This window comes from Lagopus muta, chromosome 4 (genome assembly GCF_023343835.1).
Source record: "Lagopus muta isolate bLagMut1 chromosome 4, bLagMut1 primary, whole genome shotgun sequence".
In the NCBI taxonomy this organism is placed as follows: domain Eukaryota; kingdom Metazoa; phylum Chordata; class Aves; order Galliformes; family Phasianidae; genus Lagopus; species Lagopus muta.
In genome coordinates this window covers 69,545,845-69,606,792 of record NC_064436.1, presented here as the reverse complement: position 1 = coordinate 69,606,792, position 60,948 = coordinate 69,545,845, and the positions used below count along the sequence as shown (strand labels likewise).

The following is a 60,948-nucleotide window of genomic DNA, read 5'->3' as shown; positions in this document are numbered from 1 at the left end:
GAATTCATGGAGTTTTGGGCAAAGCAGGCCGCGCTGGTTGGGCCTGTTTCTCTCTGATAATCTTCCACAGCAATGGGCTGCTTTTAATTCCTGCCTGATCTTCATTTCAAGTGACATTTAATTGGAAAGGATTTGAGCATATTACATCTCAGACTGAGTAAGGCTCTGGATATTGTTAGAAAAATTAATAAAGAATTTGAGCAGCTTCCTGTATGATGTGCAAGCGATAAACATTCAGAAAACCCTTCCTCCACCCCTCTCTGCCTGTGAATTGCTCTTCTAAAAATAAAGGGTATGACAGAATTTCTGTATTGTATGACAAGAGAAGCCCTTCAGTCATTCGCAGCTGAGAAAAGCAAATGGCAAGCTTTCTCACAGATGACATTTGGAACTGTTATTAGCACTACAACGTATGGGCTAAACTCTGTTCTCCCTTGTACCACTGTAATTAGGGGAAAATGGCACTGAAATCAAACAGGCTATTCCTTGTACTTCCCAGCAAAAGCAAGGATGGAGGCTGATTCTTGCGGAGGCATCCGCTTATTGCTGCCTCTTCCTCACTCCAGGCACGCTCATATAAAGCACTTTCTTCAGCCTCACCTTGTTAGGTGATGGCTTTTGGGGATGTAAGCAAGGATGGCCCCGAAACCAGCAAAATCCATCGCCTTTGTAATAGCAGATGGGTTTGGATTTAAAGCCGCATTTCCTTGTCAGCATTTTAATTATTTTCAGGGATATTTTCCTTGATGTATTTTGCTCTTCTGATTTATCCAGCGCTGAAAAAACAACACCCAACTGACTGCAGCATCAACAGAGACAGAAATGAACATACACTGCCCTTTGGGAGATGTTACGTTGGATACGTGGCAGATAACTGCTGTGAGGAGAATAAATAACTCGGGAGGCAGAATGTTGTGGAAGCTCCTTTATTTTTTCAGCCTGTTTCAGCTTCCTTCTGCTTAGCAGAGAATGAAAACTGGTGCAGTTATTTATGGTCCGATACGTAGAGAGGTGGACAGTCGAGATCTATATGTGTATGGACAGCTGGACATATTGCTTATAACAACACCAGAAAAGCGTAATTGCTTTTGAGAAGGAGCTCAATAAGCTTATGGATGATTAAATCATGCTCTGTCTGTGCAGCATGGATTGCAAAGCTTCAATCAATGACCCTTGAGACTTCTCACTCCTCCGTAGCTCTCAAGCCACAGGGGAAGGACTGTGCCATGTCAGATCGATGATCTGCATCTGCTGCTCTGGCTTCACCTGCTCCTGATCCTTTAGAGGAAAGATAAGCAAGGAAAACACAGCTGGATGAATGGGAATGAAGGGGGAATTCCTCCCTCATCCTTGCCGATGAGCAGCCAAAACACAGAACATCGTTGCAGATGGGAGCAGTTGTACCGAATGGGAGCGTTGGCGTAAAATGTGGGGCTCACATTCCCTCATGGCATCTCAAAATGAGAACCGTCAGAGGAGCTCAGTGGCATCCGGACCTAACGGGGGCTTGTAGGGACCCATCTTAACCTGGAAGCCTGGTAAGGACCCATATTGACTCGGAGGCCTTCTCATGGAATCACAGAGTCATTAAGATTGGAAAAGGCCACTAAGATCATCTAGTCCAACTGTGAGTCCATTGATGCTCGTAGGAACTCATCTTGACTTGAAAGCATTGCAGGAGCTTGAAGGGAACAGACTCTTTAGCAGGTTGTGTTGTGATAGGATGGGAGAAGAGGGGATATCTAGAGTGGATAAAAGGAGAAGGTTTTTACAATAAGGGCAGTGAGGCAGTGGCACAGGTTGTCCAGAGAGATGGTGAGTGCCCCATAACTGGAGACATTCAGGTCAGGCTGGATGGGGCTGTGAGCATCAACAGAGCTATGGGTGCTCCTGTTCACTGCAGGGAATGGGACCAGATGGCCTTTAAGGATCTCTTCCAACTCGAACCATTCTATGATTCTATGAACTCACTGAATCGAGCGCCTCGCAGAGCCCCATCTTGACATGGCCAGTGGGCATGGTGGGGTGGGCTGGTGTTGGACTATGTGATCACAGGGAGGTGATTGTCCCCCTCTGCTCTGCTCTTGGGAGGTCCTATCTGCAGTGCTGTGCCCTGGTCTGGAGTCCTCAGTACAAGAAAGACAGGGAGCTGTTGGAAAGGGTCCAGAGGAGAGCCACAAAGATGAGCAGAGGGCTGGAGCACCTCCCTATGAAGACAGGCTGAGGGAGCTGGGCTTGTTCAGCCTGGAGAAAAGAAGGCTGTAGGGTGACCTCATTGCAGCCTGCAGTACCTAAAGGGAGCCTACAAACAGGAGGGGAGTCAACACTGTGAAAGGGTAGGTAACAGCAGGACAAGGGGAAATGGTTTGAAGTTGAGGGAGGGGAGATTGAGGTTGGATGTGAGGGGGAAGTTCTTGACAGAGAGAGTGGTGAGGTGCTGGAACAGCTGCCCAGAGAGGCTGTGGATGCCCCGTCCATCCCTGGAGGTGTTGAAGGCCAGGTTGGATGGGGCCCTGGGCAGCCTGGGCTGGTATGAAATGTGGAGGTTGGTGGCCCTGCCTGTGGCAGGGGAGTTGGAGCTTCATGATCCTTGAGGTACCTTCCGACCCTGGCCATTCTGTGATCACACCGGTCTTTTCCAACCCTAACGACGGTAACACTCCTACGGACTCCAGCTCGCTCTATGGGAGCCGTGCCGCATAGCCACCACAGCCACACGTGCACAACCCCAACTCCCATCCCCCACCCGCGCACCACACCGCCCGCCCACTTTTTCCCGCGCTCTCCCTCAGCCGCCGCTCGGCGGCGCCCCGCCCGCTCCCGCCTCCAACGGTGACCGTTGGCGCATGCGCGGGGCCGCGGCGAGTCCTTAGCGACGGGGCGGCGGCGCATGCGCAGAGTGGGCGCGCGCGGAGGGCGCTGTGGTAGCTGGGCAGCGCGGCGGCCATGGAGCCGGGAGAGGAGGTGGAGGATGAGGAGGAGGAGGAGCAGCGGGTTCCTGTGAGTATGAACAGCGCTGAGAGGCTCAGTTAGGCGGGTTTTGAAAGGGTTATCCGGCAGGGAAGGTGTGGGTGGGGGATGTGAGCCCCCACAGGCCGCTGTTCTCCTTCTCTGGGCAGAGAGGGGCTGCAGCTGGCCTGGTCCCTTCCCCTCCATCTCTTCAGTGTATGTGTGTGTGTGTGTGACATTGGCCTGCTTGCTTTGTGCCTTCCTGGCTCTGTGCAGTGCGGATGGAGCAGCCTCTCAGAGCCCCCTGTGACCCTGAAGGGCTCTGTGTGATTTGCAGCACTGGAGATGAGGAGATTGTGGATCATAGAGTTGTAGAATAGCCTGGGTTGAAGAAGACCACAATGATCACGTAGTTCCAACCCCCTGCTATGTGCAGGGTCACCAGCCAGCAGACCAGGCTGCCCAGAGCCACATCCAGCCTGGCCTTGAATGCCTGCAGGGATGGGACATCGACAGCCTCCTTGATAGGTGGGGAAATGATTTCCAGCTCAAAGAGGAGAGACGTAGACTGGGTTTGAGGAAAAATGGTGCTAAAGGTGGTGAATCGCTGGCACAGGTTGCCCAGAGAGGCAGTGGGTGCCCCATCCTAGGAGGCACCAAGGTCAGGCTGGACAGGGCTCTGAGCATCAGATGGAACTGTGGGTGCTGCTGTTTGTTGCAGAGCAGTTGGATTAGGTGGCCTTCAGGGTCCCTTCCAACTCAAAACAATTCTCTGAAACCAAAAAGCTCACTGCAAAGCTTCACCTTGGAGCACTGAAGGATCTCTGAGGTCTCACAGTGGTTGCTGTCACACTGTCTGCAGACGTTCCCCAGGAAGAATGATGGGTTGCTACAGGATTCAGTCTTACCTGGGCAATCAGTAGGAATTAAATGAATGGAAGCAGTCAGTTGAGTAAGTGTGACATGGTAAAGGCAAGTCCAGCCTCAACACATGTAAGCAGAGGGGTTCAAGTGGGGCAGTTTGGAAGCTTTTTGATGAAAAATGTTCACAGTGTGACATTAGGAAACAGAGGATCTTGTGTGATTGTGTGCCCTTATGAATATTTAAGTAGAAACAAAGTTTATCTGCACACTGATTTGCAGACATAACTTTCCTCATTAACATCACATGTAACTTGTGAGAAAGTTACAGACCAGTGAGCTTGCCTCCTGCGTCTCATTTTGTCTTCTTGGTGTTCATCATAGATCAGATCATTTTGCCCCGTTTGGGGTTCTGTGTTTTGTTGTCTCATGGTAGCCATCGACTTCCTTCTCCACATTTGTTTAGCCCTGCGGTTTAGCTGCTGCTCTGGCAACCAGAGCTCCGAGCTGGGAATACCAGATGGACCTGAGCCAAGCGTGCTGCCAGCACACTGCCTGCTGTGAGTGGGGGGGATGCAGTGCAGATGCCAGCTGCATCTTCTGCTTGTCCTGCTGTGGCTGCTCTTACACCTTTATTGTGTTTTTGTTGCAAGAGGCGTTTGCTGTAATTTCAATCAGCAGAGAGAGGCTAGCTCTGTAAGCCCATCTTTGTCAAAGTTGTCACACCCAGGGCTGTAGTTTTATGAGTGCCATATATCAGCGAGCTTCTACTGAAAGGACTGAGCGGTGTGTGCTACCGTGCCCTGCTTGCTTCTTCTCTGTAGGCAATAAAGCAATGCAGCTTGGTAGTAGCAGGCTGTTAACTGTGTTCAGAACTAAAGAAACATGTAGTTGACTTACATATCAAATTTTTGCTTGCTAAGGAGGAACAGAGGCTCTACCTTCCTTCTGAAGGGCCATTTTATGGTTGTTGAAGGACATCATGGAACTTCTGAAAGGTGTTGAGCTATAAAAATGAGATGGAACTCTGTAGCCAACGTAGTGCTACGACTTATTGCTTGTACAACTTCGTGGTCAATGAAGACAGTTTGTTTTTAATTGTGAGGATTCTTGAAGCCTTGCCTTATTTTGAGTGGTCTGTTGGTCAGAATAAAGCAGGGAGGGTTGAGTTTCGGTGTTGAAGCATTTGATGGTGCAAAACTGAGAAACTTTCATGTTTCTTTCTTCATCAGTGATGAATGTCAAACAAGAACTGTTCGTTTGGAGAGATGATTTCCATTATGGTGTTCATGTCATGTGAGGTTCCTTTGAAGAGCAGTGCTACTCATGTGCATGAAGCTGCACTACCCAAGAATGAGAAGCTACAGCTGTGAAGTGTTACATTCATAGAATCGTAGAATGGCCTGGGTTGAAAAGGACCACGATGCTCATCCAGTTCCAACCCCCTGCTATGTGCAGGGTTGCCAACCAGCAGACCAGGCTGCCCAGAGCCACATCCAGCCTTCCAACTTCCTCCTAATATCTAAAGCATTTCTCATAATGCTTTAGCTAAGCTGCATCTCTTGCTGATGAGCCTTTTGTCCAAGATACACATTTTGCTAATGGTCTGATGCTGATGATATATAATGCTTGGCTGTGAGATTCATCTCGGGGTCAGCTTTGGTTGGAGGCCTGCTGTTCAGCTCTCAGTGCTTCAGAGACTGCACTAAGTGATTGAGGTGGACAGGGTTTGCTCACCATAGGTTATTTTAAAGAGGAGAGTAAAGAATAAGATGCACAGTTCTGTTGTTTAAGTCTTTTGTTCATTGTGTGCATCTTGCTGTCATTACTCATCCATTCTTCTGTCCTCTAAAACACTCGGCTAATTAATTATGCTCAGCATAGCTAAATAAAATCAGTACCTATTTCTTTTTGGCACAGTTGGGTCCCCTACCTGATGCTATTAATTTCCATCTGAATTAATAAAATTGTCCTTTGAAATCAAATTTTCAGTATTAAGCCTCAATTAAATTATGGAATAGCTGCTGGAATGTTTTGAATTCAGAGCTGCTGTCGTGTGCACTTCAGTGCCACTTCTTTTAATTACTTGATTATGTGAAGAAGAAAAACTAAGGGAGTGCAATGCAGCAGTGACTGAAGGTATGGGTGCAGGCTGCAATTATTGCCTTTAGCTTTGTCACAGAGCCTAATCTAACTTCTGTGTGTGCAGGGAAACACTTTGAGACAGTGTTGGACAGCTGCTCCCTGTGTTCTGGGTTCCTCAGTGCTTCAACACCTTGTGTGGAAGGGAAATGGGAGCACAAATATTCTTGCTGTTCCAAGTGATTTGCTTTGCTGCCCTGTACAGAAGCTGTAGGTGCAGTTGTGTAGGGCTCCCAGATGACCCATAGCTGCCTGCAGGCAGCATGTGGTATTCTGGCTGTGGTCAGCAGTGCTGGGCTGGCTGCATTCACAAGCAGCCCCCTGGGCTCAATTTTTGTGTTTTAAAGCAGCAAATGAACCTGCCCTTCTTAGCTGAGTGTCTGGACCCTGTGGAATTTCATTCACTGGTTAAATGTGGTGGTAGATGGCTATCTTACGGTACTGGAGATGTCTTGTGTATTTTCTTTTTAGGTAATAGGCTATGAAAAATATGTATACATACCCAGAAATTACATTTTGCTTCAGAAATGTGAATTTTCCTTTCAGCCTATTGCAACAACTCCGCCACGCCGCACTTGGAGGGAGGAATCCTTAAGCCAAAGCAGCAGTGAGACCCAGGCCTCAGCTGCCAGCGGGATCTCCCTGGGAGAAGCAATACGTCAGAGAACGGCTGCTCATCAGGTATTTGTGTTGTGCTTCTATGAGTTGTGTCTGAAGTTTACTTATGGGATTTAAAGTAACACAGACTGCTTTATTTTGTGCAGTTGGGAAGTGCTTTGCTTAGTAGTTGCCAGCTGCACACTGCAAGCCGCCTTTACTGTGTCCTGTTGGGTACTGTATCACCCAGCATCCTCCTGAAGCATTTGTCTTCATCAGGGTTGTTCTTTCTGAGTGAGAAATTTCACAAAGATGAACAGAGAGGCTGCAGCACCTCCCTACAAAGACAGGCTGAGGGAGCTGGGCTTCTTCAGCCTGGAGAGAGAAGGCTGCAGGGTGACCTCATTGCAGCCTGCAGTACCTAAAGGTAGCCTACAGACAGTCAACTCTGTGAAAGGGTGGATAACAGCAGGATGAGGGGAAGTAAGGGAGGGAAGGATTGAGGTTGGATGTGAGGGGGAAGTTCTTGATAGAGAGAGTGGTGAGGTGCTGGAACAGCTGCCCAGAGAGGCTGTGATGCCCCGTCCATCCCTGGAGGTGTTGAAGGCCAGGTTGGATGGGGCCCTGGGCAGCCTGGGCTGCTATGAAATGTGGAGGTTGGTGGCCTGCCTGTGTCAGGGGGTTGGAGCTTGGTGATCCTTGAGGTCCCTTCCAACCCCAGCCATTCTATGATTTTGGTTTGAAAAAATTTTCTGCTTTTGTCAGATTTGGAGAGAGAGCTCAGTTTCTGACAGGAGATGGAAGGCTGGTGATCAGTAGGTGGTAAGAACTGACAACAGACTTCAGCAGTTCATGACTGCATTGTACTTTTACATCTAAAAACTGAGTATTTGCATAGAAAGTATAACTTAGAAGCAACAGTTTTGCTATTCTGCAGCGTACGTTTTATTTCCTTGGAAGTGCATCTGATAAAATGTTCCTCTTGATCCTCGAGCACGCTTTATCTCCCTGCCTGTTCTTAGGAAATTGACTCATGGTATCAGCTTCCAGCAGAGGTGGATGCCAGCCGTTTAACTGCTGCCTCAGAGACAAAGCTTGGCCTGGCTTCTGATAGGAATGACCTGACTGAGTTCCCTACCCTGGAGGAAGGAATGTTGCCTTCAGCAGAAACATCGAGAAGGCAGCATCCTGAAGATACAATGCATGGCTTGCTGCTGGGTATGTTCAACATGGCACTTCCTTCTTTACTTTCATTTTAAATCTGCTAGATGATTAGGATTTTACTCTTCTTTAAAAGCAGTCTTCAGCCCGGATTTGTCATCTTATTTTGAGAACTGCTGTTGACAAAATACATTCTGTTTAACATTTTTGTCAAATCACATCTTCAGAATGAGATTGTTTGTACCCCTTTCTCACGAATTCAGGCTACTCAATGCTCCTTTCTGCAAGATGTGTTCAGATAAGTGGTAGTTCAGTAGCCGCACACTTCTATAATGGTACTTGATATTCTATTAGTGGTCCTAATTACTAACACTAGTGTTTGGGTACAATTTATATTACTGTCAGAAACACTTTCTAATTCTAACTGGGAAAGATAAGCCTTTCTGTGGCTTCCCTTCACATCCAATCACTGTGATGTAGTTGAAGATTGATCTGTAAGTTCTCATCCATTCTGGATTATGTTTCATTTTCATCCATGTGGAGACAGAACGTTCCATTTAAATCTATTTCTATGATGTATAATCCTCATGTACTAGCAAATCTTATGAGACTTCTGTTAGTATCACAGCATTATTCTCTGCATCTTAAGACACCAAGAATGCCACAACCCTACTGATTTATTATAGTAATTTGGAATTATCCTCAAAATGGTGGAAACGAGACGATTTTTTTTTTCCCCCCTTCATTGCAATTAATCATAGCAAGTGCATCTGTCCCCAGCAAGAGATACTAATTAATTGTGGAAGTGGAGCCAATTTTGATTGGATCTATTTTTCTTTATTGCCTTTATTTATTAATATTTAGCTTTTTTTTTTTTTTTTTTTTTTTTTTTTTTTAATCTTCAACCTTAAGCTCTGGCAATTGATTTATTAAGGGAGAGAAGTGACTGGAGAGCAGCTCAGCAGAAAGGGACCTGGGGGTGGTGATGACAGCAGCATTCCTGGCAGCCAAGAGGATAAACCATGTTTTGGGGTTAAACTGAATTTAAACAGCACAGCATGTGGATGCCCCATCCCTGCAGGCATTCAAAGCCAGGCTGGATGTGGCTCTGGGCAGCCTGGGCTGCTGGTTGGTGACCCTGCACACAGCAGGGGTTGGAACTGGATGAACATTGTGCTCCTTTGCAACCCAGGCCATTCTGTGATTCCATGTAGCCAACTGATCACAAGAGATCATTTCCTTCCAGTGCAGTTTTCAATACCCATGTGGCTTCAGTAGTTGGTTTTTCCTCCTGTGCTGTCTGTGGAAGACAGAGCTAGTGAGGGCTGTTAGGAATGCTTGTTTTAGGTACCAATCCTGAGCTGGTTTCCTTGCTTGCTTTGCTTACATTTGCGTTGTTTTAACTTATTGCTTGGAGAGGAGAAGGCTCTGGGGAGACTTCATTGTGGTCCTGCAATATTTGAAAGGAGCGTATAAACAGGAGGAGGTGGGTGGTGATAGGGCAAGGGGGAATGGTTGTAAACTGAGACAGGGGAGGTTTAGATTGGACATGAGGAGGAAGTTTTTGCCCCAGAGGGTGGTGAGGCACTGGAACAGGTTGCCCAAGGAGGCTGTGGATGCCCCATCCCTGCAGGCATTCAAGGCCAGGCTGGATGTGGCTCTGGGCAGCCTGGTCTGCTGGTTGGTGACCCTGCACACAGCAGGGGTTGGAACTGGGTGAGCACTGTGCTCCTTTTCAACCCAGGCCATTTTAGGATTCTGTGATTGCATTTCTGTTTCCTTGCATCCAAGTTACCATATTAAGATTTGCCCACATGTCCCTCAGCCACTCTCCTTGTCCATTGGGTGCCATACAGCTATTGCATGTAGGCCTAAAGTTGTGCTATAAATGTTAGTTCTTTCCTGACGCCCCATCAAGGCTCCTTTTATGCACCTACTTGCATTTACTTCTTGAAAACTCACTTCTGAACGATGCTGTTACAAAATCTCAAGTGTTTCTTTTTGTATTGATTTTCCTTAGAGGTTCACTGCAAGATCAAGTGTTACCACACCCATTATGGTGTATTTGTGACTCACTTCTCCAGGATGTAACTGGAATTGCTGAATAGAGCTGTCTCTAAGGCTGGTTTCACTGCGCCACTGGGCCATTCTTTTCAGGAACAAACAAAATAATTACAGGCAAATAGCATGATTGCTTGTGGTATTTTAAAATAAGCCTCTGTTTCTTTCAGTTAACTGCAAGTTCAGCTTGCAGTTTGCTGTTCCTCTACCTGCTTGTTCTCATGCTGCTCTTTGTTCTGAAGCTGCTTAAGGGGATGAGTTTGGAGTTGCCTTGGGGGAATAACCTGCTAGGTATTCATGGCTCCTACAGGCCTTATGGGTTCAGTGGTGAATATCACTGTGCTCTAATGCTAATCTATTCCTTTTTCAGGAAGTGTTTTGAATCCCCTTTTGGTGGTAGCAAGAAAAAATAAGAATGACAGTTGTGTTGAAATAGTTCCTGCTGCATCGTGGAACAGATTGACAAAGCCAAGAAGGTTTTGTTTTTGTTTTGCCTTCCTTTTTTTTTTTTTTATCTTCCACAAATGGCAATTTGACTCTGGCATTCAGGGTTGTCAGCAGGCTGTAAGATAAAATAGCGTGCCCAGCTTTGCTTGTTCAGTGAATTCAACTGTGAGGAAGCTTTTGACCTTCAGAGCGACAGCAGGAAGAATTACTGTTTTGACACAAGATCCTCAAAGAGTGTTGTACTGACGTCACTTGCTGCTTTAAGCATCAAGCACCTGCTTCTCTGCCTGCAAAACCTGGGTTATGGCTGAATGTAATGAGCCCCTCCATCATTGTAAGCATCCAAAATATGATGGCAGTGATCTTTTTCCCTCTAGAAGAAAGAAAGTTACTGAAAGCATTAGACTTTGTGTGCTGTAAGATCGGAGAAGGTTAAAATAAAAAACCATGCAAGGTAAAACATTTGACGTGGGTGGAGTTGCACGGCATGAAATGTCACTTTTGTAGCCCTGTTAAATGTCAGCTGTTGTGTTGATGAGGGTGGTTGTGCAGGGGACAGGCTGGAGGAGAGGATTTCCACCAAGGATGTGACTGCAGTGAATCTCAATTACTCCCTTTTCCTCCTTTTCTCTGTTCCCTTTTCCTTCCCTCTTCTTGCTTGGCCTTGTCAGTCAGCTGCTGCTTCAAGTCACTGCTCACCACTGCTCCTGTGATGGGAAAGCTCTGGGGAAGGGATGGTCTGACAACCTAAGGCACATCCCTGCTACAGGGCAAAGCCAGAGCCCTCTGAATCAGGGAAGCAAGACTGAAGTGGAGGCCAGGCTGGGGGTGCAGTTTTGGCTATATTTAGTCAGCTGAAGGCTGCTTCTGAAAAGGAAGAGCCTGGATCTGCGTCGTTTGTTCCTGCTGCGTCCTGTAGCTGTGTGAATCAGTGCAATCAGATCAGTTTGCTGTTGGGACTGAAATGAGACCATCTCCATTTCTAACTAACATTACGTTTTGTTTGGCTTGAAGTGCTGCTGTCTGTTCAAGGGAGGGAGAAAGAAAAAGAGTGAGGGAACACATCCTTGGGCTGGTGTGGAGTGACTGGGGCTTTCTCTTGCCGTAGTGCAGTTCTGATGCTTTAGGTGCTGTTGGAGAACTTTGGGGCTCCTGTTCAGGAGTTCTGAAGGAAGCTGAAGAGGGAAGGAAGAGGAAATTGAAGCAAAACTTTTGCTGTTGAATATAAATGCTGAATCTATGAATGTTCTGTCTAAACTGCCTTGCATGTCCTGTAGAGAGCCAGCAATGTAGGGACATGTTGATGCATTCAGGAGTACCTTGTCATCTGAGATTGCATAGCTTCAGCGTTTTATGTTGGGCTGCTGTTATACGTTGTCTGAAATGCTCCTAATTACCAAAGTTCTGGTCTTCTGTACTTACATACAAGATTGTGATTAGGTTGCCCTCCTTCAATACACTGAACAGGTCTAGCAGGCACCTGTGATGACAACTGGGCCTCAGTTATAGGAAGATTTCTATGATTTGCCATGCTGTGCTGCCAGGTGACCCAGAGTGCCCAGCATCAGCGATGCAAGCTGCTCATTGCTTGGCAGGCATCTGCTTCATCCATGTGCCTGCTTTGTAAGAACACAGAGGTGTCTGGAGGTCAGTTGAGTGGTTGCAAACAGGACAGGGCCAAGAATGGCTGCTGAGGGGACAAGATGCACAATAAAAAAAAACAACAACAACAATATGAAGACATTTAGCCCTGCAGAGAAGGACCTGGGGTGTCCTGAGGGATGAAAAACTGAATGTGAGCCAGCAGTGTGCTCTTGCAGCTTGGAAAGCAAATGGGATCCTGGGCTCCATCAGAAAAGGGGTGGCCAGCAGGGACAGGGAGGTGATTGTCCCTCTCTACTCTGCTCTTGTGAGGCCCCATCTGCAGTACTGCATCCAGGTCTGGAGCCCCCAGTACAAGAAAGACAGGGAGCTGTTAGAGAGGGTTCAGAGGAGAGCCACAAAGATGAGCAGAGGGCTGGAGCACCTCCCTATGAAGACAGGCTGAGGGAGCTGGGCTCGTTCAGCATGGAGAAGAGAAGGCTGCAGGGTGACCTCAGTGCAGCCTGCAGTACCTAAAGGGAGCCTACAGACAGGAGGGGAGTCAGCTCTGTGAAAAGGTAGATAACAGCAGGACAAGGGGAAATGGTTTGAAGTTGAGGGAGGGAAGATTGAGATGGATGTGAGGGGGAAGTTCCTTACTATGAGAGTGGTGAGGTGCTGGAACAGCTGCCCAGAGAGGCTGTGATGCCCCGTCCATCCCTGGAGGTGTTGAAGGCCAGGTTGGATGGGGCTCTGGGCAGCCTGGGCTGCTATGAAATGTGGAGGTTGGTGGCCCTGCCTGTGGCAGGGGCTTGGAGCTTCATGATCCTTGAGGTCCTTCCAGCCCAAGCCACTCTATGATTCTGTGATGCACACCTGTGTAGTGAGAAATTCCTGTATGTCACTGTGTGGAGAATGCTGTATCATTTTTCATCACTTTGAGTGCTAGGTTGCATTTCTTAGTGCAAATACTGAGCAATACTTACATTTGATCAAGTATATCCTCAAAGCATGGATTTATCAGCCAAATATTGTAACTTTGTGTGTGTACATACACATGTATTTTATCAGAACATGTAGATGCATTAAAAATTGTTTGGCAGGATCTGTTTGTGACAGCAGTTGACATTTTGTTTTCCCAATTATTTTTCAGTTCCCTCCCTCGTAGTCTTTTTGTCTCTTCATTTACCAAGGCAGCACCCCCAGGCTGCATGGTGCAGAAGGCTTTCCTTTTAATCACTGCTGATTCTCAGTTTAGCTTGAAAACACTTTTTCATTCAAAGTGAAGAAGTTAAGCTGAAAATGGAGAAAAGCTGCTTCTGTTGTGTGAGTAAAAGTAAGTTGCCAGTTCTGAGAAGGTGAGGTCTATCGTGATGTGCGATGACAAGTCTAATTCAATAACTGCAATTACTATTTCCTTTGTTCAGTAATAGCATTTTAAATGCAAAACCAGATTTGGGAGGAAAGAAGTGCATGTAATACAGCTAAGGGAGTTTGGCTTCCAACTTGCTTAACATTTCTTAAAATAAATGCTACGGTTTGCCTGTTGTTTCAGTATTTTCAAGTATAATAAAAATGAAAAATAATGACTTGAATAAATATATAGTGAACAGAACAAATGTTTGATTAAATAACACTGTAAACTTTGTCTGTTCCCAGTTAGTGTTTGGGAATGAGAAATCTACTGTGCCGAATGTATTTGATACTAAGCCAGTATCAACCACTGAAAGCAAGCCTCTGTTTTCTCTAAGCCTGAAATGTTACAAATGACAGTGGATTAAATCAGTCTCCTGTTCCTTGGTTTTTAAATCATGATTCAAACCGTGAAATCACAACTACAGATCAGTGCTGTAAATGTGGCCACGCTCCTGATAGCAGCCTGACGCTGCTGTAAATGAGACATCCCTGACCTTGCTCCTTTTTGCCCTTGGATCCTGCTTCTCCTACGCTGCTGCTGTCAGTGTTTTCTTCTCCTTTTCTTGTTCTTTCTTTCTAACTAGTTTTTGTACCATTTCCATGCACGCTGTAATTTTTTCACCCTGTTTTGCACTGATGCTTACCAGTCTACATCAGAGCATCTTCTGAACGCTTTCTTTTGCCAAGTTGCTCAGAAGCAGTGCTGCTTTTTAATAAATGTTACCACTGTGTTCCTCAAAACTTCTGAAAAAAGCAGACAGCCTATCTTACTTTTCCTATCTGTTTGGTATTGCAAATATTTAAGATGAAAGTGCAGTGGAGTGGTGAGTAATGCAGTGCATTTACCTAACGAAGCAGTGGGGAGAGTTGAGCTTTGGAGAGGCACTGAATGCTGGGAAAACAGACTCCCTGCTTGAGTTGCTGCAGCATGCTTGTGCCATCTGTACTATAGATGCTAAGGTTTAAGGTTGGCTTCCTTTAGGAGACATTAGGCCTGCCATGTGGTGCAGCCAGCTGCTGAGGTAGAAGGGAGTCTTTGAAACTGGGTAGCATCTATTATTATTCTGTCTGCTGATGGGATGGGAAGTAGGGCATTGCTTGGCGATGCAGAATTATTTCTGCTCTGTTAGTTGTGCTCTTGCTATGTAATATTCTAAAGTAATTAAAGACGTTAATTGGAAGTATTAAATTACAAGTGAATCAGAAAGGTCATCTTGTGGTTGGATAACACTCATCAGGTGATGTAATACACTGTGTGGAAAGCCTCAGGGTAAAGCTGACGTATGGTTGAAGTTGATTCTTTGTGTGTAATGGCTCTTATCTGATGTGATTATGCTTCTGTCAGTGATGCAGAGTATAGTTTGTTTGTAATGCTTGAAAACTGAAGAACCTAATTGAAATCAGTGAGAACTCTGCTGAAATTCAGACTCTTGATGACAAGTTGCTTTTTAGCTTAAAAGCATGTGTTTGCTTACAGCAGTATTGTAAGTAACTGTGTAGTCATTTCTGTCTATCAGATGCAAGTTTGCAGTTGGTTTTCTTTTTGTGGTATGAAGCATTTCCCTTTGTTTTTGTAAGCATGGAATTAGAAAGGTTAGATGTGCCAGGTAGCTCAAAGAAAATCAATAGAAACTCAACAATAGAAACTCAAACTTCCTCCTACAGTAGTAAACAGTGGTAATAATATCATGGTGGTGACTAAATTTTGCTATTACTTGCATCTTTAAACTCTAAGGGGAACTGTACAGCCTTTGCTGTAATCAAAACTTACGGTGACTGGAGAAGACAGCAGTGTTTTATTGTTGCAATGAATGGTGATCTGGGTGGAAGCCCTGCAGATGTCCTCCAAGTATGCATGGAAATCACTAGGGGAGGTGCTGACTGATGACTGGAAAAGGACACAGGTGGGCACAAAGATAAATCTGAGGATAAGAGGGTAAGTTAGGGATGTCAGTGTCAAGCAGTGCTTTGAGATTGGTGAGAAGGAACCTGAGCTGTGTAGGTAAGACACCTGAATTTAGCACATAAGGAAATAATGCTTCAGTAGAGTGATTGGTGGGGTTACGTCCGTTTGTGTGGCTGGCATCCATCTGGGTTTGAAAGCTGTGTTAGTTGCCATGTCAGTTTAAAGAGGGATTGCCTTACAAACTTTTATTACTGTGGTGGTGTTATTTTTCACAGGTATGCAGGACAGTCAATTCTCTCCCTGTCTTCCATTGCTGATGTATTCAACACCAGGCCAAAGGATTTTGGATGAGACGCTTTTCCAGCAATCAGAAAGGGATTTCATTCATTTAAGGTAGGATCAAGTTACCTGGTGCCATGGCAGAATACAGCTTTTTTTTTCCTGGCTGGCCATAACTTGTCCTTCCTTTCATAATTACCATTTTACAGTCACAGAAATAGGACAAAGTGGTTTCTTTTTTATTTTCCTTTTAGTAGAGAGAAGCCTTTGTTAGAGTTCTTTGCTTTATTTTGCCTACAGAAGAGTTTGAACAAGAGGAAACTTGAACAGACCTCGTGAACTCTTCATTCCAGTGTACCTGAAAAAAATGAGCAAATGAAGAACTCTGCCCTCCCTGACATCTCTTTAGATTCTGAAATAAAATGTATTGAATTCTGGGGATAAAAATCCGATCCAACTTGTATTTCAACTAATAATGAGTGCATTTACAGGCATGCATGTACTTTGTACCTTCTGCCTGGAAGTATTTAAGGCCAGGCTGGCTGGGACTTTGAGCAAGCTCATCTAATGGGAGGTGTCTCTGCCTGTGCCAAAGGGGTTGGATCGAGGTGATTTAATCTATATGTGCTGTGTGTGTTAATGTGTGATTTAAAAACTTCATTTGTTTAATAAAAGTACAAATTACTGCACTAGCAATTTCCATGAAGTCTTTCTCAAAGCCTTCATATGAACGTGAGGCAAATGACTCTCATGTGAAGAAGGCAAGAAATCTTCACCCTCTTATTGAAGAGGGAAAAAGTCTATGTATAAACATACATATCACAATGTCACAGAATCATTAAGGCTGGAAAAGACCTCTGAGACCACCTAGTCCAACTGTTCACCTACCAACAGTGTTGCCCAATGAACTGGTTGCCTAACAGTGTTCCTTAGTACATATCACATACAATATATATGTTTTTGTATGCTTTTGGAAGTATGTGAGCAACTTTTCTATTTTCTTTGGCCTTTGTCTGTTTTGCAGTTATTTAACTAATATGCATTGTAATTTGTGACATACAAACAAGCAAAATCCTCCAGTCTTAAACTGACTAGAAAGAATGATGTACTAAGTCAAAACTAATTTCATTTTCAGATTTTTATTTTGCAGTCAGTAGAGCTCTCTGATGTTATTGGGACTCTCCCCTTTATAGAGGTTGCATTTATGTGCATGTTACTAAACCCTAATTGGATTAAGTCCTCTTTTAGCCTCTTACACTAAAGCAGAAAATGCAGCTGTTGAAATGGAAAAATGTCATCAGAAATGTTCTTACTGTTCCCCCTTTCTTGTAGAGGAGTTCCTGATGTTTCTGGTGCTTCCGAGCAGCATTCAGATCCTTTGCACATCCCAGAAGCTGCCTGGCTGACAGATGTTGATGCTCCCAGTGACTGCTGCTCCTTGTCCCAGCATCCCCTTTCATTCCAGCAGGCAGAACCTAGTGATGCCAGCTATTTGTCTCAGCAAACCTCTCGTTCTTCTGAACCACTTATGAACAAGGAGGCGAGTGAAGACTGCAAAAATGATATTAATGAGAGGGCATCGATCCCCCAGATGGGTGACAAAGCAGTGAACCAAATGGAAGCTTCACTTGTAAAGCAGACCTGTGTTACTTCTACAGAAGATGACTGTTTCATTTGTGACAACAATGTGCTGGCTCCAGTTTTTGAGCTTTCAGAGAAAGAAAAAGAGTTACTGAGGCGTGATGAGTTCTCATCTTCTGAAAACTCCTCTTGTAAAACAGCTTTGACAAAGAATTCAGGAAAAGGTGAAAGAGAGATGCAAATGGAAAAGGTAAAAATGGCTGAGAGTGAGTCAGAAGGGTGCCTGAGACATCCAGAGAGGCTGGAAAAAGAAAAAGTTCCTGAGCTTGGTTCTTCTCAGGCATTATCTGATGATTTGAAGAAAGACAGTGGTAAAAGTTCAGGTACACAGGATGTGTTTTCTGCAAAGACTTCAGAAATTGCTGGAGAGTCCAGGGGGCGCCGAGTGGATTTGAGTGACTTTGGAAGCATGAAGTTTGTAGCTGTTCCTAATGAAGTCCAGGGAGCTTTCCTGGATCGTGAGGAGAAGCAAGGTTTGAGAGAGGAGGAGTTGAGCCCCATTGTGCCAAGCACCAGTGATAGTGCCCCCAAACAACCAGTCGTGACCAGCATGGAATCTCCTCCTTCCTGCAGTGAGAATGCCCAAGTGGAAATGGAGCCTGGAGTTCACAAGGCTGAATTAACTATTTCAGATGTTTCCATAGAAAGGGGACATAAAGTTACAGACATTTCCCCTTCGCTTAATTGCATTGTAGATGATGGCTCGTTCTTTAGACACTTCTCCCATCCAAGCTATCAGTCTACTCCAGGGATACTGTTAAACAAAAATGTCAGGGCAGAAGTGGGTGCTCGTGTGATCAAATCAGATGTTCGAGCCTCTCCTTTATGCCTAAACGAAGACAATTCTGGGAAGTCATCTACCAGTACACCTACATCTGTTGAGAAGCAACGTTCTCTCCAGTGTGCCCAAAAAGAAAACAACAAGCACTTGGACTCCTTAAAACTGAGATATCCTCACACTGGAAGAATTCAGTCACTCCCATCCCTTAATTTCATGGAGAAGGTGGGCACTTGGAATCTGAGCCAGCCAAAGAATATGCCTGATGTGCTGGCTTTAAGTGACCAGGGTGTAATTTCACATAGGAAGAAAGCCTACAGTGCAATTGCCAGTTCTGCAAACAATATTTTGTCAATGCAAAATAGCAGCAGAAACCCTGAAGATTATATTGCTGCTCCTTCTGGAGGGACGCATTCCCTGGAAAACATTCATTTTCATGATAAAATCTCAGAGCCTGTCCACCCTCTTCCTAGGTCTCAGTCTGACAACTCAGTAAATGTTGCAAGTAGGAACAACTCCCAGACTGATGTTGTTCAACCAGTTAATACAGAAGCAATGCAGCCTCTAGAAGAAAAAAGTAATGTTTCAGGAGTGCCTGAAAATAAATTAGGAGGCTCCTTGATACACCAGCTTACAGCTGAGATTGCTTCTGGGTCTGTTGATAAAGGTAGCAGTGTGGAGCAAACTTCATATCCGGATGCTTTCATTTCCAGTGAAAGAGTTGCTCGCCTCATCAAAGAGGATGGAAACTCTCCAACTGGTGAGCAGGAAAAATGGGATGGTCTTGAAAATCCAAAACTGCCTCGTAACTTAGATGTTGGTCACGTCGGCGTGGACAACTGTGGTGATATTTCCCCAGATAGTCTGAATCTTCCTGCTGCTCATTCTGGGGAAAGCAGCCATCGGGCCTCGGGCTCCCCAGGCTGTTCTTCAGTGGTTTCCAAGCACTTCTTCACCAGTGCAGAAGATGACAACTTCATCTCTGTCAGAGCGACTGCTGTTCTGGAGACTCCAGAGAAAGGAGAGCTTAATATTGAAGAAAGGATCCCCGTAAGTTAATATCTGAGAAGAACTTGTAAGTCCTATTTATCTTTGAGTAAGAAGAGATCTGAATACACTCAGCTGCCTTAGAGTAAATGGGACGGTAGGTAATCCTGGTGCTGCAGGATGGGTTGGCTGAGTTGAGGCTGTTACTTTCATATCTAGTTTCTGATGCTCAGTCGTGTAGGGAGCCTGTAAAGCAATAGTCAGTCTTTCAAAAATACCAGTTGATATTTTTTATGTATGCCTAATAAATCTTCAAGGATCCTTTTTCAAATTCTAATTTTTTTTTTAGTGTCAGAGTCATCTCAGTGTTTTTCCCACTGTTCTTTTATGGTCTACATCACTACATTAAATGGGTTTTGTACTGGTTTGCATTACTGATGAACCAGTTCAGTTGAACAAAATAACTTTTAGGTAGCATTGAATATAGGAAAAGAAGGGGTCAGGCATAGGAAAGAGGATACGTGTGTGTATGTATGTACTTTTTCCTCAAGGTATAAATGATGGTATCATAGTAACAGGATGCAAGAACATACAGATGGGTGGCTAATGGTGGTGGCAAATAAAAGAACCAAGAAAAGAACAGGGCACAGCATTAGTGGTAGGTGAAATCTGCTTGATACAAAGACTTGTAAGTAAGATGCTTACAGCTCTTTTAGCAGAGCATTGATCAGCCTTTTCTAATCTTCCAGCTTCTTTCATATGATCAGGATATAATTATCCAAACACGAAGCTGAGCCTCAAATGCTGACTAAGGAAATGTTAGGCTGCACAAGAGGGAGCTGAACTTCACACGCCCACAGATCTGCAATAATAGCAAAACCAACACGGAGCTCGTTGGCAAATTAAATTGCCTTTTTCCTATAAATACTCTTGCTTGTTCACTTTGTTCCAGTACCTAAGACATAAATTCCTGATTCTTTCATGCTGCTCTTGAAGGGTATTCAAAGCTTCTGCGTGCCTTTTCTCCGTTCTATCTTATGTGCCTGATGCAGATTTCCTTTTCCCTTTCCCCTTCTGAGGATATTTGGTGAGAATGGAGGGCAGATTGTGGCAGCCATGTGAACTTCTAATAGCTGTTGAATGTTGGAGAAAATCAAATGCAGATTTATATTAATGATAAACATGTAATTATCTTCTGAGTAAGTGGCTGCTCCTCTCAGAAGATGACTCCTGTAATCATTAGGTCTTTGGAACTGTGTTTTAGAAGCACTCTTCTCTGAGTTGTCTCAGAAAACATGCATTGAAATAACTACAAATATTGTGATAAGGATATTTGAAGTAGTATTGATGAAATATAATGATTATCTGTTACCTCCATTTTTAATGAATATAATGAGGCATGTTCTCCAGCCCTAATTGTGAGGAATTCTGTTCTCATAAACCACTGACAAAGTAAAAGAGATTAGGTCACACATTAAAAGCTTATATATGTGTGTTTAGTTTAAAAAAAAAAAATCATAGGAAATAGTTGGTGGAGATCTATAGTCTGCTGTATTGAGATTAAAGGTACATGAGTGCTGGCTGCCTTTCAGGAGCCACCTTTGAAAAGCCCAGGTGATTTGTTCTTCCATGAAAAGGTTGCTTGCTTGGTGGGTGAAAGAAGAGAGTGCATGTAATCTGTCTGGATCTAAGTAACGCCTTTGATGCTGTCCCTCACAGTGTCCTTCTGAACAAATTGTCCAGCTGTGAGATGAAGAGGTTCGTGCAATACTTGGTGATGAGCTGACTGAATGGCAGAGGTCAAAGTCTTACAGGGAATGAGGCCACATCTGGCTAGTGGTGTTCCCAAGGTCTCAGTTCTAGGGCCAATGCCATTCAATGCTTTTATGAGTGATCCTGGATGCTGGAGTGAAGTGCATCCTCAGCAAGTTGCCTGCCAGTACTAAACTGAGAGGTGCTCTTGACTCCCTGGAGGGGAAGAGGCATTGCAGAGGGATCTGGTTTGTTGATGGTTGTTCCCTGCTCTAGCGTGAAATTCAGTGAGGGCAAATAGTATGTGATGCACATGGGAAGGAGCAGTGCTGGATACAGACACTGGGAAATGAGAGGCTGCAGTGCTGGACCTGGGAGGGGAAGTGAAGGAAGGTGCCAGTCACTGGGTACCAATGACAGGACATGTGGGAATAGCACAAGCAGCACTAAGATTATCGAGGTCTGTACTTGATACTAAGAAATATTTCTTAAGGTGAGGGTGGTCAAACACTGGAATGAGCTTCCTGGAAAGGTGAGTGGTGCCTGATTTCTGCTTTTGGTTTTCTGGAAGCAGTCAGGCAGTTGAACTCAGTCTTTGAAGATCTCTTCCAACCAAACTATTCTGAGGATGGGAAAAACTTGTGCAGCTTCAGAATTGATTGACATTCTTAAGAATGCAGTGTGTTTCCTTTTGCCAGATCTACCTTCGCAACCTTGGCATCGACCAGTCGCCTGGGACCATACTGACTCCTTTTGTACCCCGAGGACCAATGAGGGAAGTTGAATTTTCCCCTTCAGATCTCAGGACACTGAAGGGCTCCACTGACACACTGACAAGGACCATTCAGCAGCCACCAGGTATGGGGAAGGAAGGCCTTGTGGTGGGCAAATCTTAGTCAGCACATGGCTCTGAGATTGTTCTTGGCCTGGCAGTGTCAAGTCTGTTTCTTCTCCTATGATTTGATATGCATTCCTTCTCCTTTCACACAGAGGGTGGTGAGGCACTGGAACAGGTTGCCCAAGGAGGCTGTGGATGCCCCATCCCTGCAGGCATTCAAGGCCAGGCTGGATGTGGCTCTGGGCAGCCTGGGCTGCTGGTTGGTCACCCTGCACATAGCAGGGGGTTGGAACTGGATGATCACTGTGGTCCTTTGCAACCCAGGCCATTTTGTGATGCTCCAGTTTCATTCACATTATTTGATCTTCAGCCAGCAGAGGTGTGAGATTTTTGGCATTGGAAAAATAAGGATTAAAACCTTTGGAAACGTGCTTTTTTGCTAAGAAATTTGGTGTTTTTGACATCTTCTAGCCAGAGCAGTGGCAGTTTACATTTATTATTTTTTTTTCTCAAGAATTCTTATAAAGCAAATGCTTAGTAAAGATTGTGTGACCAGACCTTTTGTTCCTGTGAGAGCAACGAGTCTTGATTTCTTTTTGTTCTTGAGACTTCCTGGGCTCGCTCAGTGTGACAGGAAGTTATAGACATACAACTGATCAGTCCATCTCAACATCAAAGAAGTATATGGATACAACCTGAAGTGTTGACTTGTTTCTATATGAAGAAAAGCTAAGGTTAAGATGTTCTTCTGTAGCATGCCCACACAGTATGTCATTAAAATGTGTATTGCAAGTACTTAAAATGCAGTCCTTGGCATATTGTTTGGCATTTGCCCCTTCAATTCAATGGGGAATTAAAGATCTGCAGCCTCTTTACAACAAAAGCCTGTCTTTAAACAGACTTTCCAAATACCCTGTGCAGACCCATCTTTTTGATCAGAAGTGATTAAATGCATCTTTCTTAAGGCTGTTGGGCTTGCTTATTTTCTGTTATTATTTCCACCCTTAAGCAGAGATTTGGTGACTGAAACAACCTGACAATAGGTTCAGGGGCAGAGTTGTCTGGGCGACTTAATGTACTTGAAGATGTCAGTGACTGGGACGTGAAACAAAGTAGTGCTTAAAAGGAGCAAAATAGCAGGCAGCTGTTGGCAGCTGGCTGTTCACTGTACTGTTAAGAACACTGCACTTAAGTTCATTTCCAGAGCAATTAGGTATTACATATCCGAATGTTAAATGTTCATCCTGTCTGCTTCTTTTTAACCAGCTGTAATAAACAAATTTACCTGCACTATGTAGCATTGTGGAAATGCTGTCCCGCATTGCTTTTATATCTTGCAGGGATTCTTTCATAATCCAAGTGTTCATTTAGACATAAGGACATCGTGATGTCACTTAGCTAAGAACATTTATAATATATGGTCACCATTTATTTAAAAGCAAGTTACTGAACTCCAGTTCTGTTGTCTCTTTGATTTTATTGTGGTCCAACGGCTTGCTTTCAGTAGACTGTTCTCATGGAAGTGTTGTCCCAATATCTGTAGTTCTTCCTTCCCTCTACAAGCCCTTTAGTACAAGAAAAAGGAGTCTTAATGATGTGCCTGTATCCCAGAGCTTCCAACTTAAAACAATCTTCTGTTTCTTTGTAGGCGAGTTGCTGGCAGCGGTTGATGTTACACAGACGAGTTTCAACTCTGGCACTTCCACTGTCAGCATTTCTATTCCAATGAATTCGGAAACTGGTTCTGATACTTTCTCACCCAGAGAACTCTCTCCCCGCTTCTCGTTACCTTTTGGAGAAAAACCCATGAGTCAGTGCACTGTGTCGTGCCACAAAGTAGAGGTAACTGCTCCTCGTTCCATGCAAGTGGAGACAGAATGTTCAGCTGTCTCCAAACTAGCTGAGCCAAGCCAGCACCTGCAGACTGTTTCACTTGATTGCCATTCGAACAGAGAGAGCCCCGTGCTTGTTGCAAAAAGTGTTCAGGATCTGCTAGCTAAAAAGGAATGGAAAGATGTGAATGGAAGCTCACAGAGATGGACTGTCAGTTCTTTGGCTGGAGTTCAAGATGAAAAGGAGAGAGGATCACAAACTTCAAGTGCAGGGAGTGAGAAAAATGAGGGTCAAGAAAGTGATTCTGTGATTGGATCTCGTGCATTGCAAGAAATACGTAAACTTCTGGCAGAGGCAGAGAGCATAGCTGGCAGCTGGCCTGACCCTGTCTTTTCCAATGCATCTTCTAGAGAAACTGAGTCTTCTCCAGTGCAGATTGAAAAGGAGGATGGCACCAAGGATTCTGACTTAGTGAAAGACAGAGTCCCTCAGTTTCAGAAGGTCGTGTCATGGGCTGAGAGTATGAAGCAAAGCAGTATCCAAGAGGGATCAATTCCAAAGCCTCTGAATTCTTGCAAAGATGATTTAAAATGGGAATGTTCTTTTGATGCCAGTTTGTGCAGTTGTGAAGGTGTGGTGGAGATGACTGAAGAGTTTAGGACAGGAAAATCTGTAGGAAGGTCTGAGCCAGAAGGCTGTAGCAGTGTAACTACAGACAGAAACCAGCCTGCTGTTGTGGCTGTTGCACGAAGCAGTGCAAATAGTGAGCTCAGCACTGAAAGGCCTTCAGAGTTGGAGAATCCCTCTCCATCAGAGCCTCGAGGAAGTGTCATCAATGTGCCAGGAAGCTTCCAGAACGAGTTATCTAAAGCTAATGTTGCTGTAAGCACGGCAGGAGGCATACAACAAAGCAGTGGCAGTAGCAGTGGAGATTCATTAGCTGCCCGTGTGAAAAACCTTCTGGGGAATCCTTTGATGCCTGTAGGCAGCACTGCTGATATCTCAGGAGGCTTCCAAAGCATGATGTCAAAAACAAGTGCAGCTGGAAGCAAAGCAGAAGGCGTGCAAGAGAGTGATGGCAGTAGCAGTGGGGACTCACTGGTTGCCCGTGTCAAAAACCTGCTGGGGAATCCTTCAGAGACTTCAGGCAGCACCACCAATGTCCCAGGAGGCTTCCAGAGCATGTTGTCAAAAACAAGTGCAGCTGGAAGCAAGGCAGGAGGCGTGCAAGAGAGCGATGGCAGTAGCAGTGCAGACTCTCTGTCTGCCCGTGTCAAAAGCCTTCTGAGAAATGGATCATCTCTAGTGCCTGCAACACCAATTCTGAGGAGTGATGATGAAGAGGAGAGGAAAGCACGAGGTAACAACAGCTCAGCTGTGTTTTAGCAAATGTTATATCAGAATGGGAACCCTTCAGTTTAGGTATATGTTTAAGAGATTGCTTTCAAATGCCTTTGAAATGAAGGAATATGATCATAGGAGAACCTCTGAGGTTATTTGAGTCTGTTCCACTGGATTGAAAGGTCTTTATATATTGCATTATGTTGTTGATGAGAAGCTTTAGTGGGGCAAAGCTTAATGATCAATGTCTTTTAGTCTTCCTATGAAAGACAAGGGGGAATGGTTGTAAACTGAGACAGGGGAGGTTTAGGTTGGATATAAGGAGGAAGTTTTTCACACAGAGGGTGGTGAGGCACTGGAACAGGTTGCCCAAGGAGGCTGTGGATGCCCCATCCCTGGAGGCATTCAAGGCCAGGCTGGATGTGGCTCTGGGCAGCCTGGTCTGCTGGTTGGTGACCCTGCACACAGCAGGGGGTTGGAACTGGATGGTCATCGTGGTTCTTTTCAACCCAGGCCATTCTATGACTCTATGATAATAGAATGGGACAGCATTTTACTCGACTAATTTGAATACCTTCTCTTGCCAGTGTTGATACTGTGGTTTTATCCATGTAGCCATTAGAAATGTGCTAGGTTAAGTGACTGGGAAGGGATTGTGTGAGAAAGTGTTGATTTGAGCCAAGGACTGTAAGCATCTCACAAGCAGGCAGTAGTTCCTTGAGCCATCTTTACAAATAAATCCTCAAAAGCTCCATTTTCAAATGATATTCTTGGTTAGTCTGTCTGTGTGCTTTGTATATTCAAACAGCTGTTTGATACTGGTCTTCGTATCCTTTGTCATGGCTACTAGAAGTGCATAGCATGCTTTTGATGTTAATTTATAAAAAGAAAAGCAATCTGCCTTCTGTTCTGATATTTTTGTGTGCAGCATGGGTGAAACTAAAGCTGGCCAGCCGATCTGAGGAAGCTGCGTTGGACTTGAATGAAGAGGACCGACAAAGGATAGAGGAAATAAAGGCAGAACTGCTGCTGAGTGCCAAGAGATCTGGACAAGCCAAGGTAGGAGGGAAACAAACCAGCTGCTCTGCAGAAAAGTGTTTTAAGTGGTGAAGTCTTTCAGCTTACAGTGGTGAATTGTGTTCTTGCAATGTTTTTAGAGATGGATAGGCAGGGAGAGAGATGCAAACTATTGAGAGGGGGTGAATTTGTTTCTTCTTTGGGCCTGGGTCATTGAGTTCCTGTCTGGGTTTTAGGTTAGAGTTGGTTAAAGTTGGATGGGACCTTTAAAAGCCATCTAGTCCAACTCCCCTGCAGGGAACAGGGACGTCTCCAGCTCCATCAGGTGCTCAGAGCCCCATCCAGCCTGACCTTGAATGTCTCCAGGGATGGGGCACCTCTCTGAGCAATCTGCTGCAGTGCTTTGCTACCCTGACTGTGAAACACTGTATGAAATGAGTAGGGGGTGGATGATCTATTCATGTTATTCAGGGTAGAGAACCCTGAGTTAGTGAAAGAGAGGCTGGATAATTAAAAAGAAGGTTGGGGCAGTTCTACTTGTCTGCCTCCACATTGGCTGTGCATTGTTTTATCCAAATTCAGAGCAAGACAAAATGAATCTTGTTTTTTGCAAACCAAGCCTCCAGGAAATTACTTTAGGTCGACCACAACGCTTTCTGCTTTGATCTTGGGAATGTTTTACAATAGCTTTAATTTGAAATCCAAAGTAGTTCTGAATTTGCAGAATGAAGGTAGCTCTTTTTTTGCCATGCTAGATTAGATCCGAGCGGATTTTTTCCTCCGAGCAAAACAGTGTCACTGAAAAAATAGATTGTTGGAAAGAAAACTATTTAGCTGGAAAAAATGCAGCCAGTTTGATTGCTGACCAAATAATCTGCTGTAAATTCAGTGGATGCTGTTCTGCAGAACACCTGCTGAATTCAGAGCGAAGCTGACAATGCGTTGACTCGAACAAAACAAGGAATATAAAAGGATACTTTCCTTCTCCTAAACTTGAAAGGTTCTGAAAGGCAACCTGTTCCTAGCATTCACATGAACAATTCCTTTGTCAGATCATCATCTTTATTTAGTGCTTCTGATACAGGCTTACGATGAGTGTTCCTTTCAGAAAGTTTAGGCTCTGCTTCTCATTTTTACAGGCGACAATTCACATAATATACCACCAGGATGTTTTATTGTTTCTAGCAGGAAACTTGTGAAGCTTGCTTGTAAAAGTAAAGTGCAAGGAAAGAGCAGGACAGCTTGGGAGAGTTCTTCAAACATTGTTCCATCGTACTTTTGGGGTATTGAGTGTCTGCTGTTTGTCACTTCTGATGTGTTGGATAACAGATGCTCTAGAAAGAAAGTGCTGTGATTTCTCAAGTCCTGGCTGAGCTGAGTGTTTCAGGGAGGTGATTGGGACATATGCATGCAGGCAGGCTCCAAACATGCACCGAATGCTGCCCCCAAACAGGAGCACGAGAACAGCATTTGCTTTTGAAGGTGCATTTTGGATAGCAAGCAGTTCTCACGGCTGTAACTCAAAATCTGAATTGTTTGCTTTGCTTTCTCTTCTGTAAAACTGACAAACCCTGCGTTGGGGAGGAGTCCTATGGATTTTATAGCTTGCCCATTGTACACTAGGTGAGAAATACTCATGCTGTTATGCCTTTATATTGACCACTAAAACTTTGGAGGGATGCTGAGGGATGGATGGCAAACATGGAACTTCTGACACCAGGCTTTTTTCCTAAGTTTTGTACTGACTCCATTTTAGTGTTGATTTGTAACTGGCTGCTCCAGGAGAGGGGAAGTGCAGTGCATTGGGCTGCTTTGGGAGAGTAGCACAGGAGCAAAAGCATGAGGATGCACTCACTGCAAATGTTATGTGAAGGGGCCTAAGAAGAGTTGCATTTTAGGCTGTCTGGAGATGGGCCTTGTGGCACATAGGATATTCTGATGGCACTTTCTATAAGCTTAGCTTTACAGCATTGTGATGGAGGGAGGCAGGGAGCTGCCTATGATGTTAGATGAATAATTTCTATTTCTGTAGGCAGATGAAACAACCCAAAAACTCACAAGCAGCATTCTGTTCAGGACTATTGTCCTGCCTGTGTAACCTTCCTGTGCCTTTTGTGTACGTTTGGGGCCCTCAGTTTGGACTGAGGGCTTTGGGGTGAACCTTTAACACACTTAACACTGTTTTGTCCCTCTAAATTAAGGATCTTTTAACTCCACCTGTATTGATATGGCTATCCCTTGATCTACCTAAGTGTTCTCCCCTTGGGTGCTGTATTCTTCCACTGTATTTTTCCATTCCTCCTTTTTTTTTCAGGAAGTTCACTGAGTTGTAGCTCTAAATTTGCACCGCGTTCTCTTGTGGATCATATGCCAAACAAATCTTTTTTGGAAAGATGACACATAAGGAGCACAATAAAACATGTGAAAGGCTTGGGTAGATGAGTTTATCACAACTTCTGTCACTTTTGGTAGTAGGAGTTGCTGCGTTCAGGCAGTTGAACTGGTATGTGTTTTAGGGAAGAGATTGTCCAGGGAGCTCTACTGCCCTGACACAGAGCTGATCTTTGTCCTTGCGTGCTTCTATGGTTACTCATTGTCAGCTGCAAGAAGCTAAAATACTTGCTTAGTATAGATAAGGCCACAGAAATGCACTGCTTTGGAAGAATAATGGATGCCCCATCCCTGCAGGCATTCAAGGCCAGGCTGGATGTGGCTGTGGGCAGCCTGGTCTGCTGGTTGGTGACCCTGCACACAGCAGGGGGTTGGAACTGGATGAGCATTGTGGTCCTTTGCAACCCAGGCCATTCTAGGATTCTATGATCTGTGTTGCAATTTATTAATGAAATACACTCTGCAGTTTCAGCAGATGTTCCAATCAATGGGGGGAAAAATATACGTATATATTTAATTAAAATAAGCCCATCTGGACCATCTCACTGGCAGTACACTTAGCTCAGATTGGCTGGCTGCACCTCAGTGAAAATCCTATAATTTTGAATGACAGTAAAATTAAGGAAGTGCAGATAGCAATAAGTTGATAAAATGGTGTCCACACTTGAGAAATTCCCCTTAAACTATAGGCTGTCAGATTTCTTTCAGGTTATGTGGTTTAGGTCAGATTTAGAGGAGGTTTAGGTTGGATGTTAGGAGGAAGTTTTTCACTCAGAGGGTGGTGATGCACTGGAACAGGTTGCCCAAGGAGGCTGTGGATGCCCCATCCCTGCAGGCATTCAAGGCCAGGCTGGATGTGGCTCTGGGCAGCCTGGTCTGCTGGTTGGTGACCTGCACACAGCAGGGAGTTGGAACTGGATGAGCACTGTGCTCCTTTTCAACCCAGGCCACTCTAGGATTCTGTGTCCATTCTTACATCCTGTTTGATCCATGGGGAGAAGAAGGTGCAGGAAGTCAGGCAGTGAGAGATGTGAACCAGCCACAGAGAGAGGGCCGTGTTTTGTTTGTCCACCTTACTGGTCTCTGCAGGTGATGAATGTTCTTTTTTAGTAACCACTCTTTGTAATGGTGTTGAGATTATGTTCAGACTTCATCAATGTCTTTGGACACGTCTCTGTGTTGTTTCTCAAGGCCTTACAGCCACCTGCTGAGCCCTTCATACCTTCTCTCTCTGTTTGGGATATGTAATGCTTTATCTGAAGAAGATGCAGAGAAATCAGATTTCATTTTGAGATGCCAGAAAGCAGCAGCATTTCCTTTTGAGAGCAGAGGCTATAACCAAGAAGCACACGCTGGGAATTCTCCCATTAGCTGCAGTGCCAGCAGCACAACACAACTGTGTGCCTCATCAACAGGTAGCTGGAGGCAGTAGTACCATGTGAGAAGCATACCAAAAGGAGGGTATGGTTGTTTGTTTGTTTGTTTGTTTTTTAAATCTGATTCTCCTGTGAAACTACAGCCTACGTTGCTTTGATTTGGTTTACTAGCTGCAATAAATTATTGCTGTTGGGGCTGTTCTGTTGGTGGCAGTGAGCTTTGAGGTGGAGGAGAATACAAAGCAATGAGGAGATTGTGCTGCAGATGCTTAGTGAAATTGGGCAAGAAAACAAGGGAAGAAGTTAGAACAAAAGTAAATTATTAGCTTCAGCTTCTTGCGTGACCATGAGCAGTCAATATATATTTGTGGCAAATGTGTCTGTTCTGATGGGAGCATGAAAACAATTTGCACCTGAAACTGGGAGAGGTTTTACAAGTCATCGCTTTCCTTGAAGAGCAAATGAAGGATCTGATTATTTTAAATCATATTTTAATAGTCAGCTGTGAGTGGTGATGGAAAAAATAAAAAGACTTATTGCAGTTCTTGTCTGAAAGGGAAATTAGCATGCTTGTTTTACAGGAAAAGAGAAATAGCAATTAGGCAGAATTAAAGCTTTTCTAATTAAACATTCTCGTGCTTTCTAAACAGCACCTTTCTTTTCTTCCCTCTTGTTCCCATGTAACAGAATTCCTTTCACTTCAGTTCCAGTTCATAAATGCTGGAGTTGAACCATTTGAGAGAAAACCTTTATACAAATTACTGTTTTGTATTGTGGTAGGGCATAGCAAAATGTCACATCCAGGACTATTCCTGTCACCTTCAAATGTCACAGCACAGTGCTTTGATTGCATGGAGTTGGGCTCTACTCCAAACCTGAGTTTGTTAGCATGTGTCTGCAAACTGATTTCTTGGAGGATGCCAGCATTAAGCATCACGTGTTTGGTTAAGGTTTGACTACTTGTGGCTGGAAGCAAGCATGTGGGTTTCTGCATTCCATACGTGTTCCATGGAGCTATGGAAGGTTGCCTTCCATCAGGAATGTAAAGACTGCAGGTAGAGTTGTGTATAAAACCTCTCCCCTTAGAGATTTGTGAAATCTGAATGATAAATCCCTCAGCATGCTGTTCCAGTGCTGAAGGTAGTTTTATTTAAAGCAGGAGATTGGACTGGAGGCCTCCAGTCTCTTCTAACCTAAATGTTTCTGTGAACGTGCAGCTAATTGATACGTTATTTTAATTAAGAAAGATGATTATGGAAATATGTGTGTGTCTCTAAATCCATTTGAACGTAGTGAACAAATATGCATTCATTATTCCTGGTATTTTGTGAACTGGGCTTATGCTAAGTCAGCTGTGTATGAAGCAGGCCCAGAGGTAGAATGCTTTGACAATAAAAAAACAACACAGGTGACAGCTAGAACTCAGCTTTATAGGTTGTAAAACTGAAAGGTTCTGTCTCTGTCAGGCTAATGAGGCTGTAGATACTTCTCAGCATCGCTCACTGGTAAACAAAAATAACTGTTTTCCAATTTGCTAGCACTCCAAAGCAAAATAAAACAATTTTCTTAGTTGCATTAAGAAATAAATTCAAGAGAAAAGCGTGTGCTTATTTGTAGTGCAGACTTTTGATGACTGGTAGCTCTATTCTTTCTTTGAATTCTGAGATTCTGACTTTGGTGAGAGCAGTAAGTTGTCCATGTAACCTGTATGAGATCTTCTGTGTTTTTCAGGGTAAATGGAGTTACATTTCAGAAGCTACTTCTCTGTATAGCTGTAATCAGGAAGCAGACAAAGAGCATTCCAGAGCTTCAAGTGACAAGAGATTTCATTCTGACAGCCACACACAAGCCTTGGGGACTAAGGAGATTTTAAAGCCAAGCTTACAACATGTTGTGCCATTGTATAGAGCTGAACTTTCAGACTGTTGTTCACTGAAGAATACCCAGCTTAAATCCTTAAGTACTGCAGAACCTCCTACCTGCAGGCAGGTTGCAAGTAGCCATTCTGGCTGTGTTGGCCTTCATCTGCCACTGCAGAAGCAGCAGGACACACGTGTGAGGAGCTTTACGGCTGCTTCTGATGCACAGACAGAAAAAGTCCCTTCACCAGCACAGAAGCAGCTGTCTTTTCCAGAGTGCTCTGAAGAGATGTCAAAGCAAATTACATCCATCACCTTTTCATCCCGAAGGCGTTTTCAATCACCGTTGACTTCCGTGGTACTCGATGGCTTTTTTAGTGGAGATGATCTTGATGAGATAATGCCTTTGGAGACGGATTCAGCCACTGCTGAGGAACAGAGCCATGGCAAAAAGCACTGGGAGAGATCTGAGATCTGTCCTCCTTCAAGTCCGGCTCTGGCTGGCTCACCATCTGATGAAATTGCATTTCCTGCTGACAAAGACACGATTCGTGATGTCTCTCCTGACGGTAACAGAGATGGAGCTTATCAAGAAACAGACTGTTTGTCAGATCGGAAGTCTGTAGCCGTCTATGCTGATGAGAGACAGACTCCCAGTGCAAAAAATCTTGACGCTCTGTCTCAAGATGTGACTGAATTGGGCAGGCATGGCGCCAGACTTCTGGGGCTTGACTGCGATAGAAAATTCAGTCAAGGGATGAAGGGCCTTCATGAGCCCCATTCTATAAGCTCTTACCAACAGGAGAAAAGCAGCCCTACCAGCCATGTCCAATTGTGTGAGAGCTTAGAAGGTTCTGATCCAGCCACACAGACTGATTTGCCAAAGGACCGTGGGAAGCTGTTGGAAGAAGAGAAAAGTCCTTCTGATGCAGTGCCTCTCATTCAGAAAGAAGTTGCTGGAGAGCAAACTGGTGCGTCTCAGCATTCATCTCCAGATGAGATTTTATCCACCACGTCTCCTTCATCACCAATTAAGAAAGTACTGTCTTGCGTCCACATCACTCTTTCCCCAAAATGTAATAACTCGGAGCCGCACAGGGACTTGAATACTGAAAGTGAGATGAGATTGGGGGACAAACTTGAAGTGAATTCTCAACCAGTGCCTTTAAAATCTCCAAAAACTTTATTAGAAGCTGTTTCTAAATTACCCACTGCTGAGCTTATTCCAGAAGATCAGAGATGCTCATCTTTCCCAGTGCCTTCAGCAGAGCCCTGCCTGGCGTTTTCCTCTGTTCCAAGCACTGCAGGGCAGGAGGTGCCTTTGCATGGCAGTGAGAAACTGCAGGCTGTGAATTCAGGTGGTTGTAGTCTGAAGAATATCTGCAACTGCACAGATCCTGCAAAAAGCAGGAAAAGCACTTCTGATGCTACCACTCAGATCACAGAAAGCCCTGGAAAAACAACCTTCTCGGCAGAGATCTATGTTAATTCACAAGACCCTGAAAGTTCTGCCCATCGGTCTTCAATCCAGAAAGCAAAAGAATTTCCCCAAAATACAACTTCATCTCTTAACAGGACTTCCTCTTTCCCAAGGCAGGGTGGTGAGCAAATCAGTGTCATGTATTCCTGTGTTGTTTTGCATCTGTTCAACTGCGAGGTATCGATGGGTACTAAAAACCAACCATAAAACAGAACAAAAAACCCAAACCTTTTGTGGAAGTCACAGTCTGGAGATGATTCTAATGTTGATATTTGAAGTTCATATGAAACGAACCCTTGAAGTTTGCATTCTTGCTTGAAGAGAGCTGTATCCATACGGTTGTGGTTCAGTTCAGCTTAATTTGAAACTGAATCTGTTGGAGGTGGGCATGGTCCAGGAAAGTTGTATGGTTTTACAGTTTTAGATGACTGATATGGGTCAGTGCTTACAGCTTACCAAGGGCTGTGTCTGATTACTGATAGATTCTCTAATCAAAGTAGTATGGAAGCAAAGAGGGAAGGGTGAGCATTGCTATTCTGGAATAAGATGCATGGAACAAAAGAGAATGTGCAGGGATTTTAAAGTCTGTTGCTGGAGGAATGTGAATCATATTATCATTGAATGGCTTGGGTTCAAGGGACCTCAAGGATCATGAAGCTCCAACCCCCCACCACAGGCAGGGCTTCAACCTCCACATTTCATAGCAGCCCAGGCTGCCCAGGGCCCCATCCAACCTGGCCTTGAACACCTCCAGGGATGGACGGGGCATCACAGCCTCTCAGGGCAGCTGTTCCAGCACCTCACCACTCTCTCTGTCAAGAACTTCCCCCTTATATCCAACATAAATCTCCCCTCCTTCAACTTCAAACCATTTCCCCTTGTCCTGCTGTTATCTACCCTTTCAAAGAGTTGAATATGGATGTTCCAGTGTTCTTTCCATGTTGCTGTTTTGTAGTACTGATGCATGTAGATGTATTTTTTTCTGTAATCCAGGCTTGCTTTCTGTCTCTGTACTCAAGGTGTTTAAAATAACGAGTTGAGAACTAATTACTTAATTACAGCAGAATACACAAATGTGTCAGCTATTTCATCACTCATTTTCTTCTCTGTCAGAAGTCAGCTAATATTATAGTCCAAACATTTGCTGATGTTCCGATGACACGCCGTATTTCTTGTCTTGAGAGCCAGATATCCATATTCACTTAAAATTATTTCATTAAGCATGGGTCAGTGGAGGCTGTGTGGGCATATGAGTTGCAAGTAAGCTACTTTGCCAGTCTAATTGGCAGTCAGTCTTTTATCAGTTTGCTTTCCTGAAGAATGAGCTGTTTCTCCAGATTTACTGCTGTGAACGATTCCGTTCCTTTTTGTAGCTTTTATCATCAGTTGCATTCAAGAATTGAATCCTGACTTCTGTTAATTGCTTTGCTTTCCACCCCAGCAGGTCAGCCATTACTGCTGCCATATAAACCTTCTGGAAGTACCGAGATGTATTATGTTCCTTACCAAAAAACAGGAGCTAAAATTTCTTCACTTGGATCAGAAAAGAGCGGTGAGAGCTTTTACTCCAGCACTTTCTTACCTTAGGTTTCCTAAATGTGATGGCTGGGGTTTATTTCCAGCAGCAGCTTTCTCAGGACTGAATTTCTGTCCTCCACGTTAGGAGATTTCACTGTAGAAACTGCTTCTATAAACAAAGTAATTTGTAATTGTGATTTAAAATACACATCTCCCTGTAAAAAGCACTTGTGACAAAAAGGATCAGCTGGGATTAATCAATTTCTGCTTTACCTCTTGTTTCTTAGTCCTGTATATGTAACAACCACATTGCTTAAGCCTTACAGGACTTGCATTGTTTTCAGGCAGACCTTTTTGACATACAAAACCATTTGTAGCCAAAATTAATATTACAAAGCTGTCCAGCTCCTATCTGATGCCCTTCAGGGAAAGAGGTTGGTGCAGCAGCGATGGTAGGTGCACATATTAGCTGTTGTAGCCACAGGTTGTGCTTGTGATTATGTCTCTGCTCATTACCCCTCTGTAGTGTTGCTGTTGTAATATGGTTAAAAGGAGAGAAACAAACGTGATGTGAGTCTGTTGTTTTGCAGAATGTGAGATGCTAGCTATAAAAATCCAACACGCGTATGAGATGGTGCAAGGTTCTAGAAAGTGTACAGAGGAATTAAAATAAATATGGAGTTGTTTTGAAGCTCCCTGCTGCAGCTTGGATTCTCAGCTCTGAGTAGCAGCTGAAGGAAATTGAGTGAAATCTGCTGTTTGTAAGCAGGTGGTGTTGACAAGAATGATAAATCAGTTAAGGGCCATCTTAGGTTTCCAACGTTAGGAGACAGCAGTACTAAGAGAACTCTGCTGCTGTTGTCTTGAATTCTTGTTTAGAGGTTATGCAAGACTCTTGTCTTGTAGTCCTTTGCTATTCAAAGCTCAGAAAATGCACATTTACATCAGTCAGTGAAGATGTGTGGAATTTGAGTTTGAGCAGGAGTCTGAAGTCCTTCATCTGCCTTCCTAGTAACTTGTCTGATGCTAAAAGTTTCCTGTGTTCTTTCCTTCCCATTAGTGGGGTAGGTAAAACTTACCTGTGTCTCACAGAAGAGCCCTGTCACCAAAATTCATGGAAAACAATGTTGCAGCACCCACTGCTTTATTAGAACTGCTCTCTAGGTATCACGATGGCTGATTTCTGAAGATGTTGCACTCATACTTGTGTAACAGGATTTCTTTCAGACAACTTTGCTCTAAGATTTGTCTCTGTTTTTCCTGTTTCCTCTTTTTACTTGTAATTATTGCTCTCTTTTTTTCTGCAGGATCAAATGATGCTCTTCCCTCAGGGCTTCCAGCAGATGTGCTTGGTGTACAGGATGATAAGCCTCCAGGCACTACAGCTATCAAGCATAAAGAGGGAGTCTGCTGTAAGAGAGCCAAGCCCAAGCTTGCCTGGGCTGAAGAGCAAATGACAGCCCAGGAAGGTGCTCCAGGTAGCTTTTCTAACATGCCTTCTCACACATATAAAGTAAGAACATAAAAGCTATGTGATTTTTTTGGTCTTATGCTGGCACTCTTTAAAGGGCTAAGTATGGAAAGGATGCACAACAGAAATTCCTTGGTAAATAAAAGCCCATGGAGTGTATCTGTATATTGGATAGGAGTTTTGTTCCTTCTCACAGATACTTTGTGACATCACAAGATCGCAGTGTTTCTCTGTAACAATTGTATTTTACTCAGTTTTAATTGGATTTGACTGTCTCTTTCTTCTTTTCCTCCATTAACCTTGTTGAATGGTGCTCCTGAGGGATGAAGGTCAGTTTTGATACTCTAGCAGCCTACTTTAAGGCAAGCTTGCGCTGCTGGAACGCTGACAAAATGAAATTACACTGAGCTAAATGACAATTTTGTGTGGTGTCTCATGATAATAATTAAAATTAATCCTGATGAACGCTTCTCTACTGAATCTCATCCAGTGGTTTTTGAATTTTGCCATGAATGAGTTGGGATGAGGGTTTTTTTTTTGGTTGAGTTTGTGAATTGTATCCTTCCTGAACAGAAAGAACTGTAAAAAGAAAATGGCATATTCATTGCCATCTCTTCTAGATAAAGCTGTGAGTTATAAGGGAAGGTGCTTATTGTGCACAGTCCAGTGCTTGCAGCAGCACTTGCTGAATTAAACAGAGTGAGCAGGTTGCTAGAAGGCAGTGTAATTATGGCTGTTAATGATGGATGGGACTAGAACCAGATGAATGGCATAATGGATTCTGAATGACAGAGTTGTTAATCTTATAGGCAAAGTCCCACACATTATTTCTGGGGAGCCCAAAAAGAGAAAATGATTCATTTGGGTCATGGTGGTAGAAATGGAGGGGCAGTGTGTGGATAGAAGGGAGCTTTCCAAATGAGTTTCTGCAGCAGGAAACAAAATACTGTGTTGGAATAGCAATAAATGTCTGAACAGCCTGGATAGAAATGAGAGGGGAACACAGCTATTAATATAAAATTAACTTGATTTTTCTGTAGCAGTGATATTCTCAAAACACAAGTAAATAAAAGAGCTGTAAGTAGAAATGGTCTTTTGTTAAAACAGTACAGCTGGAAGCTTCAGAAGGCTTTCTGAAGGAAAAACCTGCATTTTTAACATCTTCAGACTCTTTCAACTATATTTTTAGCAGGTCTAATAAAAGATTACCTCTACCCACAGTGCTTGTCTAGAGCTTAAATTTATGCAAGTTATGTATTTGTTTTTTAAAAAAGTTTATCTGTATGAACTTAGTTTTATTTTTTGGATGTTTGCATTCCTTCTGTTTTGTTGTTAAAACTACAGAAATAGCCAAAAATCTGCATGATATTCCCAAGTCTAACCTCGTTAGTCAAGAGGATCATAGAATCACAGCATGGCCTGGGTTGCAAAGGAGCACAGTGCTCATCCAGTTCCAATCCCCTGCTGTGTGCAGGGTCACCAACCAGCAGACCAGGCTGCCCAGAGCCACATCCAGCCTGGCCTTGAATGCCTGCAGGGATGGGGCATCCACAGCCTCCTTGGGCAACCTGTAACAGTGCCTCACCACCCTCTGGCTGAAAAACTTCCTTCTGAAACTCCTGTTTGTATGAATGTTGAAGACTTGAAACTAGCATTGTGCTTAAGCCGTGCTCTTACTGTGAGGATTCTCTTGGATTCCTTACTGCAATTGATAGAAAAGTTAGTTGAGAATGGGAGTGTTAGGATGAGAATGACCCTGTTTAAGAATTGCCCTTTGCTGCCCTGCAAAGGACCAAAATTGAGGGGTTTTCTTCTCTTCTAGAAGGAAGTCATCATTTAAAGTCAGTGAACACCACTCAGTCAGTCTTCAAGTCTGCACAGTTCTACCTCCACCATCCAGTGCCCCTCTTGTCCCACAGCGAGCTCTCGGAGGACTCTTCTGGTGTGGGACACACTGGAATTTCCTCCAGCACTGTCCTTCAGAATTGGAGGAAGGCACATCGACAGAGATGTGTTTTGTCTGCCCACCGGAAGAAAGATGGCGACCGTGAATTCTTCCCACTCGTTGCAGAAGCAGATCACAGCAAGAACGAGGATCTAAACATCGATACATCTTTGAGTAATGAAACCCCAAGAGAGGAGTTGCTTCAGCGGGGCGGGAGAGAAGCAGAACAAATGGCAGCTCGTAGCCAAACGAGTCACCTTTGTGAGAATGTAGTTAAAGACCTGCCTGTGAGACAGAGAACCCACTCTGCTGGTAGCTTAGATGAGCTGTGGGTTCAGTTTTTGGAGCGCCAGAAGAGGTACCAGCAGCAGGATTTTCGGCGTAAAGGTGAGCTGAGCCTTGTTGAACGTCTCGATCGATTAGCCAGGGTCCTTCAGAACCCCATCAGGTATACACTGACACCAGCAAAACCAGAAAGGAATGCTTCTGAAAAACCAAGAGAGGTAAAAGAGCAGGAGAAAACAAGAGTGCTGGAGAAGAGCGTGCCTGAAAGTACCTTGGAGCCCCATGCAGCACGTGTTAAAGGGAGGCCACGTATCAGCTGTCGTGAAAGAAGCTTTGTTGAGCTCAGGAAAAATAGGTCAGGAGAGAAAGTTCCCTGCCACACTAATGAAATTTCAGAACACCAGCAGTATTTGGACACTTCTAGTGACACTTGCTCAGAGAGAAGGCTTAGTAAAGAACTCTGCACCACAATCAGTTCCACCATCTCAGAATCAGATGCAGTAACACAAACGGACATAGAAACTACGACTCAGACTGAGGTGAGCAGTTCTGTTTCCACCATTGACACTGCCAGACTGGTCAGGGCTTTTGGGCACAGAAGAGTGCAGCTGTCACCAAGACTCTCCCAGCTTTATTGTACCATCCACCAGCAGAAAAGCCGCTCTGAAAAGTGGGAGGAGGAAGGCAGCGGAGCGAGGGGTGTAGAACATCCAAAGGTTACTTCTGAGAGACACAGGAAACAGAAAGAGACCCAGGTATGTACACTAAAAGACAATTTTGACTCATCTTCACAACTGCTCTTAAACTGCACGGGAATAAAGTTTGTTGTTTGGAGAATCACTTAAAATTTCCTGTAAAATGTTGCTTGTATGGTAGAATTATGGAATCACCAGGGAGAGAAAAGATCTCTAAGGTCATCCAGTCCATCTGTCCACCTGTCACCAATATTTCTCACTAAAACATTTGGCAGTTTAAGCATATCAAAAGAAAGCCTTTGCCCTGAGCATTTTAGACAAAAACTCAGCCATAAAACTGTTACAGAGCTGAGGAAAGAAGACTTTGGTTGGGTTTTTCTGTAGCCCCTTAGAGGAAATGAATTCTCCTGAAAGAGGACCTTCATAGAATGGCCTGGGTTGCAAAGGAGCACAGTGATCATCCAGTTCCAACCCCCTGCTGTGTGCAGGTCACCAACCAGCAGCCCAGGCTGCCCAGAGCCACATCCAGCCTGGCCTTGAATGCCTGCAGGGATGGGGCATCCACAGCCTCCTTGGGCAACCTGTTCCAGTGCATCACCACCCTCTGGGGGAAAAACTTCCTCCTCATATCCAACCTAAACCTCCCCTGTCTCAGTTTGAAGCCATTCCCCCTTGTCCTATCACCAGCCACCTCATAAACAGCCCTTTCCCCTCCTCTTTATACGCTCCCTTGTTATGGATTTGATGATTGCATTAATAAGTGTTGGTGTTCTGTAATGGATGTTGATACTGAGACTAGGAAATAGCTTGCTTCATATTTTGACAGAAGAAAGTGATAATGCCTCTGTTAGTAATGTATTTCCTGGAAAAATATAGTTTTCCTGTATACCAACAGCTAAAACTCTTGTGTCAAGGTATTGGATAGACATCTGAGGGAAAATGGGATTTTTCAAGGCTAAGAATTGTTTCAAATATGATTTTATTCCATTGCGTGTGTTAAGACTAATCATTCAGTGCCTGGTTGGACTTTAAAAGCAGCCTGTAATCTTTGGCTGCTAAAATCACCTGTGAGATAACAGGTTCCAGTCATTCTTAAATGAGAATTAAAGGACTGGGAACAGTGAGATTAAGGTTGCATTGATTCTGAAGGCAGTATCTTTTATCATGCCTGCAGGCATTCAAGGCCAGGCTGGATGTGGCTCTGGGCCGCCTGGGCTGCTGGTTGGTGACCCTGCACACAGCAGGGAGTTGAAACCAGATGTTCATTGTGCTCCTTTTCAACCCAGGCCATTCTGTGTCTCTATGATCTGATGATGTGGTGTGTGAAGAGATGTGACCCACCTCAAGTAAGGATGAGACAAAATCAATGGCAAAACGCAAACTTTGTTTTAAAATCCAAGTGTAGGTAGATTCAATGATACGCTGCAGAAATCAAGATGATTTTTGGTTTCACGTATCTGTGGTTCAGATAACTTATTTATAGCAGGAGCCCTATTCCCAGAGACACTACTGTACAAATCTTTCAGACAAGTGCTCTGTTTTTTTGGGCTCCTATTGTCAGCTCTGCTTCTGGCAAACTCAACTGCAGCTTTTTTTTTTATATTTATTTATAGATGCTGAACCCATCCCAGAAGGTTTTTCTCTCTTCCAGTTTCTGTTTATTTCTAAAACAGTCTTCGAGCTGCCATCTGGTAGCAGGTACAAAGCTAAAGGTTGTGCTATATAACTGCTGAAGGGCTTTGAAAGCACTGCACTGAGTTTTCTAGTCCAAATAGCAACATGCACGTCAGTATTCAGTACCAAATTGCTGCTTACATTTATTTCTGCAGGCTGATATGCATGTGCATGTAAATGGGTTATCTCATTTTTAACTTCACAGTGTCTTCCCCTTTTGAGAGCACATTGCAATCCGTTCTCTGAAAGGAGATGCGTATCTCCTATGTCTGTCTGGTGTGCTCTATCAGAGCTCTAATAGTTTTATGAAACTAAAAAACAGCCCTTGTCAGCATGTGGGAGAGTAAAAATTGCCTCCTTTAAACGTTGAAACTGTGTTGCATTGAAGGGATGATAGCAGAGGATCAATAAAAAGGTAATTAAAAAGCCTCTGTTCATTTCCATTGTGGCTGGCGCTATGAGTTGCTAATAGGATACTAATTGCTAGGAGCAAGCAAAAAAAAAAAGAAAAAGGAAGATCTGTTTCATAATTAAAAATGAAATTCAGCCAAGTTGCAGAGATTGGTCTGTGCCGCGCCGCTGGGCTTGAAGCCTGGGGAAACTCTATCAGTTAATTGCTGTTAATAAAGCATTAGCGTTCTCTGTGCTTTATATAAACGAAGAAGCTCGTAGAGCAGATGCAATGCAGAGTGCAATCCATTTGACATGTCTGTAACGTTACATCGTAAAATGGAAGCTAATTTATTGTAACAAAGTCCTGCTGCTTACTGTCTTTGTGGCTGGAATCATATAGAATGGCCTGGGTTGAAAAGGAGCACAATGCTCATCCAGTTCCAACCCCCTGCTATGTGCAGGGTCACCAACCAGCAGACCAGGCTGCCCAGAGCCACATCCAGCCTGGCCCTGAATGCCTGCAGGGATGGGGCATCCACAGCCTCCTTGGGCAACCTGTTCCAGTGCATCACCACCCTCTGGCTGAAAAACTTCCTTCTGAAACTCCTGTTTGTATGAATGTTGAAGACTTGAAACTAGCATTGTGCTTAAGCCGTGCTCTTACTGTGAACCCCATGCCTCTTGCTTTCCTTGGACTCAGTTTTCTCTGCCTGGAGAACTGGTGTGCTGAGGATTATAAGGGTGAGAGAACTTCTCATGCTTTGAAAGGATTTGGCTCTGTCACTCCAGTGTTGCAGAACTGGAGTTCACAGTGAATTTGCAAAGCAGCATGTTACTTTTCCAAGACAGCTTGTCCCTGCAGCAGTCCCACAACCTTTAAAGGCTTTTGGTTTGAGAGGGTGGGAATATAGGATTCAGTTCAGATGGTTCTTCTCCCTCTTCCCACAGCAGAAATACTTTGCACTTTGTGATCTGTCCTGAAAGTACAGCCAACAGATCTTGCTGTAGCAAAGGGGTTGTCTTGATTTGCCACACTTATCCTTGAGTTTTGGGTGAGAGAACTGGAGGATGCCCAGCACTGTACAGAGTGCAATCACGAGCAAGCTCTTGCCTACAGGCACTGTGCCACTCTTTGTACTAGAACAGGGTTCTGGAAGTATATTGGTGCACGAGGATGAGACAAAGGCTGGCTGTTATGTGGCACAGCAATAAGTGACACTGATCAGCCTGTGTTAAACCTTGTTAATAATCACAGAATGGCCAGGGTTGGAAGGGACCTCAAGGATCATGAAGCTCCAACCCCAGCAATACTAGTCTCAAGGTACAGTAAATAAAGAGCGATGACAACTTCCTTGCTGTTTAAACCCCACTTTCTGTTCATTTCAGTTCTGTTTTCAGGAGTTTGCTCTCTTCCATGTTTGTTCTTTCTCCCACTCTAGAAGGCATTGGATCAAGCTTTGACAAGCAGTGGTTCCTGGGGACCAAGCTCAGCTCTCAGCAACAAGCGACGCGCACGGATGTTAAACAAAGGTATCCAAGCAGGTGAGTTGTTGGGTTCCAAACTCATAGCTTGTGTGCTGGCTTCTTTTTGTCTCTTTGGAAACAGTTTGCCAACATCTGGTTTAAGTTTCCTGTGGTGGGGATGAGCGTGCAGCATTCTTTAAATTCACTTCAAACACTTAGAGAATGATGCTATGTTCTAATTAAAATGAGCCCTTTGGCCTGCTTCACTAGTAGCCAGCTCTCTCTCTCACTGTTATGCTTTGTTAACCTAAACTTATCCATTTAAATTGTAAAGGTGGACTAATTCTATTTTTTTTTAATACGTTGTTTTCTCTGCAAGGCATCTGTTGCTCACACAATGTATTTTGTGGGCATATGCTATTTCAGAAGGCTTGCAACTGCAGGGTTTCATATTCCTCTTAGTAATATTTTGGATGTTATATCCTATTTCAAATTTAAGCTCATCCTGATCAGGTCCAGAAAAAACTGCAGTTCTCTTGGCCTGAATGTAAAGCTGTATTTATTCCTACCACTGTGTCTTTCAGCAACAGGTTGGAAGTTGGTTTTTCAGACCTGTGCTCAGGTCCCCAGCAAGGAGTACAGTTGGTTTGGCTCCCACACCCCTATGTGTGTGTGTGTATGTATACACACTCAGTGTTTTACCTGAGGGACTAAGTTCACACCTCTTCAATTATACCTGGATTATTACATATAGTAACAATCTTAAGTAACTGTAGACTTGCACTAAACTTAAAGTGGAAATATAAAAGATTTTGCCTTTTGACAGGAGGTAAAGAAGGCGGCCCTTGAGCTTCAAAGTAGGAATTGAAGGCCGCCCTCTGCGCTGTGGTGTTGCTGCTGAAGTACTTGTAGCTGCTTTAGAGTAAGGTATTACTGCTTCATTTTGAACTACAGGAGACTTGGAGATTGTGAATGGTGCAACGAAGAAAAACACTCGAGATGTTGGTGTGACTTTCCCTACCCCAAGATCCATCCAGTCAAATCAACGGCCGCGGGATCCCTGGCATCGTGTCGGTGGTATTTTTGGAGAGTCAGATGGCATGGTCACAGATCACCAGGCAGCAGGAAGCAAGGGTAAGCAGAAGGGACAGCCAGGCAGTTTTTTCATGGAGAAAAGGACAAAAAGGAGCAGACTGCATTTACCACAACAAGGTCAGTCCAAAATGTACTTTCTGCAGAGTGGAAAAGCTCTAAGTCTTAACAGGAATCCTCAAGATGTGTGAGGAGGATTAGCTGGAGCACAAATTAGTCACTGTCAGTCTTTATTCTGCTTTTAATGAGTGGATCTTAAACAGAGAAGCTTGCTATGCCAAGTGAACTTCCTGAGAGTTTATTATGATGCCATTTTCAACCAAGCTGTTGGAAGTAACCTTACCAATAAAGGTGACAAAAAAGCAATGAAGGAGGCAAGGAAAGATGAATAAGTTAGGAATTACAGAGATGCTTAATTTTGATTTTCAAATTATAGAAGGTTCTGTTAAGATCTGAGTAACTGGATGCTGTAATTTGTATGTAGTGCTTCAACTGGACTTGTGTGCCTCTTCCAACTAGAAATGTGAGTTTTCTGGGGCTGGTGGAGCAGTTTCCTGTTTTTTAATATTTCCTGTCAATCTTCACAGTGCCATGATGAAATATTTCAAAAATATTTTCCTTAATCATCATCGTTGTTGTAGGGACAAATGATTCTCTATCATACCAGTTTAATTTAGAATATTTGCTCAGGGTACTAGCTGATGTATTCTAATCCCATTATATATGTTAACTGTGAGTAATTGAGTTCTTGTATACATATTCAACATTTGCAAGATGTACACTATTTGCTCTTGAAAAATACCTATTAAAAGCCATAAGGTTTAGGACAGCACATAGGCTCTTTAAAAGCGTGTAGTTGCTGATAAATAAAGCATTCCTTCTAAAAAGAGAGGAGCATGAATGTGGGAAGCCATTTTGTACATTTCCTGAAGGGTTATTTCATAAAGGTTTGCTGATTTACTGACGCTTGGCAAAGGAATTCTTTGAAACCACCAAAGTCGTCTGACACCAAGTCACACTGAAATCAATGCAGTAACTGAAGTGAGTGTTTACTGCAGTGTTAGGCATGGATTGTGTTAGCTGAGGTCTTGGGCATGAAAGGCTACAGATGGGGATGGAAAAGGGGCATGTGTATTGTTTGCTTATCTTCATTGTCTTCTGTGGTTTCTTCAACAGGGATTTCATGGTTTGTCCAAGCAGAGGATTTGAGGTTTGAATCTAGGAAAGAAAACTGTTCCAATTCCATCCCTGGTCCTGGTTCATCTTGGTTTGAACCCTTCACCACCACGAAGCCCTGGAGAGAGCCTCTGAGAGAGAAGAACTTTCAAGAGCAGCAGTGCAGCAAAGTGACTCAGCTTGCAGCTCCAGAAAGAGATGCTGAGACCAGGCCCATCCAGCCACTGGTGAAGCTTACGCTGCAGGTAAAGGCATGCTGGGGTCCCTGTGACTTCAGCACTAATGTTGAATCTTGTGGAAGCACTTTTTATTCCTCTTCTTCCTTCTTTTTCCTGACTGCTTTGTATTTACTAGAACCCAAGCAAAAAGAGGTCATCAGCCTCGTTTGCTTGTGGCAGCCTGGCTTTGCACAGTATAATGATCTGTTTGAATTGAGCAGTATGGAGGGAATGTAGGAGAGGTGATGTCAAGTCATTCTTGCTGCCATGCAGAAATAATAGTATGATGTACATAGTGTGTAGTAAAAATAGGCTTTAACTCATGCATTGCAAGCAGTGTATGCATGTATATTCATCCATGTACATACATAGTGTACACTGCAGATCAAATCAAGTGTCACCACTATACATCTGTATTTTTCCACAGGTATTTAGTGTGCATAAAGATTTCTGTAACAGTTATCTGCAACAAGTGAAATTAGATTGATAGTTTCTGTTCAGGTGCACTTGGGAGGTTCCTTTAAATTCAGTTGCATCTATTCCTGTTCTGCTGTTTTGATTATTCTGATTGTAGGGAGGCTGTGTGGCCACTTCAGATTTTGTTTCCTCCTCCCATCCTAGGAGGCTCTTGCAGTGCATCGCCCCGATTTCATCTCCCGCTCCGGTGAGCGCGTGAAGCACCTGAAGCTTTTAATGGAGGAGAGGAGAATGCAGAGCGTGCTGCAGTCTGAACCAGAAGAGCTTTTTAATCCTCCAGAGAAAAGGAAGGGCTACAGGAATGCAAGTCATGTGCTGGCTGACAGAGGTACCTCTGTGTTTCTTCTCCTGGTGGCCTATAGGAATTAATTTATTTCCCCGTTCTAAGGGATGTGTGTGCTTTTAATAACAGTGTTACGTTTATGTTATGTATAAAAAGCCAGAAAGTCCATATAGGAATAAGGTTGATACAACAGTTTTCTTTGTGGTAAGCAGACTTGCACACTATTTTCTTATCCATTTAGGTTATCTGATTAAAGAAAAGAGAAGAGCAATTCCAAAGAGTGAGATGGTTCAAAGATCTAAACGGTAAGGTTGAGTAAATGAGGAGGAAAGAGGGATGAATTGCATCTGAGGAAGAAAAGAGGGTGGGGGGACGGCTTGGGGGTGACTCAGCTTTTACAGTTCAAGAAAAAGGCACTTTATCAGAGTCAGGAAACACCTATTTATAAAATCCTAGAAGTAAAACTACTTTGAAATATATATATTTTTTAACCTGAGTATTCTGTAGCAGTATCTGGGGTCCAACCACTACAACTTTCCAAGTGCTGGATCCCAAAAGGAGATGAAATGTAGGGTGCTGGAGTGTGTAGTTTTAAACGTGATGGTGGGATAAGCAACAGTAGTAATGTGTTCCATTAAGGGGAGAGATGAGTGATGTAATGCTGGATTCACAGAGATGGGAAAATCTCAATCCTTGGAAATAGAGGTTGTGACAGGATGAGGCCTGAGCAACTCAATCTAGCCTGGAAGTTGGTCCTGCTTTGAGCAGGAGATTGGACTGAATGACCTCCAGAGGTCCTTTCCAACCTAAATGACACAGTGATTCAACAAACCATCCATTGGAATGCACAATATATAAAACAGACCCTGTTTTGTATATGGTGGAAGAAAAAAAGGTGTTTTACTTGAATGACCTTTGACATTGAACAGTATTTTTAGGGCATTGATAGAGAGGTGACAAAAAATGGTGAGTATGCCAGCTCCTTCAGGAACACACCTCCATGCTTCAGTTGAAATGGAAGGGTTTGGGTTCAGGTCACTTGGACCTTGTGGTTGATATGTCTGAACTCAGCTATTTTCAGAAACCCTGGTTTTGTAACACCTAAATCAGCAGGATTTCTATGGAGACTGATTCAGGCAAGTCACACTTGGTGGCATTTTTTTGTTCTTACTGCTGTCATACTCCAGCTCTCAGTTGGATCTGAGAAACAATTTATTCCATTCTTCTGAAATCCCTACCTGTAATGAGTACAGAAGCTGTTGCTTTTTCTCTGCAAGGGAATAAATGGAATTTCTCATGGTAAATTAGCTAGAGCTAAAGAAAACAATTTTCAGTGAATTGACCCATAATGCCAACTTGTCTGCTTCTTGCTTTAAATATCTTTATGGGGGGATGAATCAGTGAGTGGTAAACCTTGATCTTTCACTCAGGGGAGTCTTGGGATGGTGAAAGCTTTAGAGAAGGGTGATGTAGTAGTAAAGTAAAACTCCAAATCCCCCCTCCAGTAGCACTTACATAGACCTGTCACCCTCTGCTGCCCTACAGACAGATGTCAGAGGTGGAAAGTAAGCATCCAAATGTGATTCACTTCATGTTTTCTGGTCAGTATTTGAATCTGATTCCTTGCTTTCTCGATTCCATGTATTTAGTGGTTTTGTCTGACACCTTCCTGTTAGTTTGTTTTCCTGCTGGCTTCTATTCTGTCCTTTGAAACATGGAAGTGGCACTCAAGTCATACTGCCTAAAAAGCAGCTCAGTGCCAGCTGACACGTTTGCCTCCATCACTGCTCGTGCCAGTCTGAAAAATTACCTATTTTTCTGCTGTTGGGACCTACAGGGCTGTCAGAGATCCCCCTGCTCTCTCCTGGATGGTGGGCTCATTTCATTTGCAGTCTTCAAAATGAAATGTGTGAAGGCACTTTCAGATAATAAGAGTGGAAGGCACGGATGTGTTTAAAATATTCAAAGTGAGCAGTAATTATGGCAAGTTGTTACCATATTGACGTAAGAATGAAGCAGGCTTTCAGAGGTTACCTCAGCAGTATTGTAACAAGGTCTTTCTTTTTCCTTCCCCTATTTGCTGATTATCAAGTCATTATTTTGTAAGGGGACTGTTCTAGCATCTATCTTTAGGTATAATGAGACTGGAATTTTTTGAACGTGGTTCAGATCCACCTCCAATAGGCCGTAATCTTCTTTTGAAGCTTTCTGGTCCTTGGCAACCACTGTCATGAATTGAGCCCTATGATCTTAAAGGAAGATTCGAGGGAGGCAATGTCAGCACTGCTGTTCCATTATAGCTCTCAGGTCCCTCCTTTAGGTGGCAGCATGTAAAAACAGCCTACTGTAGCACTGCAATGAGCACCAGCCACCCTTATTTTGATTCCAGAGCATCCCTTGCTGTTTGTCTCTGCTGTGGGAGTAGTTCAGCAGGGGAGAAGATAAAGCATTGACTTAGACAAGGCAGATAAGGTGCCTGAACAACTTAATTCAAGTTACACTTGTCACAGAGATGTTGCTGTCAATGGATAAGTGTGCTACTCAGTCTCACAGCAATGAGGCTATTCTGCACTGATATTAAAACTGCCTGATCAGATCAGCTGTATGGCCATTCCAGTGTTATAAACAGTGTTTTTAGGAGGGTGCTACTTGTAAGAGATGTGGGATGTGGGAATTTCTGGTGTCCCAACTGCTGTGTATTCCACACTTTGCATGCGTGTGACGCTGGTAAACCCCCCAAATAAGTTTTCCTTTGATGTGACTGACCAGTAGCCTTTAACAGAATGTGAAGGGAAAAAAAAGGTGGTGTTTTTTATATCATTAAGTTCCTTCCTTCCAAGTCACTGTTTCTGTCTGTATTTACACCAAGGATCTATGAGCAGCTGCCAGAGGTGCAGAAGAAGCGAGAGGAAGAAAAAAGAAAATCTGAGTACAACTCATATCGCCTGAAAGCACAGCTGTACAAAATGGTAGGTCTTCTGGTCAGGTATTCATATTCAAACAGATTAGAATATATATATATATATTTTTTTTTTTTGGCCTTGAGGTCATCAGCACTGTAGTCATTTTGTGGTATTTGCACATTCTTACATGTGTGTAGAGAAAAATAATGAGGAAGCATGGGCCCAAGTAGGAAGCACGCAGAAAAGGCCATGTGCAGTGTTGTGGAAACAAGGCAGGTTGTGGAGCATATTTAATGGTTTTCCATAGAGAGCTCTTTGAGTTGAAGGCTGCTGTTTAACTCGTGGCCGCTCTCGCTGTAGATGGCTTTAGCCTGCAGGATTCATAGTGAACTTTGCAGCCATGCTTAATGCAGCCCTTAGTTGTCATTCTTCATTTGCCTCCAGTGAAGAATTGGCAGTCCTGATGGTGATCTGTTAGTTCTGAGGGCTGTGGATTTCACCATGAAGCATTTGTTTGGCTGATAGCTCAGTGCTGCTGTGCTGGCACTGATGGGCCTGGGATCAGCTGTGGCTGGCAAGCTGCAAAAGAAGCTGTTATCTCAGCATGGGTGTGACTGCCTTTGAACTACAAACACTTGACCAGCAGGTTGTTTTCCTGTGCTAGAAACTCACAGTACAACCAACAACAGCCCAAAGGTGAGGTGAGGGCTCCAGGATTTTGGTGAGCAGGAGAAGGAATCGGTGGGGCTGATTTTGCTGTAGAGCTTTGCTGAATCCTGTCTTGTTTTGCCATAGTGGTGACTTCCCTGTAGGGAGCTGCTTCTGTTCCAGCCAACAGCTGCTGTTAACACTTCCTCCTTGGCTGTCCAATTTGATTAACAGGTGCTTTGTGTCTGTCTGTTAAGCTCAGGTTTTGTTTGTGGCAGAAAGACTGTCCTGGATTAATCACAATGAGAAAGATGTCTGTTCCTATCACCTCCCATATGTGCCCCTTATTATCTGATCTGATGTGTTGCACAGAAATATGGAATTATATGCAGTGAATGATGTGATAAATATCCTGATAAAACAGAAGAGACCCATCAGTCCCTTTTGTGAAGTGCATCTCTGGCTGACCAGTGTATTGCTTTTTGAGCAGCTGTGGGCATTCACATGCTTTGCTTTCTCTTAAGACAATAAAAACTGAAAGGTGAGAAACACAGACAGTGTTGAAAGCACTGATGCTCAGACCTAATGCATCTTATCATAGAATCACAGAATGGCCTGGGTTGAAAAGGACCACAGTGCTCACCTGGTTCCAACCCCCTGCTGTGTGCAGGGTCACCAACCAGCAGACCAGGCTGCCCAGAGCCACATCCTGGCTTTGAATGCCTGCAGGGATGGGGCATCCACAGCCTCCTTGGGCAACCTGTTCCAGGGCCTCACCACCCTCTGTGTGTAAAACTTGCTCCTAATATTTAACCTAAACCTCAATGTTCTTGCTGTATGACATATGCCATAAAAAAATACCCTTCTGCAAAGCTCAGGAAGCAGGCAGTAAACTGCATGATAGGCTTCACTCATTTAAGGACATGCTATGTTGAATGTGCTCAGAACTTATTTTTTCCCCTAGTCTGAGAATCTCAGGTCCCAGTATGGTGTGGCCTTATGGTTAATGAGTGCAGGCAGTTGCTGACTCAACTACATAGCTAGCAGAAGACACAAAATCACATCACAAGCTTTGTGTGCAGGTGTGGTGTTGACTGGTATTGGTGACTCCCAGGTCAATGCTCAGTGGCGTGGCCTGTCCTAATGATACTTGTTGTCCTTCTGTCTTTGGGTTTTGGTAGGCAAGCACTGGGTGTCTTGACAGGGGAATGATGTATTGGTGCCACAGCCACTCCAGGTCTGGGTGCAGCTCAGGAGGTTAACCATAAATGTTAATATAGAGAGCAGGAACAAAACAGCTGGGGACATGGGGCTGTCTTAGACTGCTGCACAAGCTTTTGCTCAGTGACTGAGTGCTTACTCTCTCCTCCCAGCACCAGTGGCTGAACTCTGTGATAATGATGACATGTACTTACATCCTAAATTCACTGCATATTGGCCATGATATAACATGGCTCTGGGGCATTGTCACTGGTGATAAAAGAGCAGACATGTAAGAATTAAAACCAGGTGCACACCCCATGGATTGCAGTCCAGCTGGCTCTGAGGATGGGATTAGCTAGCAGTACCAGGTGCATGCTGTTTCTGCAGGTCATCCAGGGCTCACAGGTTAAGAATATGTAATGTTTGGGAAAGGAAGAGGTGAATTAAACATCTACACACACTCATCTGTATGGATATGGTGAATTAAACGTCTACACACACTCATCTGTATGGATATGGACAGATACTTGCTAAAGAATCACTTGCCAGTGAAACCCTCACACCAGTGTCTACAGGTACAGTTACACCTGTCAGTGCTGTGAAAGGGAAACGTGCACAGCAGTTTCTGTAGGAGAAAACAAAGCTTTGTGTTTTCAGTGTGAGCAACAGCTGCTGTTATGTGGGCCACACTGCTCCCTGGAGGCAGCATGTCTCCTGTTCTCAATTCCATTGAGAATTTCCTTTTAGCAGATAGATTTTTTTTTTTTTCCTCTTCTTTATGTGAATGGGCCATTTCCTTTAAAGTCAATGTAATATAGGAACCACAAGGTGTCACTGCCTCAAAAGAAAAGCGTGTGTTTCTGGAGGTATAAGACTGAATTGCACTTGGTTGCTGCACTGTGGTATTTTTTGAGTGTTTGTTTTTCATCCCCTTGGCTACATTTTCCCTCTTGTCAGCACCATGTTAGGGTTCTGCTTTGTCTTGTAGCTGCTTCCTGGAAGTGAAGCAAAGAGGGTAGATAGCATCTAATTGCTAGCTGAGTTTGCTGATTAGATTGCAGAGTGGACTGAGAGCTGGAAGGAATGCTCAGAGGCTTCATGCTGTGATCATGGGGACAGATTCCACACTGAGACTCACATCAGTGGCTTTGCTTTCTGTATGTATAAATATATATGTACATATACTGTATTAGCATGCATACTGTGTGTATAATTCATACATGTGTGCTGTGTGCTGCCAGAGAAGAACAGTCAGCATTAGCAGTGCTTTTCTGGAGTGCTCCAACATCTCGTGTGATTATAACCAAGGAGAACTGAGACATCTTCAATAAACTGATGGTTTTTCTTTCATCAGTGTGTCTGCTTGTTCTGGGAGGTGTAAACTCCTGGCATTTGCAGCACTAAGGGGCACTGTTCCGTGGTGTAATGTTCATCAACTAATGTCAAGGTGCTTTCCAGCACTTCAGGCTTCTTTCTGACCACTTCCACAGCAGTCAGCACAGGGATGACCCTGTGTTGTCCATATTGCTGAGTGGGAAGCAGCGAGGCTGCTTTAGCTGTGCAAAGAGTTGTTCCTTTGAGTTGTGTTGCTTGCTGATACGTTCTGATCAGAACTCTTATCAGCACTACATTTATGCTTGTGATTTTTTTAGAAGGGTGAAACTGATCTGTGCCACTTTGTTTTTGTCTTTCAGAAAATCACCAACCGTGTCTTAGGGAGGAAGGTAGCCTGGAACTGATAAGGATCTCCTCTTCAAATAAAGGCGTGCTGTGCTTAGCAAACCTGCAGAGAGATTGATGTGAAATAGATAAGGCAGCAAATATGGTGCAACACATGCTTTGTGGAATCCAGTTACATCTTTCTGCACTAATACAATCTTGCCATATTTATAAGATACCAAAAGATCAGTGATTTGATGCAAAAGACAGGTTTTTAAATACATGATGGCTGTGTGTAGTGGTGGTGTGCACTTCCAAAGCAAATACAGTTTTAGGAAGTACTCGGCTCATAATATATTTATAATTATGTGATTGAAATAGCAGTTTTATATGTATTTTAAATAGCTTTTAACAGGGATTTATTTTTATTTTTTTATTTCCTATCTCGATGTAGCAAACTTATTTGTAATATTTTGTACTGAAAAAAAAACCCAACCCTCAAACCATAAATAAATAACGAAGCCATTTGTAGCAACTGTTCTAGCAATCATGAAATGTCTTTGCTGTCCTTACAGATAACATCTTCAGAATCCAGGCTGTTTAGTTGCCTCCTGCTCTGCACAACACAGATCTTAAGAACTTACTGTGCATCTCTATGGCAGCTATTTAAACTGGATGCTGTTAGTACCTGAAAGAGTGGAGGAGTCATGACTTCATTTAGTTTTTGCTTGGTTTGTTATCTTTCTGTATTAACCAGGAGAATCTGATCTGAGGTTTTTATTTTTATCGTGTTGGGTGTTTTTAAGGCTTGGCTGTGAACATGCACCCACTGGGATACTTGGTTATGCACTTCATGAGCATCACAGTGGCAGAAGATGAAAAATAAAGGTTGTGGTTCTTGGTGGTAGGCCTGAAGTCTCAGTTTCGCTTCATTTTGCATCACAAAAGAGTTAACCTGATGTATAAACAGGAAAAGGCACCTGAGGTGTCCTCTGCTCACCTGGGCCTGCAAACAGTGCTTTCCTATTTTCATACCGTGCAGTTTTGTGTACTTAAAATCTTCACAGCAATTTAGTTTGAGGAATAGCTGCAAGAGTAAATGCTGCATAAAGCGAGGCACAACTGAGATCTTTTGACCCATTGAGTCCTCTACAAATCCCATAGAACTTCTTGTTTCACCAGCACTTCTTGTTTCACCCCTGGCTGAGGCAGGGGTGGCCTTAACCCCTGCAGTTCACATCAGGATGCAATGAATTAAATCTTAAATGATGGGAAATAACGTGATTCTCTTGAAGGTCTGTACACCCCACTAAATTACACTAGTCAAAGATTTGGCATAGTATTTTTCAAGCTGTGGTCTGTGCTGATGGTAGCACAGGCTGTTAAAGCAGCTGTTACATTCTAACAGAAGGAAATAAAAGTCTGAGAATATGTCTGGCTGTGCTTAGTAGAATAACATGCAAAAAACCAACCACCACAAAACCAAATCAGGTGGAAGGGTGTGACTGGTTTGGTCTTAGAAGCCTGCAGTTAAAAATGTGGTACAGAAATGTGTAGCTGCAGTAAATGAGCTCTGAGAATGACTTGTGTCCTTACACCTTTCCAGTTTTCCAAATCTGCTTTTTTTTTTTTTTGTTTTAAACCTATTTGCTGCTTCCTCAACCTTCTCTTTGGATGCAAGCTGCTTTGTCTTTGAGTGCTGTTCCAGGGCTGAGATGCTGAAGCAGAAGATGCTAATATTGCTGGTACTAAGACTTGTCCTGTGATTCCCTCATAAACATATGAATAGGCTTTTTCCCTGCTACAAGAAATGCAGTTGTGTTAGTCATGAGAGATGCTGCCTCACTGGATGCTCTTATAAAGCCACTTATCTTCTTAAACACACTTTAAACTTTCAGCTGACAGGAAAGGAAGCACTCTAAGGGCACTGCTGCTGCCTCAGGATGGGCTTGGAAGTCGTCTTGCATTTGGATAACACAGCTGGTGGTTATTTATACGTCTGTAGTGTGCCTGTGTGTTGCTCCCTCACAACAGGGCAGAAGTCAACCATCAAATACAGATCAAAGAAGGGTGGAGGTGATCCATTCCGACAGGTTGGAGTACTGCTCCTCGTGTTTTGTGCATTGAAAAACCTTACAGAACAAAAAGCTGCTGTGAAATGAGGAAAAAAAAACAATAAGAATCCAATGGTCACCATAACTTTGTGTATTGTTAGAGTTCTGCAGCGTGTCAGCTTCAGTGAGAAAGAGCTGTTTCCTCATTTGACAGTAATGAGGAACCCCTGTTGTACCATTTTTCCTTTGCTGGGGGAGAAGTGGTTGCTTCTGTTAAAGTCTTCTATTCAGACACACTTCAGTATACAGGCACAGCCTTCAGGTCACGTTTTCTTATGCTTGTCTTGGGCTGCACAATGTTAATTCTCTTTCTGAAGTACTGTAAGGGAAATGTGCTCTTTGCTTTGCAGAAGTGAAAGCACCTGTGAAACCTGGGAGAAGCTGCCATCTCTACAAGCTAAGAAAATGAAGTCTATGGTGAGGTTCAAAGAGCTGAGTCTTCGGACTGCGCCATCCTCCGTCCTTCTCATGGCTTCTTCGTGGTGGATCTAGTGAAGATGACTCACGTCCTTTCCACTTTCAACTCCTTGTTGTCATCAGGTCAGATAAAGCTTGTGCTGGATGAAAGGCATCTAGTGTTTACAAATCTGTGGATAGAAGCTGTTGACAGTCAGAGTCATCGGTTCCAAAATGGGAAAACTTCTTTCCAGAAACTCAGGATATCGTACTTGTCTTGTGCTGATTCCAAAGTGGAGTCATCTCTTATAATCCACTGCTACAGAAAGACATTTAGGGTAAATTCTGAGAAGCTGCAGAAGTTCAAGAGGGTGAAACTATGCTTTTTAGAACCTTGGAGATGCAGGCTTTGGTTCTTAGTTAATCAGAAACGTTCTTTGATCAGCATTTGCCATACCCACCCCGTGCAACAGTTACTGTGTGGGTGCCAAGTACACATTTGAGTCTTACCAACAGTCCTGTTATCTCAGCTGCTATCTCATAAACGGAGGTAAAAGCAGCATGGCTGTCTTTTGAGTTGTCTCCAGAAACTGAAAGCAGCTTTGATCTAATCCTGTCATCGTTCATATTTACCATGTTCATCGCTGATTTAATGTAACGCCTGATGTTTGGTGTTGGACTGTACCCTCACCAAAGTGTCCCTGTGGAGAGAGGCTTGGATCTGTGCTCAGGTGGCCGAGGCAAGGAAGCAGTGGGGGAAGGGCTGTAGAAAGCACCCTTGTGCTTTGAAAGGTGCCTCTTTCAAAACAAGAGGCCTCTTTGCCCTCTCAGAACAGTTTCAATTTCTCCTCTTGTCATCGTTCCCACAAGTTCTATGTTTTGAACTGTAAATGCCATCCTTACGGCCTGGCGCACGCAGTTGAGTCCTGGAGGATGGTTTCCTCCTCAGTCTGTCTACACTACTGGTGCTAAATTTGTTAGTGGTTGTGTGACCTCCTACAGGACAAAATGACTTTGAAGAGGAAGAAACTGAAGAGAGAGATTTGCCCTGTGCACACAGGTGAGCTAGCTGCTTCCATTTGCCCGTTAAAGCATATGGACTTACGATTCACTTGAAATGAGATTCCTAATTAAAAGAAATAACGCTTCCTGGCTGCTTGTTGGTTAGTCTGGACTGAACTTCAATACAGTAAAGAAGGCTTGAATGCATTGCTTCCTTTGTGCAGCATCTATTTGCTCACCAGCTGGATGGCTGTACGTGCCTAAAGCCTAAACTCATCGGACACGCTCATCGTGATCTTAAGGAGCAGACTCAGCTGAGCTGTGGTAAACAGGGAGGACCCTTTCACACAAGCATGGTTTGAAAGTCAAACTTTTCTTAATATTTTTCTCCCTACATCAGCATATAAATGGAATTCCCTGGGCCAAATTAGACCCAGTGGGAGGGTGAACGACCTCCACATGACAAATGAACGCTGCGTTGATTAATAAGCTTTTGGAAGGCACTCAAATTCCGTGGTGATGAGGACAGTTGTAAGGGGACTTGATAGGGAAGGAGGTTTTCTTCTTAAACAGTCCTATTGTGTTTCTGTGCCCCTCTGCTGTACCCCGGTCTTGTTCTTGCTGTTTTAAAGCTACTTTGAACTCGTCGTCTTGATGCGAAAGAATGGAGAGACTCCAGCTTGTTCTCCAACTCTGCTTTGGGTCTTCTGCCCGAGTTTGGTTTGCTGTGTCCCATGGAATCATAGAATGGCTTGGTTTGAAAGGGAACCCAAGGATCATCAAGTTCCAGCCCCCTGCCACAGGCATGGCCGCCAACCTTTAGATCTGGCACTAGCCCAGGTTGCCCAGGCCTGCATCCAACCCGGTCTTGAACACCTCTGGAACGGATGATTCTTGTTGCTGGCCTTGAACCTACCTCTAAGCTTGGCAACCACGACCTTCCTTTGGAGGAGGGTGTTTGCTGGGCTCTGAGACCTGCTGGATCTGCAGGGGACACGACATGCCATGTATGCTCTGTGGCTCGTGCACGAGGGGGTTGGTTGATGATAGTGTATAATTGTTTTAGTTGGACATGTGGAATTATTTCCTCTCATAGAGTTTTCTGATTGATGTAGAGCTGCTTTATTCCATTACAGTTGTTCTTTGCAGGAGGATCCATAGCAGGCTCACAGCGAAGACCCAGCAGTGATAGAAGACCAAGTGTGAGTGCCTGGGTGGCTCCTGTGCCCAGCTCACTGTGCTGTTACCTCCTTTGGCTATGAAGAATGAATGCCAACGAGACAGGAAGGAACACCAAGGAGTGTTCTCTGCCTTAATTCCACGGCTGTGAGCCATCCTCCACACGTGCTGCTCTTGGCTTAGGCTGGGATACAGAAATCCCTGTTTGCAGCCTCAGCTGCCTGCTGGCGTGACCCAGCTGCAGTCCTGGTCAGTGCCCTGGCTTCTGTAGGCTTTTGTCAGCAGAGATATCGAGTGATTGTGCTGTGTGCAGGGGGAAGGACGCCTGTCCCTATGCACAAAAAGGCTTTTTATGAGCAGCTCTGGATAACTCCATGCCATTATGATCCTAAGGCTTGTGCAGGACAAGTGGGTTCTGGTGCTGGCAAGGGGAAGGGAGACTTCTGCTGAAAGAATGGAGGAATGAGGAAGAATAACACTTAACAGATATGACTTCACCATGACTATATGTTACAGCATTTCTTTGGGCAGATGCCTCACGTGTGAATCACTCTGGATGTGCTTTGTGTCTTTGGGAAGTGAGCGGGGCTGCTATGGGAAGCCTGAGAATTCCAGTTTGAGAAGGTTCCCTTAAGTCCCTTCCCTTTCTTTCTGCCACAAGATGCCTTTTTCTTAGAAAGAGACGTTGGTTGTGGTGCTTTCTGATGGCCCACAGCCCTGTCGTGTGCTGGAAAATCTCCTGGTTGTGTGCCAGGATGATTTAACAGCTGCTCTCGCTGAGCTGGATGGGATGGCACTGTCCTCTTCTTGGGATGCTTGCACAGGTTTATTCTTTGGTGTGATTTTAGGTTGGTTGTTTGGTTGTTTGTTTTTTTTGCAGTGTCTTGCTGTCCTTCCTATCGTCCCATGGAGCTTTGGTAGGAGACCACCTTCAGGCTTTGGGGATCCCTTTATGGAACTCAGCCCAGAAAGATGCTTGGGACAGCTTATGGCGAGAGCAAGGCTTTGTTAAGTAGCACTTCCCCATCCCAAAAATGCCACGTATGAGGGTCTGGGAAGCTCCCAAGGTGCTGCTGAGCTGAGGCAGCCTCACAGCATCCAGATGTTCCCATCTGGCCGTCCCCCTGCAGGACCTCAACGCACGTCAGAGCACCGGGAGGCTCTGACAGTGCTGCTGGGCTGTTGGATTCCCCATTTGTGCTGGGAAACCCCAGAAAATTTCCCTATCCCCTCCTCTCCCACGGTGTCACCTCAGGAAGGGGCAAATGGAGCTTATATTGGACACGTGTGCCTGCAGCTGTCTCCAGTACGCACAGAGTGAAAGCTTTAAATAGGAGGAAAGCTTTGATTAATTAGGAAAACATTGATTACTGGGTTTGATCAATATAATTATTAGGGTTTCAGTTGCTATTAATGAATCCTTGCCCCGAGCTCTGGTGGGGGCTGAGTGCTTTGGGAGTGGGGGGAGGATGGAGGTGGTTATCACAGAGCAGCGGAAGCCCTGCAGTTTGGGCTCGTGGGCAGCATCCGTCCCCCACCCCATACAGCCCAGCAAGCCCTACAGCCACTGGGTAAAAGCTAGAATGCTATTAATGATAATTAATAACGACCGTAAGCAGGCTGAGGACTGCAGGCAGGTCTCTGTGCTATCTCACCCCGGATGTATGGGGGGGGGGGGGGGGGGAAGAGGTTATTTTAATCCTTTTCCCCCTTCCTCCTTGCTGCTTTTCCATGGGGTCGGCGAGGGGCTGCTGTTGGGGCTCCGCTGGGACGTCCTGGCTGAATGAGGGGAGGGATGGGGGGGGTAGGGGGGGGGGGGGAAGAGCTTGGGAGCAGCCTTCCCTCCCGTCTGGTTTCCATTAGTCCGCCACGCTCAGCCAAGAAACACAGCCATAAATAAAGGCGAACAATACCAGCCCCCTCCCCGCGACCGCCCAGCCCAGGACGCAGCCGGGTGCCTGGGAAAAGTGGGCTCCGGCCATTGGGACGGAGGGGAGCGTGAATGGGGCTGGTGGGGGGAAACGGGACGGAGGGGAGGGCACCCGAGAGCATAAGAGGGAAGGCAGGGCTGGCGGCGGGGAGCGGAGGCTGTGACAGCCGCGGGGATCGGCGGCATGGCGAGGTCGGCCCCCCGCGTGCCCCCTAAGCAGAGGGGTTTCGCTGTCATTTTTGGGGACCGTGTCTTGCTGCTGGGGCTGCTGCTGCTCCCCGGGCACGGGGATGCTGCTGGGACACGAGGTAAGGGGGTATGGTTTGTGGGGGGGTGGTGGGGAGGGGGTGTTACCCTTCAGTTTGGGGATACCAGCATGCGGACGGGGGGACCCCAGATGGTGTTGGGGTGATGCTTGCTTTGGTGCTGTTGTGGCTGCGTGGGGGCACGGTTCCTCATGTTGGCTCTGCAGCTGTGCTGTGAGGGGGGGTCCCCCAAGCTGCCCCCATTTCTGTGGGATCCCCTGATCCTCCCCAGCATTGCACAGATTGCTGGGTGCTGCTGATGCCTCTATATGGTCCGATCCGGAGCAGAGAGCTATGAGCGGCAGCCCAACCCTGAGAGGAGGAGGAATGGCTCCTGGCCCCCCCATGGGACCCTCATGAGGACCCTCTTTCCCCTCACCCCACACCAGGGACCCTTCGGCCCCCACAGCCATCTCAGCTCCTTGAAACAGAGCCAGGCTAGTGCTGCTCAGTTGCATTTTGGGGCAAAACTTGGCCTTTTTTTAATTACTGAAGAAATACGTTATTTTCCCCTAAGGTTTCCAGCACTTTCAAAAACAGTTGTATGCTGAAAGCCTCGTTTGGCCCATTTAGGTCTGTGTTCTCCACCCTGTTTTCTTCTGCAGCCCCTCCAAGGAGCTGAAGGCACAACTTCTGTTATTGTTGTTCTCTGTGTTTTGCCGGACGCTGCGCTTCCAGCAGCTCCGAGTGCGCGGTGGGAGCCCTGAAATTCAGATAAACTCCACATAAATCCCTTATCCGAAATGCTGAGCGCTGCAGGGATGAATCCATCCCAACAACCAGCGCTCCCAAAAAGGGCAGGGAGTGAGTGTGTTTTCCAGGAAAAAGAAAAAACACCAAGAGAAAGGGGTGGGAATGCCCCTCCGCGCTGCGCTCGGGTTTGTTTGAGTTGGATTTTCAGGCCCTTGCTCATTCTCTGAGGCTCTGCCATTCCCAGCACAACCTATGGGCAAACAGTTCATGCCGTGGGCTCCCTGCTCCCATCCCAGGGGGAGAACAGCTGTTAGGTTTTTTTCCCCATTTCTTTGCATTGGGCTGGTGGCAAATGTCACGGAGCGCCATGCGCTGTGCGGCCGTGCCTCAGTTTCCCCATATTTATAGCTGTGCTTGGAGGCCCCGTTCCCCTTCTTGGGGGACAAGGGAGTGTGCCACTGCCTTATCTGCAGTTATTCCTGGAATCTGATTAAACGCTGTGTGTAATGAGAGCTGATTAAATGCCACCGGGCGATATCGCCAGGCTCTGTGCTGGGACTGCTCCCACCCGCAGCTCCTTTTCTTTCCCTCTTTTTCTGTCTCAATAACACCGTCCTTCCCCACCCCGATCCCCCCACATCACTGCAGGGGAACCAAAACAAACGTATTCAGTGACCACACCGTCAGCCCCCTCGTTCGTCTCCCTTTGCCATTTATTGGGGAGGGTTATGGGATCCCAGCTTCCACTAACATTTCCCTTGGCGAGGTGGCCCGGTGCCGGCCCTCATCCCCTCTCAGCGGTGTCTTCAGCAGCAGATTTCATTTTGTTCCGTTGTTTTCTTGGCTTAAGTCATCGGGAGCCACTCACTCTGCTGCAATCAAATGCAGCCACGTTGTTTATGAGAAGAAAATCTTAGAAAGTCTGCCTGGCTCCGGCTGAGCCCCAGGACTCTGCTGGGATGTGTTGGATACAACCCAAGATGGGTTTTTTTTGTGTGTGTGATTTTGGGAGCAGGCATGTTTTTGGGGCTGGGAGAGTGGAGATGCTCCTGGGAGCTGTGGGTTTGTGCTGGTGGCCAACCCTGCAAACCTGAGGAGCCCCCCAGCCCCATTTCTTTGGGGAAGCTCCTGCTGCTGGGATGTGCTGTGGGAGCTCCCCAGCTCCCTGTGCTCACCATAACCTCGTGAATCATGGCATCATTCAGGTTGGAAAAAACCTCAAAGTTCCCCAAGCCCAACCCATCCCAACCGTGCCCACTGTCTCTCAGTGCACAATTCTGGAACATCTCCAGGGATGCTGATTCCACCTGGGCAGCCTGTGCCAGTGCCCGACTGCTCTTTTGGAGTAGAAATGTCTCCTAATATCTAGCCTGACCCTCCTTTGGTACAACGTGAGGCCACGGGAGCTCCCCAGCTCCCTGTAGTCCAAGTGCTCACCAGCTCTTCTCTCCCACAGGGCCGATGTCCCAGGGAGAGTGGGTGACACCACATTGGCTTCTGGGGGGTCGCAGCCGGCGAGCTGTCAGCCTGGA

At 44.7% G+C, this 60,948-nt stretch overlaps 2 protein-coding genes across 8 annotated transcripts in view; both read left to right on the top strand.

Moving 5' to 3' along the window:
* The first annotated feature begins 2,887 nt into the window (after positions 1–2,887).
* On the top strand, positions 2,888–52,332 carry ALMS1 (ALMS1 centrosome and basal body associated protein). Of its 7 annotated transcripts, none has more exons than XM_048943603.1 (19): positions 2,888–3,000; positions 6,499–6,633; positions 7,572–7,767; positions 15,397–15,514; positions 16,733–18,869; positions 21,257–21,416; positions 23,045–24,589; positions 25,499–25,629; positions 31,086–32,814; positions 34,138–34,245; positions 35,519–35,689; positions 37,505–38,667; positions 42,114–42,216; positions 43,093–43,350; positions 44,407–44,651; positions 45,246–45,429; positions 45,626–45,689; positions 48,254–48,353; positions 51,833–52,332. In XM_048943603.1, exons 1-19 carry the CDS (start codon positions 2,947–2,949, stop codon positions 51,875–51,877), a joined length of 8,646 nt encoding a protein of 2,881 aa, XP_048799560.1. In that variant the 5' UTR covers positions 2,888–2,946; the 3' UTR covers positions 51,878–52,332. The 7 variants fall into 7 exon arrangements, with proteins under 7 accessions (XP_048799560.1, XP_048799561.1, XP_048799562.1 ...); XM_048943604.1 differs by having other exon boundaries at positions 34,135–34,245; positions 37,508–38,667; XM_048943605.1 differs by having other exon boundaries at positions 34,135–34,245; positions 42,117–42,216.
* Positions 52,333–58,330: 5,998 nt separating this feature from the next.
* The window catches only part of ADAM33 (ADAM metallopeptidase domain 33), a 27,655-nt gene continuing 25,037 nt past the window's right edge, over positions 58,331–60,948 (top strand). The window contains exons 1-2 of the mRNA XM_048943624.1: positions 58,331–58,726; positions 60,873–60,948. The exon at positions 60,873–60,948 is cut by the window's right edge and continues 7 nt beyond it. Coding sequence (XP_048799581.1) covers positions 58,603–58,726; positions 60,873–60,948 — 200 coding nt within the window. The 5' untranslated portion in view covers positions 58,331–58,602. The remainder of the gene's footprint in view (positions 58,727–60,872) is intronic.

Excerpts from the sequence above, each read along its gene's own strand:
- ALMS1 (XM_048943602.1), top strand. The coding sequence starts at position 2,947 with ATGGAGCCGGGAGAGGAGGTGGAGGATGAGGAGGAGGAGGAGCAGCGG. Across the intron at positions 15,515-16,732 it reads AGGGATTTCATTCATTTAAG|AGGAGTTCCTGATGTTTCTG; the intron begins GTAGGATCAAGT and ends CCTTTCTTGTAG. Across the intron at positions 44,652-45,245 it reads TGGTGAAGCTTACGCTGCAG|GAGGCTCTTGCAGTGCATCG; the intron begins GTAAAGGCATGC and ends CTCCCATCCTAG.